At 32.9% G+C, this 69,956-nt stretch overlaps 1 protein-coding gene across 1 annotated transcript; it reads left to right on the forward strand.

Moving 5' to 3' along the window:
• Nucleotides 1–17,389: 17,389 nt before the first annotated feature.
• On the forward strand, nucleotides 17,390–26,291 carry LOC129232057 (uncharacterized; the record flags this gene model as incomplete). Its single annotated transcript, XM_054866293.1, has 3 exons — nucleotides 17,390–17,537; nucleotides 19,999–20,068; nucleotides 26,072–26,291. Coding segments are annotated over 3 exons (438 nt in total), but the record flags the coding sequence as incomplete, so codon positions are not given.
• Between the last annotated feature and the right edge of the window lie 43,665 nt (nucleotides 26,292–69,956).

Consider the following 69,956-nt stretch of genomic DNA (forward strand, 5'->3'; position numbering starts at 1 on the left):
GAACAATGCTTACTAATAAAAAGGTTGCAGGAAACTGTAATGCACAATGTTACTTAGTACAGAAAATATATACATTTAAAATATTAATTTCTATATTTAAGTTTTCAAAGCTAATCCATACTGTAAAAAGTAATCAAAAGTGTACAAACAAAGGCTCGCATAACTTCAGCTTGTTGCTTCATAAATTTCATTTTCAAAAATTTTAATTTCTCAAGATCAAAATAAATTTGCCTTCATTGTTTGAATTCGTGCTACTTTGCTATTCAGTGATCTATTGCTTGGTATCGATCAATGACCTTAAACATTAGTTGTGTTCTTTTAAAAATGTAAGTGCAGTGAAATTCCTTTAATGACTAATTATTTCCTTGAATATTAACTAAAACGATGAGTGCTGGATCTGGGGGCGAAGTGGGGAGTTGGGACCCTTGCCCCCGTGAGACAACTTTTGGGTGACGATAAATTTTGTTCTATTTCCGTGGGGGGGGGGGCTCGTTGAAACAATATAAAACTCGAAGGAAAATGAGTAGGAGCATCATTTTCAAGATTTGTCCTAGCTCGGAAAAATCGTATATCCGGCACTGACAATTATCAATTATTTATTTTTAGTTTTAGTTCCGTGAATAAGGAAGAAAAAGTGTTCGCGAAAAAACAAAATAAATAATAAAAAAAAAATACTTAGTCGTCAGTGGCTGGCATACACTTTCAGTTTAGTAGCCCTTTTTTACCATTAGTAGCGACTTTATTCAAAACATTTATTTATTTCTTGAATGAGGAAAAAAATGTGCTGCATTAAAACATGAAGCTGTGGAAAAGGTATTACCGTATGAGATCTAACTGCAATTCCTCTTCATTTGCCCTTTTCTATCACCCCCTCCTCCCGCCGAAGGTGAGTACAAACCCTTTTTTTTTAAGCTTCCTAATTTGTGCTTGCTAGGTTTTGAGGAGTACGGTTTGGGGTCGTGAAATTAATAATGGCTTTTTATTATTGATTGAAAGGCAACATGTAATACTAAGGTTGGTATTGTTCTTACATCGCAAACTAATTACTTCAAAATAGAAAGGATTTGTGTATGAAAAATCATTGGTGAAAACATTGTGTGGCCGGTTCGGTTTTTTAAGACGTGACTGGTTGAGTACGCTTTTTAGCTTCCAACGTATGGCATTTAGTCACCAGATGGCGGACTAAATGCCATACATTCAGGTCTAACTCAATCAGACAGTTAATATCAAGTTCATTAACTAATGCAGCTAAATTTAAAATACGCATGGGATTTATGTTTCAAACTTACGCACATAACACTGAACTGACTTTAACAAACTTAACAAGTCATTAAACACAATATGTTTAAAATAAATTTATTTAACTTTATGCATACACATTAAAAAAATTTACATAACAATGCTTAAAACTATCATTCTTCTACAACCGGGTAAACCATTACCTAAAAAAAAAAAGTGAAAGCCTTTTTTTTTTTTACAAATAATATACTTAGTTACGAGAACACAAGCAATACGTTATACATTTATTTGTAGGCTGTAGGGGAATGTGGGGGCAAAGTGAAATGGTGAAATAATTACTTTTACTGCCAACAATCTCGTAATATTTTAACTATATACTAGCACATGTACTCTATTCCAATCAGGAAAAAAATACATCTGAAGCTTAAAATTTAATAATAATAATAATGGCAGTTTTTCAAAATAAGGACATTCATATTGTAATATTTTTGATGTAAGTCAAAAATTATTTTTGCAAGAAATAAAATGATAAAATTATTGTTACTAACATTTTAAAAATTAATTGAGACCTTCTAATATTTAATGCGGTATTTTTTTACTTTTTTCAGTTAATTTTAAGCTTACTTGTATTTCTAATATTGGCAAGGTGAAAGGGACAAAGTGAAATAGTTTTATTTCGTTTTACTCACTCAATTACACTGTTCGGCAAAAAAGAAAAAAAAAAAACCTTCAAAATGTTTCTGACATTTCGTCGGCTGGATTCTTATGTAAAATGACCCCCTGAATCCAAATATGACCTCCGTTTTCCTCCCTATACGTACCAATTTTTTTTTAAGGCCCCCAAGTTTTTTTTCAATTTTCCTTAGAGTTTTTTTTTTTTTTTTTTAGGTGAAAGGAGCTTTATATTAACTGCCTAACATAGTTTTTGGTGGGCAAGAGAGGCTCAAAGTTCAAGATCATGAACACCCATGACAAAAAAAGGGGGGACTTTGGGGGCATACCCCCCCCCCCTCCAAATATTAGAAAAATCACGAAAAACGATCTTTTTATTCTATTTATTTTTAAAAAAAAAAGATGTTTGTAAAAAAACATTTCGGTGGTAGAATGAGATAATAAGACTCCTTTCTGTGACTCCTATGTCCAAAAAAATTTTCGCGATGTAAAAAAAAAACTGTCTTTTGAATGTCGCACGTTGCATACGAGTTGAATCGCAGGTCTTCATTCAAATAGATATTCTTCTGGCTGATTCTTATATAAAATAACTCCTTGTTTCCAAATACGACCACCTTTCCCCCCATCACGCCCCTTTTTAGAACCTTCCCCCTCCCCTGATTCAAAGCCATTTATTGTTTTAAATTTGGAGGGGAAAATGAGCATTACAATAACCGTAAACATAATTCTGAATGGCTAAGAGATGTGCAAAGTTCTAAATCTTGTGCATATATAGCAAAAAAAAAAAAAACTTGCCCCCCACCCCAAATAAAAAGGGGGGGGGGCTACAAAAATCAGTACATGTAGGAGGAAAACGGTGATCATATTTGGATTTAGGAGGTAAATTTGTAGAAGAATCAGGCGGAATAGCCTCAGAAGCATTTGAGAGTAATTTTTTGCTGCACAGTGTGCTTGGAGGGTTGGACCCCCCTGTTTTTCCTTTTTGCTACGTATGCATAAGATTTTGAGCTTTGCACATCTCTAATCATTCAGAATTATGTTAACGGTTATTGTAATGATCTTTTCCCCCTTCAAAAAAAAAAAAAAATGGCGGGGGAGAGAAGGGGGGGTAGGTTCTAAAAAGGGGGCGTGATCGGGGGAAAGATGGTCGTATTTGGAAACAAGGGGTCATAGGGGTCATTTTTTACATAGGAAATCAGCCAGAGGAATGCTTTTTTGAATGAAGACCTGCGATTCAACTCGTATGCAACATGGCGGACGTTCACATGATATATTTTTTTTTTTTTTTTACATCGCGAAAATTTTTTTACAAACATCTTTTTTTTAAAAATCAGAATAAAAAGATCGTTTTTCGTGATTTTTCTTTTATTTTGAGAGGTTATACTCATACCCCCCAAGTCCCCCTTTTTTGCGATCGGTGTCCCATGATCTTGAACTTTGAACCTCTCTTGCCCACCAAAACAATGTTAGCAGTTATATATAAAACTCCTGTCACCTCCAAAAAAAAAAATAAATAATAATAATTGCTCTAAAACTAAGAAAATTGAAAAAAACTTGGGGGTCCTTTAAAAAAAATTGGTACGTATATGGGGGGAAAACGGAGGTCATTTTCGGATTCAGGGAGTCATTCTATATAAGAATCAGCCGACGAAATGTCAGAAGCATTTTGAAGGTTTTTTTTTTTTTTTTTTTTTTTTTTGAGCAATCACGATTGCTTATTGTTCTCATTTGACTGTTTTGATGTCCCTTTGATTTTCATTTTCCCACCGCCACTCTCCGCAGCATCACCGGTCGACCGGGTCCTCACGATGTTGCTCCTATAGCGAAAGCCGTCCCTCCAGGTTGCATCCATGTCCTACACACACGTGCATACATACACAACTACACACACACGCACGCACACACACACAAAACACATACACACACATACACCTACACACATACACAAACACATACACACAACTTACCCACACCATTCATGCCTGCACACAGGGGGCGTAGCTAAGGGGGGGGTTTGGGGGACAAACCCCCCCCCTCCGAAACGTTAGTCTCAAAAAAAAAAAAAAGAGAGAAAAAAGAGGGAAGAAGAAAGAAAAAAAAAAGAAGAAAAAAGAAAAAAAAAATCAATACGACTTTTTCCTGAGTAAACAAAGGTCAAAAATTCATTTCGCCCCCCCCCCCCCCCCCCAATGCCATTGAAAATCTGCTCCATGTGTGATCCTCAAGCATAAAGACGCCTTCCTCTGCTGCGACAATTTTTTGATAATTGAGTGAAAGTTGACACTTCGCTTTAGAAATGAGATTGATTTATTAAATCCACGTATATGCAGTCTTTGTTTGTCATTGATTCTGCAAATTGTTAAAATATGTTTAATTTTATGAGCCGCGCAGTGGGAATATTGCATACAGTCGAATCTGTATATTTCGAATTTCACATTAAAGAAAAAAATCGAGATAAAGACGTTTTGAAATACGGGGGCTTTAAGAGACCTTTTTTATAGAAATTTGAAATATGATGGTGAAAAATTTGAAATCGATACTAAAGACAACGTGGGCTCTTGATTGAAATTCCTCTTTATTAGTTTTGTTAGGTATTTATTCTATTATTACATTATTTAGTGCTTTATTGAGAGTTTAAGGAATCATTTTGACAGTAAAAGAAACTTTAAGCATATCCTTTTCAAGAAGTCTTTTATTGCTTTTTGGTCCCTGATTTTTTTTTTTTTTTTTTGGATTCATTTCTTTATGCTCTTGAGGTTAGCAATTGCAGCAAATCTAACTTGGTCAGTATTCTACAATTTTCCTTTTTTCATCACTTGAAAACAACTTATACTTTCTTTTCACTCCTATCATTTCGGTTTTCTAAGGAATCACAATTTTAAGAAAGAGAGCTACCAAAGAACAGTACTAATCCGGATAACAGAGGCGAAATGGTTTTTTAACTTGAATGATCTTTAAACATGAAATTGTAATGTTCATCTTAACATTTCAAACCTGTGAATTTCACCCCTTTACTCTTCTTCCAAGAAAGTGCGCGAAACGACTGTCCTTTGGTTAATCTTCCTGGAAAGCCTATTCGTGGAACGCATTTTCTCCCTTTTTTCCACTGCCTCCTCAGCTCTTGAAGACAATTCCTCTGTTTCTGAGTTGAAGAAAATGTTTTTGTTTGCTGCTTTTAAGATCATTGGGCTTTGAATCTGAAAATGATAGCATAACCGGAATTCGAGACGATAGAGGTTTTTGTTGGTCTGATCTCGTGTGTGTCATAGGTCATAGTCAAAACGACCTTTGCTAACTAGAGTATCCATTGCAATCACATTGATTTTTCATCCAGTATTTACTGCATATTCTTTTGGAAACGTACAATCTGTTTAAAATAGTACATTCTAAGTGAAAGTTGTTGCATAATGAAGCGAGCAAGACCGATAACAAGCTTTTTTCAACCAAAAAAAAAATTAAAATGACGAAAAGGATTGCTATAAAAAGAGAAAGTTAACGTCGTCTGAAGAAAACGAAGTACAGTCTGCAAAGCAACATCAGTCCCATCGGACCCTTCTGACGGTAATTTTATTTTAATTCAAAAGAAAAAACTGCATAGCATTACATGAATAAAAATGTTTAAAAACGAGATGAATCTAGATTATTTCTATATTAAAGCAGTCACACTGAAATGAACGGAACACGCTCATCAGATATTTGATTTCCCCTTGATTTGGAAAGACTGGTTTTTGACAAGAGAATGCTAGAAAATTTCACTTTAAATTAAAGGAAAAGAGAAAAAAAAGTTGAATTTTCCACAACATTAAAAAAATAAAAAAAATTCCTTTGCTTTTGTTTTGTTTGACACAAGTATCGGAATAGGGTCCACCCCTTTCCAAAGTATGTAAGATACACCTCCCTCTCATTTCTTCAATACTAAAAAAATGTATATACTTATATATAATATATATGTAAAAGAAGAAACCCCCCCCCGAAAGTCGGGTCTAGCTACGCCCCTGCCTGCACACAGACACAAACACATATGCCTACACACACACATACACATACCCACCCCCCACACACACATTTCATATGCACAACTACCCATACACTTATGCCAGCACACAGACACAAAACACACATGCCCTACACACACAAACACTTACACCCCCCACACACAAACACACACGCCTACATACACACACTCGTGATTGCGAAAAACATAATTTGAATTCAAGATGTCAAAATTCAAATTATTATTATTTTTTTTTTTTGCCGCGCAGTGTTGATATTCACTATTTTTATACGGTCATTTATTTTTCTTCATGTATTAAGTATTTTATTTATTTAAGTATTCGTTCATTGTTTTCATTATCTTTTTTATTATTTATTCTACCCTTCTTTTACTAATTCATTTGAACAAATACATTTTTTGATGAGTGAATAGAACAGTTTTCATTCAGAAAAAATATTTTATTTTTCACTCTTTCTATAAAAAAATAAAGGGAAAAATTTCCACTTTTTTTTTACAATGTTCTTTCTTTGTAAAGTGTAATTTTCAAAAGAAATTTCCAATCTGTTCATTTAAAAAAAAACATTTAGCCAGCTTAGCAATTTCACTTTACCCCACATTCCCCTACTATTTTTTTCCGTAACAATAATTTTTTCCGAAAAAAGCCCCTATATACCTGTCTTCCTCCTTTTCTCTTTACATCATCAAAGATAGCTAAAATGTTTCAGACGCATCAGTTTTTTACAATTTTCCGGAGACCAACTCCTCCCAGCCCCTCCAACCAGAGTTTCCTTCCTCTAACATCACTAAAGATAGCTTTGAACTATACTTAAAAAAAAAAATCAAAATATTGTGGTTAATAATACCCTTCGCCCTCAAGTTACCTTACAAAAATGTTTTTTAACACTTTAGCTTTCAAAATATTTTCAGCTGAAATGAACTCCGGAACATAAAACCCAAAGTTCCTTAAAAATGCCCTAAATGTACAGTTTTATAACTGCCATTCTTACATTTTTTTCCTACAGGTATCCTTCCCCCCCTCTCCATACTTTTCCCCATCTTTACATAATCAAAGACAGCTTAAACATATTTTAGAGTAGATAAATCTCCGAGGGAGATCTCCCTACGCTCTTTCCAGAACTGTAAAAATGGCTTAAACTTGCGTTACTAATATTGAATTCGGCATTTTTCTCAGAAAAAGGTCCTGATATTTCCTGTTTCTTCAGTCTGTGGTCACCTTTAATCTATCTGTCAATGTGATTAGAACATATAAACAACTAAATTACAATTGAAATAGTTTTTACACTGCAAAAGACATCACGTTTAGTTATCCAACAATTTTTACTAAGTCTTTCATAAAAACTTTTCATGGTTCAAAAAAAAAAAAAAAAATGTTTTTATGTTTACGTTATCAGGTTGCACATGTTTTTACAAAGAACTAAAAGGTTTTTTTTTTTTTCAAAGAAATAAAGGGCGAAATTTTTTATTCACATGTTTTTTTTTATCACACTGCAAACTAAAAAGTGGGATTACATAAAAAAAAATTATTAAGCATTCTTTTTTCTGAACTAGCGGTTTTAACTATTTTTTGTGTCATGACCCCATTTTTAAGAACACGAGACCCGATACATGCATTGTACGTACTCAAAACATACATTTATGTAAGGCACCCTGTTTGCTCTAATTGCTTTAATGATTTCAAAAATTTGAGTAAGATACTTAATAAGATTTTTCGCTAATGTTCTGAACTCAGATTATTCATTCAAACAATACTTTGCTTGGTATTTCTGCAAAACATCGATCATGAAACTCAAATTTCATGATTTTTTTTATCTGCAACAAGATAATAAAAATTAATTTATACATAAATAAGATGCCTAAATGGTACGCAATATTTTATCCTCAAAATTCAAGATAAAATTGATTGATATGAAACATTAGACAATATATTTTGTCAATCATCATTTACTTAGAAGAATCTTGATCTCTGGACCTAGGTTCGAATCTCATTCATACTATTGTGGTAGATTTTGATTTGTATTCAAGTTTAACCTAATCTAAGCCGCAGAACCTCCAGCGGGTTCATTCTTTTTACTTCCTTTTACAAAAAAAGGAAGTATTGTATTCGCGAAAAAATTTTCACTCAAAAATCGCCCTTAATTTCCATTTTGCTCACCCCCAAATGAATGTTGAGTTTTTTTTTTTCGATTCGACCACATGCGGAAAAGTGCCTAAGAATGCATAGACACGCGAAATATCCATTTTTTGACCATCACTGAGGTAATTACAACGACTTTTCTCGTGACGTCTGTATGTATGTGCGTATGTGTGTATGTGCGTATGTGCGTATGTGCGTATGTATCTCGCATAACTCAAAAATGGTATGTCCTAGAAAGTTGAAATTTGGTACATAGACTCGTAGTGGGGTCTAGTTGTGCACCTCCCCTTTTGGTTGCTTTCGGATGTTCCTAAGGGGGTCTTTTGCACCTTTTTGGGGGGAAATCATTGTTAATATCAATGCAAACTTAAGTGGTGTTATAATTTGGTAAACACTTGGTGACGTATCGCCAAGCTTTTGGTCGCCAAGTTTTTTCGCCATCTTGGCGACGATTTTTTTTTTTTATTTTAATCTGGTTTCAATTTGGCCACTGTTGGTGATATTTAGAGAGTAAACTATTGAATCATATTAAAACTGCCAATAATGAGAAAATGACATTAAATTGGAGTAAAAGGAAGTCATGTGATGCACACATCAGCTCGTTTCGGTTTGTTAAACCAAAAAGTTGTGCACAAGATGATCGATCTTATGGGATGTTTACAAGCAAAAATACTAACGCATCAAAAATTGCTAACCAGAAAAATAAAATCACCTGAACTATTTGTAAAAAGGTAGATGACAGAACTTATAAAAACCATTTAGATAAAAGATACGCTTTTTTGTAAGATTGAAATTGAACAACGTAAGAAAGGCCCTTCAACTTTCATTAGAAATGTTTTTGGGTCATAACCTGTAGTTTAGGAGCCCTTGTTTAAACCTCTAATTCCGATGTTCTTAAAAAATTCTAAATCTAAAGATAAGGACAGGAGCCCTAAATCAATCGTCAAGTTTCAAAATTAGAATCGTAACACGTTAGTCTTAACGTAACCAAGCAGTTTTAAAACACAGGGTTTCATTTTATTTCAAAACTTAAGAGGTATGATAAATTATTAGTTTATTTAAAGCAAAAGTATGAAGCTCCGTAAATGTACAAATACAAAAATTATCCTTAAAGAACATAAAAAAGGAAAGTGGAGTACCATTTCTTTGTACATAACACATTCGAAACATTTCAGCACATATTCAGGCAACTGGAACACTTAAAGAGTTTCAATGTGTACCGATTATTTGCAGTGTAAAAAATAGAAAAGCCCGACTATTCACTATGCAGTACAAAGTTTTCGACTACTTTTTATGTACCGACTATTCATTACCTGGGGAAAGGGAAGGCATTCTCTGATCAGATTCATCCTTAATTGAAGGTTTTAGGATTAAAACTCCCCTTAAAACCAGCAATTTCGACACATATCGAGTCACACACTTGAGTTTATATACATATAAGAGCGGTTCTGATGAAAAACCCCACTCAGAAGGTAATTTCTGGCTGCGCTATGGCATTAACTGTATTTCTAATATTTATTTTTCAGCCACTTTTCTTTTTCTTTTGCAGTTGGATATCGTACGAAGCTGGAGCCTCATGTTTTAAGTAAAATACTTTCCATGACATATTTCTAATATAAATGCATCAAATCAAATTACTTTCTTTTCGCACTTTTTTGGAGAAAAATTAAAGACGATAAATGAAGATACATCGATAGCTTTATCGCACCAAATCATACATCAAGATAATGAAGTTTTTACCAATTTCAACGAAAACGGAGTTGTAATAAAACAAAAGTAGTTAATAAAAACTAAGAAATGTAGGTATTGATGAAAGTCTTATTTAGCAAAAGTAAATTTGTAGACTCCATCTTCAGATGAAAACGTTAACGAATTAGTTTGAGAAATTTAAATTTTTTTTTTCGGTTTTTATGGTTTTTTCGCAAGACATAAGACAATTATTGGATCGAATATTTGTTTCGAAATTTCGTTCCGAAAAGCAAAATTTGAAACAATCCTCCTCCTCTCACTGAATAAAAATACAAAAAGAACAATTTAGAACAATTTTAGTCTCAAATCTAGTGCGAAAAGTTTTGATGAGTCAGTTTTTTGTTTTCACTCGAGTTCTTCTTGGGCGGAGAATAGAGTTTATTCAAGACACATGTGAAATATGTATCCTGTTCAGTATATTTTACATAACTATTAGTTGTTTGTTTTTTTCAAATGCTAATAGAGATTTCAATTTTTATGTGTAGATGTACCTGTTGATCTAAAACAAGAAGTTCCAAAGTTACTGAAAAGTTGTGGAAAAATTAGTAAGATTTCATTCTTAAACAAAAATTTATGTAAATTAGTTTGTAGAAGAAAAAAGTATTTTCTCTGAGTAATTGAATGATATATTAAAATGTTTCCATTATTAGTGTCTTACTCATATTTTAGGGAAGGGTATGATCAATGCGGCAAACCCAACCATTAAATAGTAGTTCATTATTTGTGTATGATTTTGTGTTAACCTAGAAGTCGCAGTCGGTCTAATTACATATACAGTTGAACTCGGTTAATACGAAATGCCAAACATTTATGAATGGTTCGTATTAGACGTGATTCGTAACTAGCGTGAATGAGTAGAATTCTGGAGGGAAAGAAATGAGGAAATGCATATATCTGTACTTAAAAAATAATTCCTACTCTTATTCTTACAAATGATCACTTTGTAGTCTAATTATACTAAAAAGAGTTTGATAATCCCATGGGAAAATGAATTTCCAATTAGGAATTTCATTCATTTTCTAAAACTAACAGAGATGCTTAGTAAAACTACTCGGCTATTAATCAGAGAACGTGTTCAAAAACAAGTATCCAAGAATATGCATTGTTTATGTCTTCTATCTTTGGCAGTACGTACATATGTAAAAAGTTGCTAAGTCAAATAAGAATATGTTAGTAAAAAATAGAGGTAGGCAGGGCAATGTCGTTCTTTTTTTAATAATCCGTTCATCTCAGCGTCGTTCATTCTTTTGATCCGTTCATTTAACTCGTTAATTTCAAAAAGTTGCAGGTGATCTCTTTGCACGACATACTCATGTACATTCGAAATGCTTCATTAGATCAGTAATATTTCTTGAAGGAAGAATAACTAAAATCATCTAAAAGTAAGAAAATATGCTTATGAAAAATAAATTTAAAAAAAAAACGTTACTCAGGTTTACATGTAAGTATTAAGCAATTATAGTTCATTTTGTGAGATATTTCTCAGTTTCTGAATGGTAAGATCTGTTTTCCCTTCCGAAAATCGTAAGTTCCATTTCAAAATACCCCGCATCAAGTTATTAAATTTTGCTATACAAATAACAGAATTAAAAAAAAAATACTAAGCACTTTTCATAATGCACTCAAAAGACAAATTAACTTTTCTGGGTCCGAAAAGACGATCTTTAGGTATTGTGCGGCTCAAGTCGGGTAGAGAATTTCTTATCATTATCTAACTTCTGTCATAAATTTAGAAGCTAAAACATGCATATTTTTCTGAGAAAGTTTGTTTGAAATGACTTGAGCCACATTTTTCCTCGTTTGTAGAGTCATTTTCTAAGAATAATTAAAAACTACAGGAATACTTAAATATTGTCTTTTCTGACCCAGAAAATTTATTTTGTCCTTTTGAGTGTATTATGAAGAGTGCTTAGTATTAAAAAAAAATCTGTTATTTTATTCTTTTTAGTGCAAATGTATTTCAGAAATAGAATAGTGTTACCATCACGAAATTTCACCTCTTTTTCTCATATAAATGCTTTATACTAAAAGGGGAAAACGCTATATACGGGTCTAAAACTTAAAGCATTTGGCACTAAAAATTAATCCTTGTACCCCTCTAGGATTTGTTTGTGTGCCAATTTAATTAGAACCATTTAAATATTAAAGGTTTGCGAAACTAATTCATATTTCACAACATACAAATTACTCGTGATAAAGATCCTAATATGTGTCTTTACTTAGCCCCGTTTTCGGTTATTGGTATAAATGAAGATAAAAATCCTGAGAAAGCAATGATAGTGGATAAATTCCATAATATGTGTCTTTACTTAGCCCCGTTTTCGGTTATTGGCATAAATGAAGATAAAAATCCTGAGAAAGCAATGATAGTGGATAAATTCCATGCTTGCTTCTGAGAAGCCTTGATTCAATTTTTTTATTACGATTACTATTAATATTGCTGTTGTATGGCAACAAAATTTTTAACAATCGGTTTTATATTTAATCATTTAGTAGGGTTTTGCTGTTTTCTATCCTAACCGGAATAATAATTTTATTTTAGAATAGATTTTTTTTAAACGTTAAGTTGTGACTTAAGATTAAGCAAATCATTTAGTGAAATCTCGAAGTCTCTAATTGGTCTAGTTGCTGAGATATAAGCAAAAGCAGACCTCAGATTTTTCCGTGACAATCAGGCCAAGTAAAATAAAAGTTCTTAAAAAGTAAATAGTAAATAATCTGTTTGTGACGTCAGAAAATTTGCAAAATTGAATTTGCGTGAAATAGTGCACTAATTCTAAATAGAAATATCATATCTCCAAGTATAGTATAGTCACAGGTGAAACAAACACGAAAAATAATTTCAAAAGTGTACTTTAGGTTACATTTAAAAAAAATGTAAATCACGAAATAAATAAAAGAAAAAACAACAGCAACAAAAAAATATGAATCAGATTATAATGTAAAACACGAGAACAAAGAAATGTTTATTAAAATTATGTACGTTAAGTATATGTTAACAAAAAAATTATTATCATAAAACGTCTGCTTTTTAAATAAAAACTGGCGTAAGTTGTTGAAACTGACCTTTTTTGACCTCAAAACAAATATCAATCATGACATCTCCCCAAAAGTGCGTTCCTTCAAATATTTTTTTCCAGCTACAGCACTGTATACATACATAGTATTATCAATAGACCATGTATAACGAAAAAAGTACCAATTAATATATTGGTCACTCACTCAGAGTACCGGATAACTTAATTTAAAGAAAAAGACTCACCTAAATATTAGGCATCTTCGAAATTATTCCACAGTAACAATGAAAACAGAAAAAAAAAACCGCAACACTTTTCTTTAAATGGGGGAGAATATTAAACAGTAATAATCCTTATTAAAATTCTCTGTATACTGAATGTAAAATAAGCTACTTGTAAGTCGCAAATTAAAAATAAAACCAAATCACTATCAATGGCAGTTGATAGGAGGGATGTTATAGAAGAAAAAATGATAGCCAGAAAAGTGATAAAAGTTATTTTTAGAAATAATTTTGGTGACAGAAAGCGTGAGAAGGATTTTTGCAGGTGCGTGGGACTTTAAATGGAAGGTCCAAACAGTTTGTTGGTTGTCCAAACAAGTTACACAAAACATTACTAATGGATACATTGGAAAATTGCAAATGAACTGCAACAGTTAAAGAAAAATAATGAATAAAGTAGAAAATAAAAAGGTTCGAAATGAATATACGAATTGTACTGCACTGAAAAAAAATAAATTTAAGATTGATTAAATGTAAAAATTTGAAGATGAATGTAATTTTTTTAAAAGAAGTCATTTTATCACATGTGCTTCAATACAATGTTCCAAACTGCTCACTTTTCAATAGAACGGTCGTTCATTTTTTACGTTTTTACGAGAACGAACGGATCCGTTCATTTTAAGGATACGTTCTTTTTGACCCGTTCGTCCATAAACGATACATTCCTAGTAAAAAACAAGAACACGTCTGACAGGACGTGTTTTTGCCTTGATCTTGACTGGACGACTCCAACATTTGGAGGGTGCACTGAAAATCACAAAACAGATAATTCCGACTAGCGATACTTTCATAAAGCAAAAACTGCCAAATTTCTCATTGGGATTGAGGAAACATATTCTTCCAGTAATGTGTGCTAAACTTTAAAAAAAAAAAAAATGTTGAAGGGTTTTATATCATCGTTACGTACTATGCCCCAGTCAAAATGTACACAGTGTTATTTATTATGCTTCCGTTGAAATTTATTTATTTATTTATTTAGGTTTAGCATAAAACATTGGACAATTTAGAAATTACTAACCCTACCTCTCCCTTTAAAGCTATGCATCGTTGTAACCTTCCCCTTCACTTTTAAAGTTTCTGCCTACGCTACTTGATACTTATTCCTCATACATGTGGCCCGTCGATATTTATGAATTCATCAATATGACCCTCTCCTTATGACCGATCGAGAAAACTCTAACTGCGCTAGTACCAAACCAAACCCAGTAGCACGACAGCCCACGGGGACCAAGGCCTATTTTGCCTATCTCAATCTTCATGACCAAGGGTTCTGAGGTGCCAGGCAGATGTTCAGGTTAGGTGGTCAGCCGAACGCGGAACCCCCAGGGTTTAGTTCCCAAGCACGCTTGGTACTCATTTTATCGACCCACTGAAAAGATGAACGGCTGAGGACTACGCTGTTGGCCACACAATTATTTCACTGTAATTAGTAGCTATAACTATAATGATAATAGTAATAATGATAATAATGATGGTGATGATGTTAACAGCAACAACAATAACAACGATGATGATGATGATATATTATAGAATTAAATTACTTTTATTACTTCGCGTTGCTTGAATTTTTTAGTTCAGAAAAAAAAAACTGTGGACACAATGGGGAAATGTTGCAGTTACTTCAGTTTCACCGTACATATTGCTTTGAAATAATTTGCAATTTTTCGCAGGTTGTTTATCAAGTGATTCATAGAGCCACTGAAAAATGCACGAACTTCGAACAATAAAAGAATGCGCTACAAGCAGATATAACTAAAATGTTTCGAGCTAACTTCAGGACAGATTCATATACTCAATTCTGCATAACATGTTGTAGTTTATAACGAGGTTGCGTATTCGCTCTCACCAGCTGCATACCTAGTGCTGGCTTCCATTCTTTTATGCAGCCCCTCTATCAGCGGACAGCCATTTCCACGAGAATTTGGAAGCCAAGAATCCCCACCAGATGACGGCGCCTAGGCTCTTACGATGCGAAACTGCAGTAGGAATTTGATTTTGCCAAGGGTATTCAAATTCGAGGGAATACTCATTGAATCTTCTAAATGTTGTCACAGATGAGGCAGTGAGAATGTAAGTGGCAAAATTAAAAAGTTGGAGATAACTAGTACAAATGGTAGCTGAATCTCTCCTCCGTTTTGGCGCTAGAGATAGTACTAGTAGCCCTGGTAGGTGCTGCTGTAAAACATGATTTATGAAACAAAATCAATGAAAGCCTACGTAATAGGGGTGCGACATAGATGTCGATGTTTTGGAAACATCGACGTTTTTGTTAAAACATCGATGTTTTACTTTCGATGTTTTTGGAACATCGATGTTTTGGGTTCGATGTTTTTTCGATGTTGAAGTTTTTTTTATATTAACTAAAAATTTCCCACAGAGCAGCGACATCGATTGAAAAACATCAATGTTTCAAAACATCGATTTTCAAAATGGAAAAAAAAAAAAAATGGTGGTATCTATAAATTGACTCAAAAACATTAAACTGTCGGAAACATCGACATCTATGTCATACTCCTTATACTACATACAAAAGGAAGTAATGTCTGACAAAAGTACTGAAGCCCTATAGTTCTCAAACACAGATCTCATTTTCACACGTGTGTTGCGAAATTATTCCTATTAAATTGAATTCATGATTTGAGGTTCAGTAATTTCAATTTTTTCGTCAGGTACGTATTCTTAATTTATTATTGGGACTTTACTTAAAAATCCTCATATATATCCTATATGAGGATATAATAACCAATGATCGAGTAAAGCTCCTGACGTCATCAACAATGAAACTTACGCAACGGCATGATAATTGGATAATATTTTTTGGCAATGTTTGACATGCAGTGAAATGTTTTATTTCGACAAGGCTGAACTGGATCAGGTAACTTTACTGTTTTACTGGTAAAACTGTCATTTTAGGGGAATAAAGAGACGAAAAAGTGGTCAACAATGAACGGTATCCAATTTGAGTTAGGTTTAATCAAGTTAGGGAGTTAGGGTTAAAATTCCAACACCATCAAAATATCACCAAACGGGTAATTGCTTTGTTCAAATGAAGAAGCAATTTTCACCCGTCATATCTTGACGGGCGATTTTCTAGTTTCTGAAATAATAGCTATAATTCAACGAATTGACACAATGCCAAAAAAATTCACTGATCCACAAAGAAACATTTGTTAGAGATTATCATATGTAAGTCTGTAGTATAGTATATTTAAAAATATATGTTATATATTGATAAAAATATCGATGGTTCAAAACATCGATGTTTTTTGGTCGATATATCAATACCATCGATGTTTTAATTTCTTACACACACATCGATGTTTTGCATCGACGCCGCACCTCTACTACGTAGTAAGCTATTTTTAAATTCATTTTACTCAAAACTTGAAAATGTCTACTTTCATCTTTTTCCTTCTCACTGCCTCATATGCTCGTACGACATGGACGCTGACGATTTTTCTGCATCTTGAAAATCCAACGACTGAAGCCAGGTTTGAACCTGTGCTTCTGGATGTGAGAGGACAACACCTAATCACTACGCCACTCTGCCGACATTGCGTTTAAAGTTTCATTTGTGATTCTCTAATTATTTTTAATGTTAAACAGGTAAAATGTACTATCTGGTAATCGATTCTTTTGATTCTTTTAAAATTATTAATTGCATTCAGAGCTGTCTTTTCATCTCTTTTGAAATCCTTGTTTAGAGAGCGTGACTGTCCTATCTGAATATGAATGTTACTCGGAATGGGGCCCTTGGAGCAAATGCGATGCGTGTGGTAAAGTCGGAAAACGGAGAAGGGTTGGAGAATGCCGACTACAAAAACTCGCGAAGACTAAATTGGAAGTATGTTGAACCAGTGAAATTGATTTATTGATGCATATTCTGCGGGAAAATGAATTTGAACATAAAAAAGGCTGTTTGAAGCAAATTTCATCCCCCTCCCCCAATTTAATTTTTAATTGAATGTTTAATTTTTCATTTTATTAAATCTCTTCAATACAAACTATAATTTTTATTAAGAGAAATATTAAATCTGTAGTTCTCAGCTCTAACTAAAATATTGGCCAGTAAGGCAAAAAATAGCTTGAAAAAAAGTTTACTTAGAAATCAACAGTTTATTTCGTCTTAAAAAAGATATTAAAATAATAGTTATAATAATAATTTTTGGCTCCAAGTTTGGTAATAATAGCAAATAATAAATTTGTGCTACTATCTTCAGACTTGTAAGAAAAAAAAAAGGTTACTTATTTTATGGTGTTTAATAATGTAATTCCATTCCAGACCCCTGAAGGAAAAACTATTGAGGCAGATTTCCCCATCGTAGGTGTAGGCTGCCATTCTTTATTGCTAAATACCATACCGAAAGCTAAGAAGATATTGGACGACATTCCCAACATTGTCCTTGTAGAGAACTGCCAAGTGTCTTGTGGTAAGTTTTGATTAACAGTTGGCAGTTTCTGCACGAATTTGCTCAGATTCAACGACAGCTCATACTATTTCTTATTTTTGTTCAATTGCATTACTCAATTTTTTATTGCTTTGGTAGGGAAATTAAAATGGGTTACCGCAGTTACAAAGATTCATGTTAGTTTCATGCCTATTTTCGACTGCGAAAAAATAAATGTTGTAAACTTTATGAAGGTTCTACATATTTTAAATGCTGTGTGACTGATCTCATACCAATTAATTGTCTTCTATTTCTATGTAACTAAAAATTATTTCCTCTGAAAGAATCAGGTTTTGTTGATTACACTATGACTTAAAATTAGGGGGCTCTTTCTGTTGATGTTGAGCCATATCAAGAGGTTTTAACAAGTTGGGAGACAATGACGTAGTCTCGATTGAGGGAAGCAACTTTGGTTACTGAGCTCTATGACAAACTGGAGCACGATCTGAGTGGTCCGTTTTCGACAATCAAAATTGTCTAATATTTCGTGAAGAAACTCTACTCTCCGAAGAAAAATCTCAAGTTATAATTTTACCTAAATCAATCGGTAACAATACTTTATCGATTCGAAAGCATAAAATAAACGATTTCAACCCCCTCCTATCTCAAACACCTGAAGAAAATTGGGTTCACACTGATCTCGTCTTTTTGCGATATTTTTGATTGAGCCCCTGCACTTTGCACTTTTGCATTGCACTTTAATTGTAAAAATGATTTTGTTATTTTATTTAATCGGAAAAAATATTAGTATAGTACAACTCAGGATTGTCGGCTCTCGTCTTTGATCAAGTTCGAATCAAAACCGATTGAAAACAAGATAAGCTAGGATTATTGAAATTAAGCATTGGCGATACAAGTTTTTCCTTGAAGCGTCGTTGTTTGTTTACAATAAGAAATAAATTTCAGCTGAAAACTAGCGTCAAGGAAAACTTGATCTATTTATCGCTTTCACTTCCCTCCTCATTTCCCACGAATTCGATGCTTCTGGCTCATCCACGGAAAACCGACATGCCGAGGTGCACAAAATTAATCGATTTAGAACTGAGGAACGTTTAAATACTTTCCCTATAATAAAATTAATGAGGAACATTTTTCCTAACTTACTCCGTAATTATTTAGAAATTTAAGAGTTACGTTTCTGTTTATTCTTTTCACACAATAATGTTTCGTTGATATATAAATAATTTGCAATAAGTGAAATCGACGTGTGCGAATGTGTGCGCATTTTATATATGAGTTATTACAATTTTTGTCCGACTTCGTTTTCATTCTAATTTTTCACTTTTATGTAGAAAATATTTAACATTTTATCTTTGCTTCAGATGACCAATTACGATGCTACTGTTAAGGTAGTTTCCCTTTGATCTTTAATTTTTATCTATATTTTCCTCCAGGAAACATGCCTTTGGTTGGTTATATTGGGTTTAATGGCGCAACAGCGTAGATAGGCTGTACTGCGCCCAATCAATTCTTTGAATGTAGAATATGTAAATGAAAAACGAGTAAGAAAAATTCATTCTAAAATTTTTACAGAAAACTATGTTGCTCAGCCTACGGAAATGACTGTATTCAGGAAGAGTTCTTTTTTGAAGAAGATTAAAGTAAAACTGACTAAATTCAGTAAAGGAGGTAAATGTAAGAAATATTACTATTTTTCATTTGATTTCAAATTTATGGGCTAAAAGTAGCAATTCTGAACGCTATGATGTAATTATCATCAAAAGCATGTATCGGATCTGCAGAACGGTTTTTGGTATTAGTATGAATCCCTTGAAGTGTTTCAGAAAAATGGCAACAAATGGTTCCTCCTGAATAGATGAAAATTCTATGTACCATGAGAAGGTTTTCATTTTTCTCTTTCACGTAGCTCAAGCAACTACTTAAAAATTATATTTTAGTGACCTCATTACCTCTGCACTCATAGTTGAAAATCTTGAGAAGTGCCATGTGCCAAAGTTAAAGGACTACGTGCAAATTGCCCTTACAAGTCCAGTGCTTATGCGAATGTCTGATAGACATTTTTCTTTTTGTTTATTATTATAAAACGAAAATATATTTCAATGCAATGCAATCCGGTCTTGGATGTGTGGTTAAAATTGTGGTTAAATGTAGTAAAAAAATGTGTGGTAATAAATGAAAAGTATTTCTTTCTTAATCTATCCCACTGTTGAAGAACTAAGACAAAGATGAAAACTTTGAGCTGTAAGAAGTCAGTTAATTGACAAGGATAAAAAGTCTTTTCGACTAGAAACTATAGCAATTAAGTCAACTAATCTCGTATATTAATTTACAATATCTGTAGCACGTTTTCTGAATGATCGAAAAATCTAAAAGGTTATATTAATAGTCATCAATGCTATTTGACTCTCACTGTGTAATTTACCATTGTTTTGTACAAGTCCTATTCAAAACTTTAAAATATATATATATTTTTTTTTTGCAGTGGCTCCAGTAATTGTATCAGAAGTAAAGGAAGAGAATGAAGGAGCAACGTTGACACTTTTCTGTCCTGGGTACGTTCCTGGTGGTACTGCAGGTTACTGACTGATTCCATTTCTATTGCCGAAAACACGGCCCTCTCTTACAGCCTTACACTGTAAAAACGATTCAGAAAGGTTCCTGGAAAATATTGGGCAGCTGATGTACCTATTTTCTTTCAGTAACATATCTTATAAAAGCCAGGAACGTTCCGTCCTCTTTATAGCCAGCCGTGTCTCTGGAACTTTCGAGTAGACTTAGTTTGGTATAATGCAATAACTCCAAAAGCAGTATTGTAAACATGGCCAAAGCTAAGCCAGAATTGCAAACAGGTATCAAGAATTTTACTCGCCTGCAATTCTTGCAAAGTAACGTAGTCCATATCCTGATTTTCACCCTTTGGGTGCTATATCAGTCTGGACCGGCCGCAATCGAGCAGAAGCTGATACACTTTACAAACACGCTTAGTTAATCTTTAAACTGGGAGCTAAAAATATCTTTTATCGCAGTGAGAAGTCTGAGTTCGTGTGACTTGTAGCAATTTAGGAAACTTTTTGACGATGATACTTCATTTTTCCAGGAAGTGGATAAAAACTACTGAAATCCCGGAACGTTACACGGAAATACTCAGTAACGTTTCGGAATTTTTTCACAGTGTAGCAATAAACTTTAAAATCGTGTTTTAAGCGAACTCGTACGATTGAAAACTGCAAAGAAGTTGAGTGTAAACTATAAGGGAAGTCAGGACACTTTAGTCCGCTATTCTACTTTTCATTTTTTATCTCATCAACAAATTAAATTCGCAATACGATTTTCTACCATGAGGTTCATTAAATATTTCTCATCATCCCAGATTTTTTTTTTTTTGAAACTGTTCAATTTATTAACCCTTTTTTAGATTAGTTTGCAATAGAACTGAAGTGAACCAACGTGCTCCAGGCCTGGGATACCTATATGTCCGCATTACGAAACTTAATATTAAATTGGTCACTTCTACTTTTGAGCTATTTATGCCAGACCAATCAACATTTTCTTAAGAATCATCACAACTTGGGTCTTCAACAACTTCACTGTTGTTAATACTAGAGTATTGCTTTTATATTTCTTTTAAAAGCTTCGTTTTTTGTATGTTTTCCTTAAAGTAAACCAACGTGCCCCGGGTTCGTGGTCTGAAAAAAAGCTGTCATTTTTTACAAATATTTAAGATAAAAATATAGAAGCTACAAATAATTATAAACTAAAAAAACTTACTTTTTGATAGGAATTCAATTTGTCGCTTCAACTTTCATGAAAACCATTTAAAAAGCATTTGATACTTATGAATGTTACTGAACGCCAAATCTGCAATAAAATTTGTATCAGAAATAAAATTTGTTCAATATAACTGTTTCATATGATTTCATCATAGGATTTGTAGGACTAGGTGCTACTTGTTGATCATAAATTAAAATAAAAACTATTAATAGCATTAAAATTATTGAGATTGATCTAACGTGCCCCGTCGTGCTTATGGTCCAACCGAGATCCGACTGTCCCTAAAATTGTATGGACCATATTTGCAATGGAGTCGTTTCCAATATTTTAGAAGTATTTTTTTCTGAAAGATGCTTAAAAACATAGGATCTAACCATTTTTTAAATAATTTGTTTAAGTTTAATATTTTTTAAAAATTTACTTAAATCCGGTGATCTTTTATTGTTTATATTTTTGCCGATGACATCACAAATGATGAAATGCCATTCTGTGTTGCCATTCACAGAGCAAAATACTTAATTCTTTACTCACGTGCATTGGCAACGATATGGTTGAGAGCAAGCGTAGAGCGCATTTTTAATTCGCTTCTTGATTATCATAACGTGGAATCGCGGTAGAAAGATGCGGCAAAGTGCATCATTTGTGACGTCATCAAGACCACTCCTTCTTTCAAAAATCGGACAATTTAAAAAATTAATTAAAAAATAACTGTTTGTGAAAATGAAAGTATTTTCGTGGATCCATGTTATTATTATTATTTATTATTATTATTATTATTATATTTGGTTATTCTAGCAATTTCAGTGACTAAAAGTACTACTTTTGACTGAACCCCATTGAGACATTATTTTTCGTTTAAATGTATTTGCACATTTACTTAATTTATAAAGCGCTACTAACACGTACGTAAGTGGAGAAAAATCTAATCAAAAAATTTCCCAGTGGTGACTAAAATGAAAATTAAGTTGAAATATGAAGTAGTTTTTCATTAACATATCACATATTTAACTTCGTCGAAGTAGAAGGCAGTAATAATTAAATTCCGATGCAAAAAGAGGAGAATTATAAGTTTAACGTGTATATCTGTTTATCTCTCCATGGCATGGTAGTTTCTAAACGGAAAAACCGATTTTATAGTATTTTTTTTTTTTAATTTAAAGGTGACTTGAACAACTGAGTTCTTAGACAGTCCTTGCCCAACCTAAGGACTATGAACACACGGGGCCGACGGATTTAATCCTTAGCTCCAGTTGTTTCTCTTAAAATTTCCGAAAACATTGAAACGGTGGGGAAAACTATTTTTTTTTCTGGAAAAATTGATTTTTTTTTTTTTTTTTTGCAAATTAAAATCTTTTTAATAGCTGTATTTTCGTAGAAAACATAAATTTTTTAAATATTTAAAGATTTATGCAATCCATCTTTTTTTCCTGGAAATAAATAACTTCGGAAAAACGGACAAAAAGAAAATGAAAATTCCCCAAAATTTCCGCGTTTTTTTCAACCATTCTCTTCTTTAATCAAGAGTACCCTCATTCAGTTTTGACCAACCTACGCTCAGCGGGCCGTATGGGGCCCACGAAGATCTATATGGCCCACGATCCATACGGCCCGTTGTTATGTTCAATGTTACGAATCAACGCTACATTCTGCAGGGGTGTTCACCAGGAGGGGGAGCATTGCGAATTGCGCCATTAAAAATTTTAGGCATGGTATTTTCAGGAGATTTTCTTTTTCGTTTCGTTTTTTGCGTTGTTCTTGTTCTTGGAGACGGGGGAGGGGCTCTATAGTATTTAGATGGAGTGCACCATCATTCTTGGGGGGAATGGACACCCCTACATTCTGTAGCCTCCAAAACAACCGGTCTTCTTCATTCGATATTAAGATTGATAGCTGGGTCATTCCATGCGAAATGAGCAAAATTCGCAAAAAAGTGGTGGCCGCATGGTAACAGATTTTTATGAAATTTGGTATACAGGTTCCTTTTATGCCTATATAAAAATATCTAAAATATTTTTTGCTTAAAATTTTTTATTTAAATAGTTACATGCGATTGAAAATTGGTCAAATTGAACAGCATTCTCATCAATGCTAAATGTTGCACTTTTGAAGGCTTGTATCTTGTTAACTATTTTATGAAAACATAAAAGTTATATGTGTTTTGCAATCTATGGAGTAGGGTAATCAATCTGATATCAGTAAAATTTTCAAAGTTATTATAGTTAACTTTTAACCGAGTCTCAAAAGCTGAAAATATTTCAATTTTCTCATAATTAAGCATTTTATTTTTTAATCTCAATCTTTAAGGAATGCATTAGCTTTGATGAAATTAATACCCAATAATGTGCTAAGCATCATAAAAGAAATACCTTACTTTTGAAGTTGTATTTTAAACTCATTTGTCTTCAAAATCAGTTTTAAACTTAGTGACATTTTGTAAAATGATGATTTTCCCCTTCACGTACACACAAAAATTCAAATGAGGGAAAATTCAGACAACTTTAAAATTTTTCAAGAATATAGAGCTGTGTTTCTACTATTTGCTTGAAGGAACTCGAAATTGGTTTTGATTTCCAAACGTAAAATAAAATTCAGAAAAATAGCATTTTCTTTCTGTTTTATGGGTCAATCCATACAGGTTCGACGGATGGTTGCGCACGACCATTTTAATTTTTTTGAAATTCATATCCCTAAAAGCTGCATATGAAAGATGTTTAAAACCTCTTTTATTTTTTATCTCAACTTTGATTTTTTGGAGGTCATCAAAAGTGATTTTCGTATTCAAAAATGGGACTTTTAGACCTTTGCATTTTGGCCAAAATCTATTTGAATTACATTTATGACAGTTAATTTAACGCTTTGATGTTAAAGTGCATAAGTTGATAGTCTTACATGCTGAGTTACGTAGCTGTACGTTTATAATTAAAATAATGGCAACAGGTTAGTTCAAGACCAAATGTAAAAATTTTACTCATTTCAAAGGGGGATAACTCGCGTAGGGGACGGAAACACAAAATGAAATACGGCAAAAATTAATCACTGGAACCATGCTAAAAAGAATATGTAACTGTTGCTGTGTGTTTGTGCGCCCTTTATAGATTACAGCCCCTCAAAAATCGGAAAAATGACAAAAACGACATTTTTAGACCCCTGTAAACCAAAAGGAGATGGAATTAAAAATAAAATTTCTTGGCCAATTGAATATTCCATTCAAGTACTATACATGTTATACATATTGTTTTTTGTATTTGGTTTGTAAAAAAAGATACAGGTCTTTGAAATTGAGCAATTTTGAATATTCCATTCAAATACTATACATGTTATATATATTGTTTTTTGTATTTGATTTGTAGAAAAGATACAGGTCTTTGAAATTGAGCAATTTTGCTAGTCAATTCACACACTAAAACAGAAATTAAAAGTGTGAAAACTTCATTGCACCTTCTTAAATTACGTATATTGTGCCCTACATAATACATTATACTGAAAACACATATTGTAATTTTCAAAATAATTATTTTAATTTTATAACTTAGAAATATTTGAACATGAATGAGTAGTTTACACTGTATGAAACCTGTATGGATTGACTTTTATGTGAAATTACGAGAATTCAAAACATTAGATAAAAGACTCAATGATGCAAAAGCAAGTATATCTAACATTTATTTCGATTTTTAAAAAAATGTACATTTTAGCAAATACTTCATAAACATGCTTTTGAGAAAATGAAACACGAAAGAAATGGTTAGTTTTGCTAAACTTACAATAAAAAGAACTAACTAATGAAATTTTGCCTAAGTTCAAGTTACTCTAGTAACAAAAATACGCTGATACCAATGATTAAAATTTAATAGCATCTAAAAGACACTTCAATATATTACATAAAAAAACTTGAGTAAATTTAGAGCATTCCCTCATCTTCAAAAAAACATCTGAAATAAAGGAAAAACTGAAATTTTCCATTTTTTAAAGTACGATTTCGTCATCAAGAAATTCATAAACAATAACTAAATTAGAGCAGATAGTTAGTTACAGATAGTTTTTCAATCTGAATCATTTTTACTCTTATATTTTCATTAAAAGAGCTCGAAGAGTGATTTGAAATCTGAAGTAAATTGGCAAAATTTCAATATTTGTTAATATCTCAGATTCAAAAAAAGATCCGAATAAATTTTACTTTGCTTTTTCCCAATAGAGTGTTTTTTATAGAATGCGGAAATATTTATTTTTTAAGTGTACGTTTATAACTTATGGACTCTGAAAATTTAGGCTTAGCACAAGCATCAACTTCTAATGTCAATAACAAAGTAACAAACAGTTTTTAAACTTCCATACTTTGCATTCCCTCATAGATATGCATGGTTTACCTAAATAAAAATTTTCTTCGAAATCTGTGACATGTCAGCCACAGCTGATTTGCTCATTTCGCATGGAATGACCCAGCTGCAAAATTAAAGCCAAATAGTCGGAAATTGGTTTCTAAAAACAAATGGCATTTTCATACTTGTTTTGTGGTTTTTTCCTTGAAATTTTAAATGTAGTTAAATTTTATGCTTTTTCTGACCCTGCGAGGATCATCCTAATATGAGGTGACCCCCTTGGGTAAAAACAATTAGGCACCACTGTTCTTAATTATGACTCTATTGGCAAACTTTTAAATTTTTAATTTAATATTAGTTCTTGTAAAAATATTTTATTCAAAATGAGAAAGTTAAAAAAAAATGAAATTTTTAAAGAGAAATTTTATCTATTGGCTGTTCCACCTTTCTTTTCTCTTTGTTCAGGGCATCTCTGGATACCAAGGTAGAGTGGAAGTTTGCCAGTCGGACTCTCAAACCGGACAAGCTGAAAGAAAAGACCGCGGGACGGATGAGCATCGATGCCACGGATGCCCTGCACATCCGGGATCTGCGGCCGACCGATGCCGGCGAGTACGCGTGTACTCTGTACGAAGTCGAAATAGGACTCGTGAGACTCAAAGGTCGGTTCATTGTGGGCTACTGAATGCAATGGCTCATTTCAGTTAATTGAAACTTATATTCTCCTCCTGCAAGTGCATCACATCCTCGCCTCAAAGCAAGAGTAGTAGGGGAAGGTTGCCGTCAATGAACCACATAACACTTTAGACCTTTTTTAGGAAGTAGTTCAGACTCAAACTTTATATTGACGATAGGAATAATTACTCAATATGTTTCTCTTTTAATAAAAAATAGTCTCATTTATACATAAAATACAACGCCAGCTCAGTTATTCCATCCAAGAACTGCAGTTTCGTGCTTTTTTAGCACTCATCAGCCCGGAATAGGAAGTAATTCACTGGAGCCAAAAAACCTCTTAAGGGAGTCAAGAGAGCCAATGTAGAATGAGCACACCGGACTGACAAACCGCACACTGCAAAACAAAAAACTGTTGTTTTTACAGTATAATACTGGCAGCTCACATTCCAAAGAAAAACTGTAAAAATTACAATTCTAAACTGTAAAACTTGCAGTAATATACTGTTTTATAACAGACTTTTACTGTGAAATTTACAGCGATAAACTGTAAAATTAGCAGTAGTATACTGTCTTTTAACGGAATTGCCCTGTGAAATTAACAATGATTGACTGCAAAATTAGCAGTAATATACTGTTTTTTAATGAAACTGCCCTGTAAAACTTACAGTATTAAACTGTAAAATTAGTTGTAATATACTGTTATAGGAATGACTTGACCTGTAAATTTAACACAGATAATATGTAAAATTGACAGTAATATACTGTTTTTTAACGAAATTGCCCTACAAAATTAACAGCATCAAACTGTAAAGTTCGCAGTATTACGCTGCGAAATCAGCTGAATTATTGCGCCAAAAAACAGCAGTAGTAGACGGTTTTATAAATGATTTGTACAGTAAAATTAACAGCAGTAAACCATAAAATAAAGTTATCAATTTTAATTCGGCACAGTTTTTTCACCCCATCGTTGTCTCTTTTCATAGCCGAAATCACTGCTTTTACAGCTGAAGAACAATATAGAAAAGTAAAGCAATTGATTCTGTATGTACGTTGTAGAAATCAGCCAACATACGAAATCTGTTCCTTTTTTAAAGTTTTTCAACAACAAAAATGTTTTAGGCTATGAAAAGCGACAAGTAAAGAAAACAAGTATAAAAGCCTTTTACATAAAAATAATTAACTGATGATAAATATATGTTTTATGGATATTAATTTTCTTGTACACAGAATAAATCAATGTCATCTCTATATTTTATAAACACCTGTTAAAGGAGAAAAAGTGGCGTATTTTCATTTCTACAAAAAACTTATAGCTCTATTGCAAACTTAAAAATTTACAAATAGAAGGATATTGCAAAATATGATCTGAAGCTTTATTTTAAGAACAGTTATAGCCTTTTCATTAAAAACAAAACTTTTTTATCTATGAAGGTAGTAAAAATGAGAACGTTTTTTTATATATAACTGAAAATACTACATCGTATCTTCACTAAAAGTACTTTTTTCACTTCCAGCATTATTGAGTTGCTAAAATGTGCAGCATAACGTGGGAAATGTTTTGCGGTATGCAATCCATAAAACTTTTAAGTTTATTTTAACTTTGTACAAGCAATTCTGTGTATTTATTTTTTTTCTGGTAAAACAGAATATTTTCATGGTTTTCTTCTTTTTTTTAATGTTATAAGTTGCATTTGGACCTACTTTATTTCAGAAATACTAGTAACAAATTAACTTTATTTCACACCATATGTGCAGTATACAGCATTTAGACTGCACAGAATGGTTTTTATTGTGAACTGATTATTACAGATTAGATAATACTTTATCCTATTAACCTTTTAAAGATTACACAGATGAAAACAATAAATATGCACTGCAAAAAATAAACTGCTGTTTTTACATTATAATACTGGCAGCTCACATTCCAAAGAAAAACTAAAATTTACAGTTCTAAACTGTAAATTTTGCAGTAATATACTGTCTTATAACAGACTTTTACTGTGAAATTTACAGTGATAAACTGTAAAATTAGCAGTAATATACTGTCTTTTAATGGAAATAATGCCCTGTGAAATTAACAATGACTTACTGTAAAATTAGCAGTAATATATTGTTTTTTAATGAAACTGCCCTGTAAAATTTACAGTATCAAACTGTAAAATTAGCAGTAATATACTGTTTTAGGAATGAATTAGCCTGTAAATTGAACAGAGATAGTATGTAAAATTAGCAGTAATATACTGCTTTTTAATGAAATTGCCCTGCAAAATTAACAGTAACAAACTTTAAAGTTAGCAGTAATTTGCTGCGAAATCAACTGCACTGCTCCGTAAAAGCAGTAGTATACGGTTTCATAAATGATTTGTACAGTAAAATTAACAGCAGTAAACCGTAAATTTAATAGTTATAAATTTTCATGCAAAAGAGATTTCTCCCCTATTGTTGTCTCTCTTCATAGCCGAAATCACTGCTTTTACATCTGAAGAACAATATAGAAAAGTAAAGCAATTGATTCTGTATGTACGTTGTAGAAATCAGCCTACATACGAAATCTGTTCCTTTTCTAAAGTTTTTCAACAACAAAAATGTTTTAGGCTATGAAAAGCAACAAGTAGAGAAATATAAAAGCATTTTACATAAAAATAATTAACTGCTGCTAAATATATGTTTTATTGATATTAATTTCATTGTACACAAAATAAATCAATGCCCGTTATTATATTTTATAAACACCTGTTAAAGGAGGAAAAATGGTGCTTTTTCATTTCTATAAAAAACTTTTAGCTTTTATTCCAACTTAAAAATTTACAAATAGAAGGAAATTGCAAGATATGGTCTGAAGCTTTATTTTAAGAACAATTATAGCCTTTTCATAAAACAAAACTTTTTGATCCATGAAGGTAGTAAAAATGAGAAGTTTTTTTATATATATAACTGAAAACACTATATCGTATCTTCACTGAAAGTACTTTTTTCACTTTCAGCATTATTGTAATGCTAAAATGAGCCGCATAACATGGGAAATGTTTTACAGTATGCAATCCATTATACCTTTAAGTTTATTTTTAACTTCATACATACAATTCCTTGTATTTATTTTCCTTTTCTGGAAAAACAGATTATTTTCATGTTTTTCTTCTTTTTTTAATGTTATAAGTTGCACTTGTACCTACTTTATTTGAGAAATACTACTAACAAACGTTATTTCACACCATATGTGCAGTATTCAGCATTTAGACTGCAAGAATGGTTTTTATTGTAAACTGAATAGTATTATAGATTAGATAATACTTGATATTATTAACGTTTTAAAGTTTACATAGATGAAAACAATAAATATGTGACAGTTTAGAATTCCAGAGCTACTAAACAGAAACAATTTTTCACTCGGTATCGTAAAATCTGTCAGGTTTATATGAAGTTTAACTTTATATTCTGTTATACTGTTTTCATGAGAAAAAACGAAACATTCACACCATTAAAAATCACCAAATTATTTTATTTCGTATACATTACCTATAAATACAGATTATTACAGTGAAATTGCAGAAATTCATTTAAAATCGAATGCAAATGCTTTCAAGGTCAACATTTTTACATCATGAACTTGATTCTTCTTTGTGACATTTTTGCCGACTTTGGAGTCACTATTAGGCCTTATATTATGAAAGCATCTGTCAAAATAAAAATTGTTAGAATCTCATAAAACTTGTAGACACCAAAAAACATACATGGAAATATCAAATTACGTAGGTATAAAAATACGCCCTAAAATGATTAAAATTATGACTGTGAATGATCTGAAATGAAGGTTGCCTTGAGAGTTGTTTTTATTTTGAAACTGCTTAACATATACCTAAATTGTATTTGAACCGTTTATTTGAGGAACCAGTTAAGCGTAAGTATTGTAACGGATTCGGTGCGACTTCCACTTTCTTGAAATGAAGACACAGTTCTTGATAAAAACACAGGAAATTTATTTACACTATGTACAGGAAAGATCGTCAACAACTGCTAAATTATTCATCAGCAATTAAGCAATTATCACACAACACCGTAAACTCAACGTTTACACACGTATTTACTTCCAAATACGAAAACAACACAGCGAAATGCCTCGCAATAAACAGAGCAAATACGCTCTCAGTTCGAAATCTCAATCGAAACTCACTTTTTATCCATCGCTAACGGTTTACATACACACCGAAAAGAAATCTCTCAAATATTCCACACGCTTCTGGAACATAGTAGCCCGTTATCAAATTTTATCAATGAACGAAAAGGAAATAGGGGGGTCGTATACTTTAGCCATATGAAAAGGGGTTGTATATTCATTACGGGAAACTATTTACAGGTTACGTTACTACAATAATTACTATTTACAGGATTTGTAACAATATGTTGTTTTAAGGAGAAAAAAAAAAACACAGTTTGGCAGCAATCTGCAAATTACGCATTTGTAACGGTGGTTATTAATGTCTAGTTAAAGTAGACCTAATCTGGATACCTTTACATAAGTACTCGAAAAAGAAAAAAGTAAAGAAAATAATATCTTACATTTTATCTTCCATGTAAAGAAATGCACTTATACTGGTTTTTAAAGTACAATTTAAAAAAAAATCCTTGTAATTTTCGGTATTTTTGAAGGATTTCGTAATACATATGAGACTGTTGATTAAGAATAATGTTTATTTTTTTCGATCGGATAACTGCAGTGATCGAGAGAATAACTCCTTCTATAAGTGGAGAATTCCAAGTTGTCCAAAATGGGAAAGCTAACATCTTGGCCTATAGAAAAAAATAAAAATGTTTTAAAAATGATAAAACTTGTATCTAGTTTTTTCTTATAATAGGCTTCAGATTATCGGATTACAATATGTTTACTTCTAAACAATAATAAGGATGAGGTAGCGAAGTATTTTTTTAGGAAATGGAGCAAGGTCGATGTTTAGGACAACCAATTGAGAAATATTGGGGTATTCCATTTAAAACAATGAATACTCTATCTAGCCTCCCTTTTAGTACCCCCCCCCACTCCCCCGAGTTGCTGTAGTAGCATTGAAGGTCGTATATAGATGATTTTTCTTTCTTTTTTTTTTTTTTTTGGTAACCCATATTCCTTTCCAACACTTGTTAAACAGCTCAAACTATGTTCAACTGATACCAGCTTCATCTTTTTCTTTGACAGCTTCCCATCGTTAGAAATCTGAATATAAAACAAAGTGTGACGTAAAGTAATTTTACGTTTAATTGCTTAAAACTCTGTGTGTACTTAACATGAAAAATTTTACATACTTATAATTTTTCAAAATATTTTTTTTTCATATATTTTATTCCACAAATGTGTTATTATATTGTTAAAATTTAATTTTTTGGAGCTTTTTTTCTTAAGTACTAAGGAATCACATAAAAGAGTAATTTGAGTTGAAATAAAATAATACCGTAAGAACATTCTATCTTATGTCTTAATATTTAAGCAAATTTCAGATGTTTCATTTATATTCTGTGTCTTTCCAGATGGGGACCCCCCTCTCCCCCCCCCCCCCCCCTCCCCCAATTTGAACAGCTATAGATGTCCCCATTTAAACCATCAGCGACTTTTTTCTTTTTTAAGTGGCACTTCTTTTGAGAGGATTTACCCAATTTATCTTAAAAATTTTCAGAATTTTCCTGAAATCTGGAAGAAACAATTCTATATTCCCAAAACCAAGATGGCTTAGTTCAAGTCAATTCATTAAAAAATGAAAATCGGATAGAAAAGTTGAAAGTTTTTAACAAAAGAATAAATCGTCTAACATATCAAAAAATTGAGTAGATCTGGTAGTGCCAGTTCCAATCATTAAGAAATTTAAGTCCACATTTGGCCCGTCGTCCTTGTTGTAAACAATGCTACCCTTCTTGAAAATGCTTTGCCAGAAGGCCGCACCACTTTTTAACTGTAGATTTAAACATACTCACATTTGCAAAATAACTGATTTTTATTCACATTACAGTAAAAAATAATCAATAATTTTGTTTGATAAGTGCAACACAAGTCTGAATATGCGAAGAAATACGCTGTAATATATCGTACTTTAAACTTTAATCTTTATTGTTGCTCTCATTATGAAGTTGGCTTTTAATTTTGTTCCTGTAATTTTTACAAAAATACGTACAATAAATAATAAAGTACTTAACATTCTGTTTTAGTTCCTTCGATTTTAATAACATGCAAAAACAAAGAATCAGTGTTCCAAAATTTACTGAAAATATAAAAAAAAAAGAAAAGAAAGAAAGAAATGTACGTCTAATTTCGCTTTAGCAACAGAAATTTCTATATTCCGGTGATTCTTGAAGTGATAATATTCAACTACCCGTAAAAATTAATATTGAACTACAAATTTAAAAAACTCAGACTTAAATGAATAGTATGCCCGATCACATTTCAATCAAAACAAAATAAAATTCAGTTTATCTTGTTCCAATCCATAGTTCTTGATTGTAACATAGAACCTGACATAGGTTCACAAAAATCAGCTTCAAGGGACCCAATATGGCACGCAGACCGTAGGATAGGCTTCAGTGGCTAAGAACGCTCTAAAACTCAAAAGCATTTGTGATTACAAATTACATCCGAAAACACAAAAATATAAGTTAAAAAGGTACTTATAAACTTCCATTGCCGGCATTCATGTCACTAAGTGAATCATCGCAGCATCGTTCAGTCTTCCTTGAAATTCCAAGCGGAACACAACCGCGAACTGTCATCTTGATAAAATGACACAAACCATTATTCCATTCAGTTCTGGTCACAAGTTAAGGAAGTTCTTTATATTTGCATACCACTAAACTCAAAAAAAAATAATATTGCATTAGTGAATAAATTGAAATGAAAAATTCAGGCGGCTAGAATGGAATTTTTAGTTTAATTTTTTTTTTTTTTTTTGAAATACCAAACCGCAACCATATCACCGGGCATACATTCAAAATGAAATCAACTACAATTTTATTTTCTCCGTGCGCTGGAGGGAAAGGAACAAAATATTCGCTAGCAAATTCCCCCCTTCTTGGCACGGCAGCACACGGAAAAAAAAAAAGAAATACTTTAATACATGAATAAAAAATGTATTATAGGCCATCCGTTTGTGTGCGCAAATTATAACTTAGACATAATAGAATAATTGAAACATTAAAAAAAATCTAAAAATTATGTCATTGCAATTCAAGCTTTAGGTAAATTTTCCCTAAAAAAAGGTTTTGTGAAACAATCAGCTAAATTATTTTTAGTTTCAACAGATTTTATTCCAAATTCATTTTCATCAATCGAATTCCTTAGGAAATGGTACCCCACATCATTCTGTTTAGTTCTGCAATTTTCTATTGCAAATCTAGAAAAATCGATCGCAACTAGAATGTCGCAGTATAGAGTACTATTAATCAATCTAAAATTCTGAACTCTTTTCATGGCCAATTCATTTAAAATTCTTTTGATCCATATAACTTCCTTAGATTGTTCACTAATTTAAATATACTCCGCTTCCATCGTTGACAGTGCTACGCATTTTTGTTTGAATGTACACCATATTATTTGAATCTATACAAAAACACTAGACCCCCTCTCCCTCCCTCCGCCATTGAAATCCGGTCGTCGTGATTCGAGGCGTAATCTGTATCAGAATGACAATAATTTATTCAATTTACAGACAAAATTTAGATTTCAAGGATCGACAAACCCTTCAGCTTGTCTCACAAATCTCCTTTTTTATATCCGCATATAGATACGCATTGCAAACATTAGTTTGGAAATGGACCCAATGTAGCTTATACACAAAAATTGAAAAGAAAGCATCAATAAAAAAAAAGGAAATTCCTGGAGAGAACACTTGCGAAAAGTATCCCCCCCCATGCCTGATGGTTACCTAAAATAACCAGTCTGCCCTTGAAGCGCATTATTTCGTTCTGCTTATCTGTTCTGCTGTGTTTTGCCAATCTTCACTTTCTGGCGTTCTCAAACTTTGTTTCAAATTCGAAGGAATTACATCTTCGGAAATACTAGCATCTAGCTTACTTGAACTATCCCCCCCCCCCCTATCCTCATCCAGAATCTGATACTTTTCGTAAATTATCATCACAAGTGAAATCGAACTATTTTGGGTCACATTCAATGTTATTTTCAGAACAATAAACCTCGGCTTCGCGATTCGGAATTTGGAACCGTCGTGTCAATAGAATAATACATATCCCTGCATTCTCTACTTTGCCTTTGTATTTCTTTAACCAATTTAATTCTCAACATGCTATTTTATGATTTTCAGAATATTCTTCTTCTACTTCAGATTTACTCAGTAGTGAAATAAAACTGTATTCCTTTGTTTCCCGTTCCTGTCCCCCCCCCCCCACACCTAGAATTTATTTTCATCGAATTTAACATTCAGCGTTTCTGTCACTTCACGATTTTCGGAATCCCGAATTCTATAACCTTTCGTATGAAACGCATATCCTACATGACTCCCTGTTTGGCTCTCATATCCAATTCGTTTATTTTCTGTTTTGGAAGTCCAATATAAGAAATACAGCCAAAAAAAAAAAAAACAAGTGAGTTTTTAATAGATGGCTTTCTTCCCGGGAATAGCTCAAAAAAGGTTTTGATTTTTCCTTTTAAAACCGCTCGAGTCCGTAAGTAGTGGAAGCACATAGCTGCTTTTCGGCTCAAAACTGCTGAGGCAAACCCGTTTCATTTAAAAGTGTCCTAATTCCATTCATTAATGTTTAGTTATGGTGTTCTATGACGCTACTTTGTCAACTAAAGGATTTGTTAGTTTTTTCGATTCTTATGCTTTGGTCGCTAAGGTAAATTTCAAACCCTGGGGTTCTGAAATTCCTTTCCGTTATCGGATCTTTTCTGCAAATATCTCTGTTCTCTTAAAACCTGACAAATTATTCGAAAACCTCACTTTTCTTCTTTAAGAAATAAACCGAAGACTTTCTTGAAAAATCGTCTATTATTGTGAAAATACTCCCCCCCCCCCCCCTAAAGAACTCAACTGCTAAGGAACCCATCGCATTTAAATGCAAAAGATTTTACCCGGCTTTGGCTTGAATCTTCGTTACAGGTTTGAACAAAATTCTCCGATTTTTTTCAATTTACACGAATAACAATCTGACATATTTTTACTTTTTATATGCAGTGAAGTACAGAATCACACTTTTCAGTATTTATGATATAGTTTTTGCCTTCACCATAAACACGTTGATGCCAAACTTTAAGACTCAAAGGGTTCTGAAAGTTAAAATGTAAGGAAACTGATGAGTTCAAGGTTACAAGAGTCTCAAATTCTTTTGTAGTTCTCGATTCATCTACTTTTCTAAATGAGCATGTCCTTCAAGGCGAATAAAATATGACAAACAATGCACAATAATGTAAATATTCTACTTTAAATTAAAAAACAGTAATTTAGACGAGAACGCAACACTGCCAGATCAGAAATGAAAAGCTGAAAATTTTAAGAATATAGCCAGGCACTTCCTGAACTTAATTAAATATGTTGGGAAGGCGTATAATTTGGACATTCGAGAATTCAAAAATTGCAACATTACAATTTTATCCGCAAATTTGCCGAATCGTGAGATAAAATTTTTCCAATATGGCAATTTTGGGGAGATCATAGAGACTTCCCGTGATCTCCCATCGAGTGTTTTTGGATATAGTTTCTAAAATTATTTTTATGTTCACAACTTTCAATGGTACTAGTGCATTTTTCCTGAAGTAAAATTTTAATTTCCTGCCGACGCAAATGTAAAACTTTTAAAACACAAGGGTTTCGTGTTTGTATCTAAAGATGCTTAATTTTATTAGTTTTTTTTTTCTTTTTGGAGTGCTTCATTGATGATTTTTTTTAATTATTATTATTTTAGTTTTGATCGATAAGTATGAAAGCTGGCTCCAGATTTCAGAGAATTTTGAGTCGTTCAGACATCAGAGTATTCTATTTCCAGAGTGGCAAATTCTTCAAAAAAGAAAAAAAAATCAGTAAACTTGATACTGTTTGCATGTCTCTCGGTCACGTTGTTATTTTATTTATTTACATTTTATTCATCGAATTATGTACAAGTTATAAAAGTTACTGACGCTACAACGTAAAGTTTATCAATAAAATGGTTAAATGCAAACTGTTAAAGAATTTAAAACTGAACATAAGAAAGAAAAAAAAAACAGAAGAAAGAAGTCAATCGCGATATGCTAAAAATTCACTAGAGAATATAAAAATTTAAATTTTAAGTACTGACATAGTATATAACACAAAATGTAATCATACACAAAGTTCAATGTTCTAATAACTTTAAATACGAACAAGAAAGGAATTGATTTATTTTTAAATAAAATTTGAGTTTCAGAAAATGTTTAAAAACTGTCATACGTGCAGTAAAATATTCAGAATCACAACAACTACTCAGATTTTTGCTATAAAGCAATCGCTACAACTTAACAACTAAAAGAAATTGCAAAGTCAACATTAACGAATATTGGGATACGAATTACGATTTCTAAATAAACACTATTATTTTACATACATTCTCAATGATAAAGAAAACTACATTTTGAGGAAAAGGGAATGAATAATATAACTAGCACTTACCTTTAACTTGGATTACAAATGAGCAGTCCTGCCTCAGCACAGCCGAAATATCAACAAAAATGGCTGTCGATACCTTGAATTCATTAGTTTATCTTCCCGTATGAAAGGACACACCTTTTGCGCATCGTTTTGCGCAATCTAAAACATTTTTACAGTTTTTCTCTGTTATTTAGCAGAGCAGTATTAAACTGTAAGAAAAAACAGTATATTACTATGAAAACAACAATTATTTTTTGCAGTGTGTGACGGTTCAAAATTCCAGAGCAGAACAAAACAGAAACAATTTTTCACTCGGTATAATAAAATCTGTCAGGTTTATGACTACTAGTATTAAAGTTAAAAATTGGTTTTACTACTCCAAAAATTATATAACTTTATATTCTGTTACAATGTTTTCATGCGAAAAAAAGAAACATTCACACCATTAAAAATTGCCAAATTAATTTATTTCGTATATATGACCTATAAATATCGATTAGTAGTTTTTACAGTGAAATTGCAGAATTTCATTTAAAATCGAATGCTAATTTTTTCAACGTCAACATTTTTACATCACAAACTTGATTCTTCTATATGTGACATCTTTTCCGACTTAGGTGCCATCATTAGGCCTTATATCATGAAAGCATCTGTCAAAATAAAAATTGTCAGAATGTTATAAAACTTGTGGACACCAAAAAACATTCATGGAAAAATCAAATTACGTAGGTATAAAAATACGCCCTAAAATGATTAAAATTATGACTCTGAATGATCTGAAATTGAGGTTGCCTTGGGAGTTGCTTTTATTTAAACACCGCTTAACATATACCTAAATTGTAATTGAACCGTTTATTTCAGGAACTAGTTAAGCGCTAAATATGTTGTTTTAAAGAGAAAAAAACTGTTTGGCAGCGATTTGCGAACTACGCTATTGTAAAGGTAGTTATTAATGTCTAATTAAAGTAGGTCTAATCTGGATACTTTACATAAGAACTCAAAAAGGAAAAAAGAAAGAAAATAATATCTTACATTTCATCTTCCATGTCAAGAAATATACTTATACTGGTTTCTGAAATACAATTAAAAATAATCCTTGTAACTTTCTGTATTTTTGAAGGATTTTGTAATACATATGAGACTGTTGATTAAGAATAATATTCATTTTTTCGATCGGATAACTGAAGTGATCGAGAGAATAACTCCTTCTATAAGATAATTTAAAAAAAAAAAAGAAGAAGAAGAAGAAGCGGAAAGATGTCCAAAATGGGAAAGATAACATCTTGGCCTAAAGAAAAAAAATAAAAATGTTTTAAAGATAATAAAACTATTGAAACTAGTTTCTTCTTAGAATAGGATACAGATTATCGGAATACAATATGTTTACTTCAAAACAATAATTAGGATGAGGCAGAGAAATATTTTTTTAGAAAATGGAGCAAGGTCGACGTTTAGGACAACCAATCGGAAAATATTGGGGTACTCATTTAAAACAATAAATACTGAATATAGCCTCTTTTAGTCCCCCCCCCAGCCCCCGAGTTGCTATAGTAGCACTGAAAACCGCAAATGGTTTTTTTTTTTTTTTGTAACCCATATTCCTTTCCAACACTTGTTAAACAGCTCGAGTTATGTTCAACTGATACCAGCTTCATCTTCTTTGACAGCTCCCCATTATTAGAAATCTGATTATGAAACAAAATGTAACGTAAAATAATTATTTAGAACTCTATCTGTACTTAATATGAAATATTTTATTTATAATTTTTTAAAATATTTTTTTTCCATATATTTTTTTCCACAATTGTGTTATTATATTATTAAAATTTAATTTTTCGGAACTTTTTTTCTTAAACACTAAGGAATCACATAAAATAGTCATTTGAGTTAAAATAAAATAATACCATAACAGCATTCTATCTTATACTTGTCTTAATATTTAAGCATAATTTAAGATGTTTAATTTATATTCTATGTCTTTCAAAATGGGGACGACCCCCCCCCCCCCCCCCTCGTTTTGAACAGCTATCGATGTCCCCATTTAATCCACCAGCGACTTTTTTTTTTGTGTTTTTTTTTTAAGTACCACTTCTTTTGAGAGTGCTTAGACAATTTATCTTTAAGTTTTTCACAATTTACCTAAAACCTGGAAGAAACAATTCTATATTCCCAAAATCAAGATTGCTTAGTTAAAATCAATTCAGTAAAAAGAGAAAATAGGTCAGAAAAGTTAAAAGTTTTTAAAAAATGAATAAATCCTCAAACATGTCAAGAAATAGATTAAATCTGGTAGTGCCAGTTCTAATCATTAAGAAATTGTAAGTTCACATTACGCCCGCCGTCCTTGCAGTAAACAATGCTACCCTTCTTGAAAATGCTTGCCAGAAGACCGCACCTCTTTTAACTGTAAATTTAAACATGTTCACATTTGCAAAATAACTGCTTTTTACTTTACATTACAATAAAAATAATCTATAATTTTGTTTGATAAGTGTCACACAAGTCTGAATATGCGAAGAAAGTTTCATACGCTGTAGTACATCGTACTTTAAACTCTAATCTTTATTGTTGCTCTCATTATGAAGTTGGCTTTAAATTTTGTTCCTTTAATTTTTACAAAAATACGTACAATAAATAATAAAGTACTTAGTATTCTGTTTTGGTTTCTTCGATTTTAATAACGTGTAAAACAAAAAGAATCAGTGCTCCAAAATTTACTGGAAAATAAATAAATAAATAAATAAATAATGGAAGAAATGTACGTTTAATTTAGCTCTAGCAACAGAAATTTCTATATTCCGGTGATTTTTGAAGTGATAATATTCAACTACCCGTAAAAACCAATATTGAATTACAAGTTTAAAAAACCCAGCAAAACAAAATTTAGTTTATCTTGTTCCAATACATAGTTGATTGTAACATAGAACCTGACAACGGGCACACAAAAATCAGCTTCAGTGGCCCAATATGGGACAAAAACCGTAGGATAGGGTTTAGTGGATAAGAACGCTATAAAACTCAAAAGCATTTGTGATTATAAATTACATCCGAAAACACAAAAATATAAATGAAAAAGGTACTTTTAAACTTCCATTGCCGGCATTCATGTCACTAAGTGAATCATTGCAACATCGTTCAGACTAGAGGCTTCTTTGAAATTCCAAGCGGAACACAACCACGAACTGCCATCTTGATAAAATTAAACCACCCATTCAATTCTGGTTACAAGTTAAGTAGTTCTTTACATTTGTATACCACTAAACTCATAGAAATAATATTGCATTAGTGAATCAATTAAAATGAAGGAAATTCAGGTAGCTAGAATGAAATACTTTTAGACATGAATGAAAAAAAAAGAAATATATTACAGACCATCCGTTTGTAAGCGCAAATTATAACTTAAACATAATGGAATAATTGAAACATTTCAAAAAAAAATCTAGAAAATATGTCATTGCAATTCAAGCTTTATGTAAATTTTCCCTAAGGGAAGGTTTTGTAAAACAATCAGCTAAATTATTTTTAGTTTCAACAAATTGTATTCCGAATTCATTTTTATCAATCGAATTCCTTAGGAAATGATACCCCACATCAATCTGCTTAGTTACAAAAAAAAAAAAAAAATCGATCGCAAATAGATTGCCACAGTACAGAGTACTATTAATCAATCTAAAATTCTGAACTCTTTTCGTGGCAAATTCATTTAAAATTCCTTTGACCCACATCTTTAGATTATTCAGTAATTGAAATATACTCCGCTTCCATCGTTGACAGTTCTACGCATTTTTGTTTGAACTGAACGTACCACCATATTATTCGTACCCTATCCAAAAACACTACAAGTCCCCCCACCCCCCGCCATTGAAATCCGGTCGTCGTGATTCGAGGCGTAATTTGTATCAGAATGACAATGATTTATTCAATTTACAGACAAAATTTAGATTTCAGGGATGGACAATCCTTTCAGGTTGTCTCACAAATCTCCACTTTTATATCCGCATATCGATACGCATTGCAAACATCTACATGGAAATGTACTCAATGTAGCTTATACACAAAAATTGAAAAGAAAGCCACAATCAAAGAAAAGGAAATTACTGGAGAGAACACTTGCGAAAAGTAAGAATTTAAATTTTAAGTACTGACATCCTACGTAACACAAAATATTAATCATAAACAAAGTCTAAATAATCTAATAACTTTTAATACCGATCAAGAAAGGAATTGATTTCTTTTAAAATCAAATTTGAGTTTCAGAAAATGTTTAAAAACTATCATACGTGCAGTAAAATATACAGAATCACAACAACTACTCGGAGTTTTGCTATAAAGCAATCGCTACAACTTAGCCAACTAAAAAAAAAAAAAAATCAAAGTCAACATCAACGAATATTGGGATACGAATTACGATTTAAAAATAAACACTGTTATTTTACATACATTCTCGATGATAAAGAAAACTGCATTTTGAGGAAAAGGGAATGAATAATATAATCAGCACTTACCTTTAACTTGGATTACAGCTGAGCAGTCCTGCCTCAGCACCATCCGAAACATCAACAAACATGGCTGTCGCGATACTTGAATTCATTAGTTTCTCTTCCCTCCCGTATGAAAAGAAAAACCTTTTGCGCATTGTTTTGCGCAATCTAAAACATTTTTACAGTTTTTCTCTGTTATTTAGCAGAGCAGTATTAAACTGTAAGAAAAAACAGTATATTACTATAAAAACAACAATTATTTTTTGCAGTGCAACAATGGTGCGGTTCAACTCAAAGATTGATGGCAAAGCATGGTATTTTGCAGTAAGTTGCTGCTCTAAAGTCAGGGCTAAGGCAGAAATACATAAAATACACCGCCAGCTCAGTTATTCCATCCGAGGACTGCAGTTGAAAGATGAGTGCTAAAAAGCACTAAACTGCAGTATATATTACATACTACACTGCACTATCTATACTAATATTATAAAGAGAGAGGGCGAATTTTTATGTGTTTATATGTTCGAGGTAATCTCCGGAACCACTGCACCTATTTGAAAAATTCCTTCACTATATGAAAGGTGCTTTCTTACTGAGAGACATAGGCTATAATTCGAAAAATTCCGATAAATAGTTCTTTTTTTATTCCAACTTAGGCCCAAATTTCACATAAATTCCCGAATATGGGAGTGAAACATTACTTGCACATATTAATATTATATATCGTTGAAAAGGGTAGAATTTTCCGCGTTCTAAACAATTTGTTTCAAACCTCTAACTTAATTTCGGCGGGAGTAATTTGCGTTTTTAGTTCGTTCGAACTTTTTTTGGCTTAGCTAAAATTTAGTCATTACTTTCTTCAATAAATCTATCAATAAAAAGTAAACGAATTGTCCCACAGTTTTCTTTTTGACACCATTGGAAGAAGCGACATTTCTTACTCCAGAAGATCTCTCTCGACCTATTGTCTAAAAACTTAGCTTCTATCTTCAAAGGAAAAAACGTTACAAGCGATTTTAAATCAAATTCGAAAACTGTCATTTTGATTCAGGTTGTCAACCATTTTATTTTCGCGTTTCCACGGTTACGATTTTTGAATCGATTGTTTCTTTTCTTATTTTGCATTTAATTTCTTAAAGTTATTTTATTTCGTGTTTCCATGGTTACGCTTTTAAAATCCATCTTTCACATTTTAATTTCTTAAAAGTATTTTAATATCTGTCGCCATTGTTTGGAAGGGTAATTTTGCATGGTGTTTTTTTTTTCTTTAATTTAAGCCTGATTGTTGAATATATGTCACTTGACACAATTTTTATTCTCAAGGTAGACCGGGCAAAGCCGGACAACGCAGCTATATATAAAGATTTGAAAGCTACTGTTAATGTGATTTTATACTTTTTTGTTTGTTTGGCGAAAAATTTATTATTGCCAAAGAAAAAACATCCGCTTCACTCGCAAAAGGGCTGGGTTCCGGTAGTGTGGTCGCTTGGCGCAAAAGGCGCTGAGCAGTTCAGTCTAGCATTATTGTTTTAAAGCAACCGTAAATGTAATTCATTGTTTTGGCGATTTGTTTTGAAAAAAAAAAAAGAAACTTTTGATTTGTTTTTATTCGAGTGAAATGTTGTTGTTTTTCTGACGATGATTTTTGAATGTTTCACTGGATTTTATTATTATTATTATTATTATTATTATTATTATTATTATTATTATTATTATTATTATTATTATTATTATTATTATTATTATTATTATTCGTTAGACGGATGGATTATGATAGCGTGGTTGCTGGGCGAGTTTGGCGATAAACAATAAAGTTGCGGAATTATTTTTACATTTGAAAGATATTATTTGATGTCTTTTTTTTTTTTGTTTATTTGGGGAAATATTTTAAACTGCAGTAAAAACCGATTAACTCGCTAAATAGAGTTTTAAAGCAGCTGTAAATCTAATTTAATGATTTGACGAAAAGTTTTAAACTCCAGAGAAACTTTAATAGTTTTTTTTTTAAGGTGTGTACGCATTTTATAAAAATAAAAATGATCATTTCACGTCAGATTTTTTTTATTTAACGGACTTCCACTAAATTTCCAGCACGGGCATCGCTGTGCGGGTACTGCTAATATATTATAAAAGCGCGATAGTCCGAAAACGCAGCATATAATCGAGATCATAAAAATTAAGTTTCATCTAAAATTCAAGAAACTGGTATATGCATCTAAAATAAGTTTTGTTTCTTTTAAATTACGATGAATTTTTAAATAAAAAAAGAAAGGAAATTATCTTACCATTTAAAATAAATAAATAAATAAAAAAAAAATTTTTCCTCTAATAATATAAGAACACAGCCAAATATAAATTAAATACAGCGAATTAGAAGTATGCCAGTTTTATTTATTGTGTAAATAATTTTCCTGGGGGTGCTAAATTTAAATCCAAGTTTTATTTAGTTACCTTAGTTTTTTTACAAGTTACCTTTAATGGACAGAGGAGAAGCGCGACAAAGTTAAATGTATGGTACAATTAGGAGTTATGGTATATTCAAGCGTTCAAAATAAAAAACTAGGAACTGCTGACGTTACGTCTGACTTCAAAAAGAGAGCAGTGTAGAGAAAGCAAGATGCTTTCTCTACATTGACACCTTGCTGGCTGAGAAACAACATGTACAGAATTCATTTAGTCACACTCAAGGCGTAGGCGCTTGCAAACTCTTAATTTCGCCAGAAGGTACGGAAATGTTCTACAACAGTGTATCTCTAGATCAAGATGGAGAAGTTTTTTGAGCCTCCAGTATTTTAATAGTTGCTATTCCTTTTTTCTAGTCGCCTTTGTTTTGTAAATCAAAAAAGTAAATTAGCTTTACAGCTGCTAATCTTTAGTGATACATCAATTTTTTCGCTCTCGGGCATCATGCATGTGACAACTATATTTCACAATCACATGGGCCATAACTTTGAAGTTTATGGCGATTAATGTGGGTGATTCCCCACAAAAAAGTCATTTTCATACAGAGTATAAGTAAAAAAACTAATGAAGTAAGATTTAAAAAAAAAAAAAAATTAATTTTGACATCTTGAATTCAAATTATGTTTTTCGCAATCACGAGTGTGTGTATGTAGGCGTGTGTGTTTGTGTGTGGGGGGGGGTGTGTTTGTGTGTACGGGTTATATGTATGTGTGTGTATGAATGTGTGTGTGGGGGTATGTGTATGTGTGTGTGGGTGTATGTGTGTGTAGGTGTATGTGTGTGTATGTGTTTGTGTGCGCGTAGGTGTAGTTGTGTATGTATGCGCGTGTGTGTAAGACATGGATGCAACCTGGAGACGGCATTCGCTAGAGGTGCAGCATCGTGAGGAGCCCGTCGACGGTGATGGTGCGGAAGGTGGCGGTGGGAAAAATCAAAGGAACGCCAAAAACAGTCAAGTGAGAACAATAAGCAATAGTGATTGCTCAATAAAATAAAATAAATTAAGTTAGAAATTTATACTTCTTTGCCGCAAGGTACTGCTCCACGGGAGAGATAGACTAGATGTAAACAAAGAAATGCGCTATTTAGCAACCTCAATCACGTGTTTGGCTTGGACAAGAACAAATTAGTGCCAAACAGACGACTCTTGATTATTATTATTTTTTAATATTCCAAAAGATAAATAAATAAATAAAAAAATAATTGTAAAATAATCTCCAAATGTGGCAAAGTTCAATCTGTTTGTGTACTTTTAGTCTATCTTTTCCATGTAAAAGGCTATTCCACGGAGAATGGTAATTTTGTCCCGTACGTGACGGCGTGACGCTTCATACATTTCATCAAAAGTAATGCCACGTAAATATAAGTTCGTTGCTTGAGGCACCTGGGGCCCTGCCCCTTATCCTCTGGTGTGGTATGTTGAAAGTTCCCCGGTTAGGGACATGGCTTTATTTTGGCGCAGAAGATGGTTGAGTATATGTACGAGAGATGTGGCTTCCTCTAAGCAAAAGTAATGATTTGAAAGGGTAATGTACAAAATTTTGTTGCTCAAGAAATCACAATTGTATGTGTGACTTATTGAGCAAAAAATTTCGTCATTACCTTTTAAAAGTATTTCTTTTTTATGAAATATAGGAACCGTCACGTGCGGGGCAATATGACCCTTTTCAGTGGAATGACCGTATTCATAATTATTTTTTAACGGTTTAAATTACTTTTTCAACAACTGAGATATGTATAATTTACGCTGAAACCTTAGCTTTCAAAACCTACAATTTGTGTTTTCGTTGCTGTGTTAATAGAGCAAAAATATTAAGTGATGCATACAGCAAACAACAAAAAGTTGACTTTGGGTGTCCCACACGTGACGCATGCAGATAAATTAAATTTGAAGAAAAAAAGTTATTTAATAAAAATAATACTTTGTCCGGAGTATCTTTGGATCAAATGTAAAAATGTGCTTATTCTTGTTTAAGTAAAATATTAAGATTTACAGCAAAATGTTGGTAACTTTTCGAGTCGAATTGTCCCGCCCAAAATAAGGCCCCTATATATACGAGCCGACGCATCAGCTTAAGATATGCCATTTTGCATCAGAGCGCATGTTTGAGTGGATGTCTTTTATGGCAAGTTATCGCGTTTGGTGATTGTTCACGGTGAGAAATTATTAGCGGCACGTGAATTGTTTATCAAATAAAATATTATTTTCTGCAAATTTGGCGAAATCTGAAACTTTACTTTGGAAACCCTAGCAGCGCAACAATTAAGAATCCGATCCAAAATGGCTAAACTTAATGCGTCAGCCTATCTCTATAGCGGCTCTAGCCCAAAAGAGTATTGAGGAAGTACGTAATTGGAGGGGGATTTCAATCTCGTACTTCTTCTTACGTACCTCCCCCTCCCCCAAATGTATATTATGTATATTAGGTGTGAAGACCCCCCCCCCATAGGCAGATTTATGGGGGTGCGCCGCACCACAAAAAATTTTGGTTGAGTTTTGAAAAAAATTCATTTAGTATATTTTACCCAGAAACGTAGTTGGGGAAAAAAAATTTTCATAGCTGCTATACTAGTATATTTACTTGAAACAAATGCAGTGTATCACCACACGTCGCTAGTGCGAGAAAAATATAACTGTGCTCTTATTAAGCATTAAAATAATTTTATCGATTTGAAAAAAAAAAAAACGCAATAAATAATTTCATGCAAATAAAGATGTTTCTCAAACAATTTATTGTTATGTGCTGTGTTATTATATAGAATAATTGTATGTTCTGTAATTCGGTATTTATTCATATATATCAATACAATTTCTTCTGCTTTAAAACAACTAAGGCTAATCAAGTCCAAAAAAAAAAAAAAAAAAAAAAACATGTGACTATTGCAACAAACTTTATCAATGAAATCTACTCCAAAACAGTTAAAAACCAACACTTTTAAAGTAAATTTTCAAAAAATTTTGAAGGAGGACTCCCGGACTTCTTGCTGCATTAGTGCATTCAGGGGGAGGGGCATTATACTGGTAACCCTCCCCACAAAAAAAAAAAAAATCATGTGCTTACGACTCTAATTTTGGAAAATATTCGAACAAGGCCTCCGACTCCCTTTCTCTAATATCATCAAAGAGTTGATGTTTTTTAAAAAAATATTCTTTATTATTGAAGAGAAGAAAAGATTTCATTTTGGGAAAACGCAGTTATTTTAAGAAGAATAAAAAAAATGTTGGGAAAATACCTTAATTTCTTTCAAAAAGAGAGAAATATTGACATTTAAATTTTTCAACAGCTCCAGATTATTGGCGGCGAATTGAGTGCTCCCCCCATCCTCGCACAATCCTCTTTCTTTCATATCCCTCCCCTTGTTTTTTCTATTTCGTTTTCCTTTTTTCTATTAGTCCTCAAAATCTCTCTTCTCCGAAGCTCTCTCTTCAGCCAAAGTTATTACAGATTATCTCAAATATATTTATTGGACTTCACTTTCGCAAAATTTCCTAGGAAGATCCTCTAATCACCTAAAAACATCGAAAATCGTTTAAAATTGCGTTTTTGGAGCTTCAGTTTTGAAAAACTGCAGTGTCCCTAGCGTTACCAAATATGGTCTTACACTCATGTGCTTACGACTTTAATTTTGGAAAATATTCGAACAAGGCCTCCGACTCCCTTTCTCTAATATCATCAAATATTTTGGTTTTGAAAACTACTATTTCGTGATATTTAAGTGGGAGAATCTTTTGGGACTGCTGCATTTGAATCCTTTTTTTAATACCATGGAGTAATGCATAAGAACTTCATTTTTAGGACTTCAATTTCGAAAATTTTCCAGGTTAGAGCTCAAGACACTCTATCCGGTAACAGCATCTTAAAGTGTCCACCATAGCGTTTTTGGAACTTCAATTATGAAAAATTAAAGAGGTAGTGGGAGGGGGGAGTACATGTTTCTATCTGTTTTTCTTCAAAATATCGATTGGGGACAGTCCATGAGTCTCATTCCTAACCCAAACTATAAATATGGACTATAATCACATTTGTAAGACTTAAATTTCTAAAAATAGCCTAGCAGCCCCACGTACCTTTCATGCCCCTAAAATATCAACAAAAACTGTAAAACTGCGTTTCAAAACTACTATTGCAAATTTTTTCTGGGGCGTGCGAGTTCCCTTCCAAACCAGAAGCTGGATTCCCCCTTTGCTTCTAACAACGTCGACTTTCGTTTAAGACTTTTTCTGCAGTTTGAAATGAAGCTGAAGAGCTTTTTCTATAAACATATTGGTTAATAGTAATTCTAACATGAATATTTTGTTTAGAAAAATCAAATATGCTTTTATGCAGTAGCAAAGTTCATTTTTGTTTTACAATGTAGTTTATTCCTCTTTTCTCTACGATGTTGTCGGTTTGTTTTCTCATTTCATCCTGAGATCATGTGTGTATCATCTACTTTTAATTGGCCACAGAACAGTGGCGCCGACTCCATGGGGCTTGAGGGGGCCCGAGCCCCCTCAATAGTTTGTTTCGGGGGGCAGAGCCCCCTCAATAATTTAAGAACATTATTTGTCATATTATGGTTTCTAAAATAACAAAATTATGTTGGTATTTTTTACTTTCCTTGTTTGAAGATAGTTACATTGTAAAATACATTCAGTAATGAATTAAAACAAATAACTATTGCTGTAGTAAGCAGGTTAATTGAAAACGAGTGGTGTGAATAAGGATAGTGTTACGGTGCTGAGAGCACTCATAGAATTTGTCCCAGTGCGCAAACCTTCGGGTGAAGTCTCGCTGGCGGCGCTCTCATCTAAGTGTTGCTGATCTGGAAAAAATATATCAGGGTTTGATTTGTATATTTAATGGAAGGCGTGATAGTTTTCTTTAATTATTAGAGTTAATGAAGTAATCTGTGTATTAACTTTTTTAACTGTATTAAAGCATTAATTTTGAGACATTATTTTTATTTAATGAACTCTGGGCCTTATTCAAAGCAAGCTTAAACTAGTTATTTCACTTTTAGTAATCAAAGTGCGACATCAATCTTTTATGCTTAATTCTTTTAATGATAGTTTAGATTTATTTAAATATCATTTCAATATTTTCAAAGCTATATATTCACTGCTAATAGACTAAAAGTATAATTATTACTGTAAATTAAATTAGCTTTTCACGAAAATACCATTTTTTCTTTTTTTTTTTTCAAAGCCAAAAAATATGTCGTCTTGTTGATTTTCTCCGTGTTGATTACCGAGAGTCGAGTTTTTGGGGTTCTAATGTTGATCATATGACTCTAAAATGCTTAAAAAACTTTAAAACTCACTATTTTTTTTTATCTCAAATTTAGAAAATTTTCCCTGGCAAGGCCCCCGTTATGGCACCCTCCCCCTAATAGTTGTTATAAATCGGTGCCACTGGTAGTGCCTTTCCATGCAAGTCAAGTGCACTACCTTGTATAATGCCGTAGCCTAGCTATGGCACTGCCCGGTTCTCCACAAAATGGAACTGTAAAAGTGTCCCTCACTTAAGGCAAGTGACATGATCTAATTGAAGCAGAAAATTTGTGTACCAATTTTTAGATTGTTTTACTTTGAAAACGCCCTGTCACATATGTTTGTTTGTATAAATTATACACACCAGAAAATATGTAAGTTGTCATTTTCAAGGCACAAAAATCTGAATTTTTTTCGGGGGGGGGGGGGGGCTCCGTGCTTTAACATACTTCCTAGACCCCGGTGACATCCGGCACCCCCAATAATTTTTCCAAGTCGGCGCCCCTGCCACAGAATGACAATTATATCATTATGTTCCAAATCTAAAAGTATGCAATTTACTTATATATTTATTTTTTGCTTAAAAATTGCTTTTTTAATGTGTTTTTTTCATATTTGAATGATTAATAATGAGATGAAAAGAGAGAGATGAATGGTCCGATGAACCATAATCTCTTGAATTTTTAACCAACTTCAAAAAAAAAAAAAAAAAGAGGCGGTTATCAGTTCATACCGTATGTATGCTTTTTTTTTTAATAAATATATTACTTTGTCTGAAATTTAACATCGTCATACATATATATAATAGCCGATAATCGAGTAACACTCCTGACCTCATTAACCAAAATGAACTCGAGCCATGGCATATAATTTGATGATATGTTTTGGTAATTTTCAAAATACAGGGATCGACTTTATTTTGACAACTCTGAACTGGATCCGGTAACATAACTACTTTACTGGTAAGATTTTCCATTTAGGAGGATGAAGAAATGAAAAGTGGTCAGCAATCAATGCTATCTACTGGAGTTTAGGGTTAATCCACTGGAATTCTGGTTAAAATTTCAATTATTAAAATATCCTCAAACAGGCAATTGCTTTGTTCATATGTAGAAACAATTTTCACCCGTCATAGCTTGATTTTCTAGTTAACAATATTTTTCTTCGACACTTCCATACGTAACTGTTATCTTGTTATCCATGGAATTGCTCATGCACAATATAAACTTTTCTTTTCTAAAATTTGATGTAAATTTTTGTAAAATTGCAACATTTTTTCTTCTTTTGCAGTGATATCAAAATATAAGGCATTCGGTAAGTACACTTTTTCTATAAACTAACCGATTAACAAAAAAAAAAGAAAAAGAAAATGTTATTTCATTTAAAACTTTTTCAACGTCGTTGCAAAACTGTTGGTAAACATAATTTAACGAAAGATTTACTGTTGCGAGTTGTGGTTCTTCACACGGATAAAGATTCACCACTGTAGGTTTGAAATAGCTATAACTTGATATGTGCTTTAATTATACAGTATCTGACCCCAAATTCGGAATATCAAAATCCGGAAGAAAAGAAAACCGAAATTTAATAAATATTTAAAAAAAGTTTTTTTTCCTTTTTTCGTTTTAAAAGTTCAAAACTGTTAACGTTCGGCAATTGCTTGTTAAAAACACGGTACTTTGAGTTAGCCTTTTTATTTAACGTTGTTTTGCTGCACAGTCTGCCGACGGATGATATGGAATGGACAAATGTCCAGTTAAGGAGAGTCGATGTGAATGACGGGGAAAAGTAAAAAATTGATGCGCTCAACTTCAATGCGACTCTGTTTAACTTTGAGGCTAGCATACATCTGCAAAAGCTGGCATCCCTAACAACATATTGATGCGTCCACTATCACCTGTAAACCGGATGTTTGCCTTTCCATCTCATCGGTGGTCGAACTGTAACTGTGCAGCAATATTATAACATCCACCTTCGGTTAACGGTATTTCTTTTTTTCTTCTTATAAGTATGCAATACGAAACCTGTTGAACAAAAGTATAAATTATTTCATGTAAAAATATGATTTATTTATTGCATCGATCGGCACACATTGCATAACAATAAAAAACAGCATTCGTGGACTATATACCGCCGCAAATTTTCTCCGATTTTTGTTTTCGCATACCTTCATTCACATTGATCAAAAAATTAAAGAAATTTAGCACGAACATTCGTAAAACCAGGAAAAATGTTACAAATACTGCACGACAGGAGAGTTTTCACTATTTTTTGTCAGAGTCCAAAGTTCGGAGAATTCCGAAATCCGGAAAGGTCGTGGTCCCAAGCGGATTTGGGTTCCATACTGTATGTGCATTTATTATTATTTTGGTTTAAAATCTGAATTTGTTTTTCCAAAAAAGAAATTTCTGCAAAATTTAGCCAGCCAAAGAGCTGAAATTGGTTTTCAAGTGTCAGAAATAATAATAATAATAATAACAAGAAGTTCTGTCTAGAACTAGACGAGCCTACTTTCCCGTATACCCATACTACTTTCTAGTACCTGATCAATATTCTCAAAAATAGCTAAAATTTTTTCAATTTTTTCAAACATATTTTTAAAATACTTTAAGCTGATTTCTAGGAATAAAATATATAATATATCCCTAATAATAGGAAGTCACTCATCTAAAAAAAATTAGATGCGTAAAAAAAAATAGCAGCAACTTTTAAACAAAGCAGCTAATACACTTTTTTCCATTAAAAAAAACTTTAACAGCTTTCAAAACGAAAAAAATAATAATTAAAATTAATAAGCTCATTAAAATAAATACATCATATCAGAAAAAAAATCGTTTCTTTTTCCCCTGTCGCCAAAAACAATTTTTTAAATGAATTAATGCACTTACCAAAATAAATAAAAACAATCAAATGTCAACTTAAAAAAATAACTTTCATTGTCAAAAAAAAAAAAAAAAAATGTCTGCGCATATCTTTATGTAGAAACATAAATGACTTCGAGTTTATTCGCCGAAAACTGAATACCTAAATTAAAACTTTAGCGTAAAAATAAAAACAAGCCATATCAACAATAATTATTTCACAGTCAAAACCTTAGCTGCGGAGTCTGAGTCAATTTCATTTTGGGGTAAAGGAGTCGGAGTCGAATATCTAAGAATCGGAGTCAGTCATTTGTCCTCCGTGTATAAATTTTTGCCAAAGCTACGAAGTCAGAGTCGAAGTCGGGAAGTTGGAGTCCCATTAATTGTCGGGCGCAGGAGTTGGAGTCAAGTGCCCCTAAATTCTCGGAATCGAAGTCTGGAGTCAAGAGCTATTTCCAACAAAATTTGTTTGAAGTAAATCCGCCTTCAAGTACGGAATCTACATTGACTTTCAGTTTCCCCGTAGGCGCTAATGTTAAGGGAATTGAACTGTTCAAAATTGAACAAAAAATTGTTCAAATCAAAAAGATATTTTATATACAAGTTTTTCATCAAAAGCTTTTTCCTAGAAAATTTGTTTGAAGCAAATTCGCCTCACAGTTCGGAATTGCCTTGAATTTCCCCGTAGGCGCTAATGTTAAGTTTTTTTGAACTGTTCAAAATTGAACAAAAAATAGTTCAAATCAAAAAGTGAAATATGGGAATGAGGTGTCCTCGCGGTGAGGTTCCAACTGGCCCAAACTATCTAACGCATCAAGATAAGCTTGTCACGTGGCGAACACCTCCCTCCTAATAAAGAGATCTGAAAGTCTGAGCCACTCCATCGCCATCTATGCCCACTGTCTAAAATAAACTGTTTTGGCGATCCCTAAATATCAATAAATGCCAATACATGGTGGAAGAATTGCTTGCCATGGAGGTAGGAATACAGGAGGGAACATGCTGTGTTATCTACTCCTATTGTCGAGGGGTGGTGAGAGAGGGGGAAAGGACTCTTAGTACTATGGCGAAAATTTCGCGTGTTTTACTTTTCTCGCTCAAATTGATAATGAAAGTATTTACTGTCTACATAGGAAACAAAAAAAAAAAAAAAATGGACAACACAATTATATCTGAAGCTTAAAATTTCCAAACTATAAACTAATTACATAATTAATGTCTTAGGTGAATTAAAATATATTTTAGTGACAAATGAATGATCAACTGATTATAAATGCTATTTTTTTTTTCAATAAAACACAACGATTTTCCCATAGAGAAGTTTACAAAATTATCGAAATTATCAAAACTTTGCAGTCTATGTCCAGATTATAAAATTAGATTACAGCACAATGAAAAAAAGCAGCTAGAAATCAACAAGGATAAATAAAGGAAAAACATAAATGAAAAACTTATTTTGATAAAGTTACTAGAATGAGGATAAAACTGAAATAAAACTAACAAACTTTAGATTAGTTTTTAAAAAAGCAATCCCGTGTAAATAAATATTAAATAGCATAACATTCTAAACAACTTCTTGAAAACCTATCCATCCAGTTCTTTGAATTTTGATGATTCATTCTTTCTGTCAAAACCTATCCATCCAGTTCTTTGAATTTTGATGATTCATTCTTTCTGTCAAAACCTATCCATCCAGTTCTTTGAATTTTGATGATTCATTCTTTCTGTCTTTATTATTATTATTATTATTATTATTATTTTAGAGATGCACGGAATACTTGGTATTCGGTATACTGTATATCGGCTATCGGCAGAGTAGGGGAATGTGGGGCAAAGTGAAATGGCTAAGCTGACTGAGCTTTTTCAAAATGAACATTGGAAATTTGTTTTGAAAATTACAGTACATGAAAGAACATTGTATTTTATAATAAAACGTGCATTGAAATAGTATTTTTCATTTTCGGCGGTGAATTTTCGCTTTCAAAAAAAAAAAAAAAAAGTGGAAAAATTTCGCTTTATTTTTGCATGGGGCAAAGTGAAAAATGAAATAAGTTTGAAATAAAATAGTTTCTATTCGATTATAAAAAATATTTTTGATCAAAGGAATCAGTTAATAAAAGGTTGAATGAATAAATGAAAAGATGCTGAAAGAAATAAACGAATAATTAATTAAATTAATTAATGTATGGGGACAAATAAACGAGTGAGTAAAACAGTGAATGAATAAGAAAATAAGTGTATGAATGAATAAATAATTGAATTACTAAATTAAGGTATGTTAATAAAATAATTAATAAAATGCGTAAAAGATTTAATAAATGATTGAATAATTAAACGAAATTAATTTTTCACTTTTCCCACATGTACTGTCTGACTGTGCAAAATAATTAAAATATTTATAGGCTTAATATGAACTAAATAAATGTTGCATCGAATATTAGGTCTCAATTAATATTTCAAATGTTAATTACAAGAAATTTATCATTTAATAATACCTAGAATAATTTTCGACTTACAATAAAATATCACAATATGAGAATCATTTTTCGAAAATTGCTTGTGTTATCACATTCTATGATTGTCAGAGTTATTTTCTTCTTAGCTAGAATAGGCTACATTTTTTACTACATAGTTAAAATATTACTAGATAGGTAGCGCTAACAGCAAAGTAAATATTTCACCATTTCACTTTGCCCCGCTTATTCACTTTGTCGCATATTCCCCTACTTCAACATTCAGCAACCGCATAGTGAACAAACTGAAATCTTCGAAAATTCCCAAAGAAACATTTTTTATGCAATGAATGAAAGTATCAGTATAATACCATGTCACAATATTAATTAAAATTTTTACTTATTACTTTTTTCTCATTTAAATTAATTTAAATGTTTAAAAAAAACTTAGACCTTAAATTTAAATCTTGTTGCTTTTCAATGTTTATTAAATCTTCTGACACATTACATTAGTTTTACTATTCTAAACAAATATGACACTATAAATAGAAAAAAAAATCCATAATGATAATTAGTAATAAATGTAAAAAAAATATTAATTTATTGCTAGTTTACATTAAATGCTACTTTTTTTACTTAAAATCATGGATGTAATGTAAAATGTCCAGCTAATTTTCTTTTCTTTTTTTTTAAGAACTTGCATTTTAAATTTTGTGGCATTTTAATTTCTAATTTTTACACCTTATGAAATGTTAAATATTGATTGAAAACGCAACCTATTAAGAATTAGTCTTTGTAATCAAAGTTTATTTTAACTTAATAACAAACTAGTATGTTGTGGCCATCACGAAACTTTCTTCTATATCTTTCTTATAATTCTGATCCCTCCCCATGCTTAACGAGGAAGCAATATTCCCAACAAAAACAAAATTCGGAACTCCAGCGCTCGAATACGCTACCTTGCGGTGATTTATAAAACTGCGAATGCACCTTAAACTTTGCCACGTTGCGTTCCATGTGTGTCTGTTGACGTAAACACAGGCAGTTTGTTCTGAGTATTTATTAACGCAATCGATGTGTCTTAGTTTGCTTTCAGCTACAGAAATTAATTCGTCCCTTAGTAGTATTCTCGAGATCCTCAAAATAATGTTAGTTTTCATTATTTCCTTAATAATAGGTGAAAGCGAAAATTCTGGATTAACAAACTTGGATAACGTTATACAAGGTAAAAATTTTTATTGTTTTGTATGAATTTGTAAGAATATGGGAGTTTTTTTAATCTTGAATTAATTAAACTTACCATATTTTACAGCAGCATTTAGTTGGAATGGACAGTATGCAAAATATTTTCTTGAATATATTATCGTAGAAAAAAAAATGAATAACCGAGAAAGAATTTACTTTATTCCTTTTATTCTCAGCTGAAAGGTATCGCCAAATTTGTTTAGGGTTATAATTTTGGCATTGTGCGAGCAAAGTAGTCTTGGCGAGATTTCGCGTTTTTAGTTAAACCATTTTCAAATTTTATCATGAGTGGAATAAAATGGTAGTAAGATTACAGAATTCGATAAGTAAAAAGAAATAATTGTCAATCAACTGAAAAGAAAACTGCCACCATATATCCGTGAGAATTTTGTTGATGATTTTCATAACATGACACAATTAAATCGTAACTCAGAAATTAGAAAAATCGAAACAGAAAATTTTTAAATTAACCGATTCGGGAATTCAAGAGAAATAACTCAGCTACAAATGGAAAACAAGCGCTAGCCAAAGCAAAGCAAAGAAGTATCATCTTCTTTTGGTAATAATTTGTAATGTCATATTAAATTTTCTAGCATTAATTGTTATTCTTGTCAGGCCACAATTATTATTTAGTTTTATCAAGAATTGATAAATATCGAATTCAACATCGTGAAAATGGCTGCTTAGAACTACGAACTACGTACTTTGCATTAATGTTTGACGTTTAGTAATGCTTCTTGAATTCTCATTTCTTTCTACGTGGGTCAGAATATCAACAAGACTTTGAAAATTAATTTAAAAAGAATAAAGCGAAACAATCATACGTACGAACAAAAATCACAACACTTTTAGCATTTTCTTCGTTACCATGTGCGTTTGTTTTAGTTTTCAATTCCGCCATTAGACAGTGACTTCAGTGCCCCCTATAGTTCGTTGGAGTTGCGAATTACGCATGCAAAAACTTGGCGACCATCCCAATGTCTGAATTATTACAAAAGCAAAGCAAAGAGCGAAAATTGAAAGTTATTTTAAAAGCCTTGCTTGAATTAATTACAAATATTTTATTTGTTAACAAACATGAGATGGCAACAGTTAAAAATTTTAAATCATTGAGATAATATTTCCGATCATTTCCATACAATTAAAATCACGAGAAATACGCAGACGACAATCTATTTCGATTTATCTTTCTTATTGTTGCATTAATAAAGCTATTTTTATTCGCAAAAAAAAAAAAAAAATCAACACCTCTTGGAGCGATCGGCGTAAAAATTGAACCAAAGCCTGTTTACATATGGATTCACATATATTCCAAATTTCAACCAGAACGTAGCATTACTTCTTGAGATAGGGCACTCACAATGGAAAAAAAGAACGGGCGATTGCGCTACCCCCTTTTTAGCTGTTGACACCAAAATAAAATCAGCTCTTATACCCACTAAGGGCTACTTGCCGATAAATTTTTCTTTCATTCCGTTCATTATTTCTTGAGATACAGCAGTCACAATTGACGACAAAAAACGTTCTATAGCTCAACCCCCGTTTGAGTTATTGACACCAAAATTGAATCAGCACCTGTTCCTGTTAATACCAACATATGGACCAAATTTTGTTTGATTCCGCCAGTTACTTCCTGAGGAATAGCAAGCACGCGTAACTCAAAAAACGTCTCATTGCTCCAACCCCCTTGGAGGAATTCGCGCCAAAAACCAATGGGCACAAGTTCACATAGGAGCACATATGTGTACCAAATTTCGTTCGATTTCATGCGGTAGTTTTTGCTGTAGAGCGGCCACAAAAAACTGGTCACACACAGACGTGACACACACACATACACACACACACATACACACACACATACACACACACAGACAGACAGACATTTTCCAAAAATAGTCGAAATGGATTCAGCACACCTCAAAACGTCCGAATCCGTCAAAATTCGAAATTCGAAAATTTGCACGAATCCAATACTTTCTTCTATATATTAGATATAGAAGAAAGTAAAAATGAAAGCATGTGACAATGTTTCAAACTTTATTTCACAATTTTATCGATGGAATTGTTTATAAGTTATCGATGAGTAGCAGCAAATCACCTCCATAAATTCTAATTTGTAATGATATTTTAAGCAACTGGGGTTTGTATTTGTGAGTAAGATAAATGCAGAATTATTTATGACACAATACGTTTCCTTCACATTTTGTGTACGACTTTCTCCAGACGTACATGTTCCCTGCCTCTCCCCACAATATAGTGGCCTATTTTCGTTGAAATTTTATAAATGAAGTATAATTTAAGATTTATGGGGGACACTTTCCAGGAAAAAAGTATTTATTGTTTTTATAAACTCTGAAATTAACTTAGGAAGTCACCCACCATATGAATATCACCCGGGGCTGACCACCCCTTCTCAAGAAATATTTTTTGACTTAGAAAAAAGGTTTTTTTTTTTTCCTCTCAAGTACAGTTTCAACTAGTATGTTGTGGCCATCACGAAACTTTCTTCTATATTTTTCTTTTTTTTTTTTTTTCTGATCCCTCCCCATGCTTGACGAGGAAGCAATATTCCCAACAAAAACAAAATTACACATGCAAAAACTTGACGACTATCCCAATGTCTGAATTATTGCAAAAGCAAAGCAAAGAGCGAAAATTGAAAGTTATTTTAAAAGCCTTGCTTGAATTAATTACAAATATTTTATTTGTTAACAAACATAAGATGGCAACAGTTAAAAATTTTAAATCATTGAGATAATATTTCCTATCATTTCCATACAATTAAAATCACGAGAAATACGCAGACGACAATCTATTACGATTTATCTTTCTTATTGTTGCATTAATAAAAATATTTTTATTCGCAAAAAAAAAAAAAAATCAACACCTCTTGGAGCGATCGGCGTCAAAATTGAACCAAAGCCTGTTTACACATGGATTCACATATATTCCAAATTTCAACCAGAACGTAGCATTAGTTCTTGAGATAGGACTCTCAAAATGGAAAAAAAGAACGGGTGATTGCGCTACCCCCCCTTTTTAGCTGTTGACACAAAAATAAAATCAGTTCTTATACCCACTAAGGGCTACTTGCCGATAAATTTTTCTTTCATTCCGTTCATTATTTCTTGAGATACAGCAGTCACAATTGACGACAAAAAACGTTCTATAGCTCAACCCCCGTTTGAGTATTGACACCAAAATTGAATCAGCACCTGTTCCTGTTAATACCAACATATGGACCAAATTTTGTTTGATTCCGCCAGTTACTTCCTGAGTAATAGCAAGCACGCGTAACTCGAAAAACGTCCCATTGCTCCACCCCCCTTGGAGGAATTCGCGCCAAAAACTAATGGGCACAAGTTCACATAGGGGCACATATGTGTACCAAATTTCGTTCGATTTCATGCGGTAGTTTTTGTTGTAGAGCGGCCACAAAAAACTGGTCACACACAGACGTGACACACATACACACACACATACACACACACATACAGACAGACAGACATTTTCCAAAAATGGTCGAAATGGACTCAGCACACCTCAAAACGTTCGAATCCGTCAAAATTCGAAATTCGAAAATTTGCACGAATCCAATACTTTCTTCTATATATTAGATATAGAAGAAAGTAAAAATTGAAAGCAAACGATTTGATCAACATCTATATGTTATACATTAAAGGAGAGCAAATTTATTCTTTTCAATTATTTTAAAGCATGGGATTTTAAAGTATTCTTACTTATAAAATCCAAACTATTGGAAAACTTGATATTCAAGTTTAGTTTCTAACTTTGTATGCATCTTAGGTTAGCAATGAAATACAACGCAAAATTTTCATAAAAAGGAATTAGTATTTCAATCAATGTTTTGAGATTTTCCTACTTCCCATTAGTTGGAGTGGATTGAAAAAAATAAATAAATAAATAAATAGATAAATAAAAAAACCTAGGAGTCGGAGTCGGCCATTTTCCCTCCGACTCCGCAGCCCTGGTTCAAATGAACCTTTTGAAAGCGATTTGTCAAAAATCGCTTTTGAAAAATGCGATTAATAACAGATTTTTTTTTTAAATACTAAGAACTTTTCATAATGCACTCAAAAGGACAAAATAACTTTTCCGGGTCAGAAAAGACAATTTAAGTATCCGTGTAGTTTTCAATTATTCCAAGAAAAAGGCTTCACAAACGAAGAAAAGTACGGCTCAAGTCATGTAGAGTGTTTTATCATTTTCTAGCTTTCAATCATAAATTTGAGGGTTGAAACATGCATATTTTTCTTAATGGAAAAGTTTGATTTGAAATGACTTGAGCCCACTTTTCTTCGTTAGTGAAGTCTTTTTCTTGAAATGATTGAAAACTACAGGAATACTTTGTCCTTTCTTATATAATTGCCTTTCTGAACCAGTTTTTTTGTCCTTTTGAGTGCATCATGTGTGAAGAACTTAGTATTTTTCAAAAAAAAAAAAAAATCCGTTATTTTGAAGATTTTCGTTTATAAACAAAATTTTTATTAAGCGTTAAGTTGTACCTTAAGATTAAACGAATCATTTAGTGAAATTCCGAAGCCTCGAAGTTAGCTGAGATTGCAAAAGAGGCAAAAAGACTTTGCAGAAGAAATTCCGAAGCTTCGAAGTTAGCTGAGATGCAAAAAAATGGTTCACAACATAAGTTTTGTGATAAAAAATCTAATATGTCTCTTTACTTAGCCCTGTTATCGATTATTGGCATGGATGAGGATAAAAACCCTAAAAAAGCAACGACAGTGAATAAATTTCATTCTTGCTCCATTGAAGCCCTGATTCATTAACAATACTGTTGCAAGGCAACAAAATTTGTAAGAATGGGTTTTATATTCAAACATTCAATGGGGAAATAGCATGAAGTTTGCTGTTTTCCATCCTAACCGAAAAAAAATTTTATTTTAGAATTTTAATTTTTCAGCGTTTAGCTGTACCATTAAATTAAGCAAATCATTAAAAGAAATCCCGAAATTAGTAAGTGGTTTAATTGCTGATATATAAGCGAAAGCAGGCCTCAGATTTTTCCGTGACAGCCAGGTCAAGTAATAAAAGTGCTTAATGAAAATGGGGGTTATTTATCCAATTTTCAATTTAAATACTCTGGAATTGGTTACTTGAAATTTGATGATGTTGCTAAAAAAATAAGTTTTAACATACTTTTTTGTGTATTTCCTGAAAATGATTGAACTCTGCGAGCATGACCAGTTTTAGTTTTTAGTATGGCCCTCGCCAATAACTCAGAGGCGTGCGCAGGGCGGGGGGGGGGGGACTCGAGATTTTTAAAAGGGGGGTTGAAATATATTTAGCACCGTAGGAGTTAACAATATGGAAGGGCGACCGTAAAAGTCATGTGCAACGGACCCAAAAATTTCTGTGTATGCCTCAACCATTACTAAGCTAGAGTGACCATAACTGGTCAAACCAGTGCATTTATTTCAATTTATGTCAGAAAAATGTATGAATCGTGGTTGAAAATTAATGAAAATTTCACAGCTATAAGAGTGCAAAGTTCTAACACCTTGAGAATTAGTTTTTACCAAGAACCAGAACTGTAACATCACAGTTCAAAAACAATCTAAGTTAAAAAAAAAACCCTAAACCATGCCCATTAGTTAGTCATTTAATAAAACGCAAATCTCCTGATTTTTTCATTTTTATTTTGTCTAATATATGCTAGTAATGACCTCTCCGGAAGTGGAAGCTGCTTTGATGTGTGGGAGAGAGAGAGTGTTTTGTTTGAAAAAAGTTACTATATGTTTGAAAAAAATGGCATTTGAACCCATGCACTCCACCAATTTTTACTTTCTTCTATATCTAATATATAGAAGAAAGTATTGGATTCGTGCAAATTTTCGAATTTCGAATTTTGACGGATTCGAACGTTTTGAGGTGTGCTGAGTCCATTTCGACCATTTTTGGAAAATGTCTGTCTGTCTGTGTGTGTGTGTGTATGTGTGTGTGTATGTATGTATGTGTGTGTGTATGTATGTGTGTCACGTCTGTGTGTGACCAGTTTTTTGTGGCCGCTCTACAACAAAAACTACCGCATGAAATCGAACGAAATTTAGTACACATATGTGCCCCTATGTCAACTTGTGCCCATTAGTTTTTGGCGCGAATTCCTCCAAGGGGGGTGGAGCAATGGGACGTTTTTCGAGTTACGCGTGCTTGCTATTCCTCAGGAAGTTACTGGCGGAATCAAACAAAATTTGGTCCATATGTTGGTATTAACAGGAACAGGTGCTGATTCAGTTTTGGTGTCAATAACTCAAACGGGGGTTGAGCTGTAGAACGTTTTTTGTCGTCAATTGTGACTGCTGTATCTCAAGAAATAATGAACGGAATGAAAGAAAAATTTATCGGCAAGTAGCCCTTAGTGGGTATAAGAACTGATTTTATTTTTGTGTCGACAGCTAAAAGGGGGGTAGCGCAATCACCCGTTCTTTTTTTCCATTTTGAGTGCCCTATCTCAAGAAGTAATGCTACGTTCTGGTTGAAATTTGGAATATATGTGAATCCATATGTAAACAGGCTTTGGTTCTATTTTGACGCCGATCGCTCCAAGAGGTGTTGATTTTTTTTTTTTTTTTTTTTTTTTTTTTGCGAATAAAAATATTTTTATTAATGCAACAATAAGAAAGATAAATCGTAATAGATTGTCGTCTGCGTATTTCTCGTGATTTTAATTGTATGGAAATGATAGGAAATATTATCTCAATGTTTTAAAATTTTGAACTGTTGCCATCTTATGTTTGTTAACAAATAAAATATTTGTAATTCATTCAAGCAAGGCTTTTAAAATAACTTTCAATTTTCGCTCTTTGCTTTGCTTTTGCAATAATTCAGACATTGGGATAGTCGTCAAGTTTTTGCATGTATCATTTTGTTTTTGTTGGGAATATTGCTTCCTCGTCAAGCATGGGGAGGGATCAGAAAAAAAAAAAGAAAAATATAGAAGAAAGTTTCGTGATGGCCACAACATACTAGTTGTTCTTGTGCTAAAATATCAATAAAATTATTGAGGTTCATACAATGTAAGTGCGGCTTACTAAACGCTTGTGTTTATAAATTAATACGAGTTGTAAACTTCTGTCTGCACATTCCACAAAAAGTACAATACAATTTTTTTTAAGATCATTTTTTTCTTTTTACTGAATTAAAAAAAAAAGTCAAACGCAAAATAAAAGACTTTTGCAGGGGTGTCCATCTCTAAACGCACAAGTATTCCTTACTACATTCAAAAGTGAATATTTTGATCCGATCGGCTAATAATACTGAACTTTATTTGGAACTTGGAAGCATATGAGATAAGAAACGCGGTTTTCGAGATGAAAATATATTGTTGGTTATTTATTGTAAGTTAGTTGGCAAAGTCGTCAAATACGACTCCCCCTCCTCCCCCGCTGAATTTTGCTTAAATGCACAACTGATTATGTGCAAAATACTAATTATCAATTGTTACAAACTAATTATCAGTTATTACAACTGTTATTCAGAAAAATTTAAAGGAAATAGCTTCCAAGTTCCGGATTAATCATTCAATGAACGCTAAAATTAGCTATTTTAAAAAAGCGATTATTTGCTCTTTTTAATTAAAATATTATTAATCGGTTTTAATAAAGTAGATTATTATTTAAATTAGCATTTGATTTTTTAGTTTGAACAAATAATTAATAAAATCATTGTACTTAATTTTTGAGTTGAAAATAATCTATAAATGTTTATTATTTTCCTTAGAATTAATTAATATTTTACTACTAGGGTGTTTTTTAAATTAATTGGAGACACCGGTTTTCCCTGGAAGTGGATGCCTGAGCCGAATGTTATTTCTAGTCTGCTACCCTGACGGTTGCTCTCAATGAACTTGCATAGGCACGTGCAACCAGTTTCAACACGTGGAACTTTTCAAAAGGACCCCCCCCCTCCCGAATCCCGAATGGTGATATCCCAGCTGCTCTCTTCTATACCACGTTGAACTTTTCAATGGCAACCCACGCCCTGAACCCCGAATGGTGCTAAAAATTGCGCCAAGCTAAGGCGCCAGACTGTTAAGCTTAGAAATTTACTCTTGAAAACAGCCTTGAATAACCGAGCACCTAAGCCCCTCCCTTCAAACCCAACGGAGGGTTGGAAGACACCCGATTGGTCAATCGTGTTTCCGGTTAGTTGGGCGGAAGCCCCCCATGGAGATATTTTTGAACCAAATGGGAAAACACCAAATAAAAGTTGTGTCAAGTGCCGCATTTTCAACAACCAGGCTTAGATAAAAGAAAAAAAGTGCGTAAAATTTACCGTCAATGTATAGAAAAGAGCAATTATATGCCTCAAAATTCAGACGTCTTAGGCTTTTTTTTAATTTAAAAAATGTTATCATTGTTAATAATAGGCGTAACTATCCCGTTTCACAGATTTTTTTTGGCAAAACAACCCTATGGGGGGGGGGTCAAACCTCCATAAGGGGGCAAAAATACCCCTATGTGAATTCTTGAACATCTCTCGTCTGTGCCAAATTTGGCAAAGATCCGATGTAAACTAAATTAAAAAAACTAAAATAAGGAAACCCCTCGGGGGGGGGGGGAGAGTTGAATCAAAAGGGGACAACAATCTCCATTCGTGTTCCTGAGCACCAAAGAACCTCTGTGCGTAATTTGGCAAAGATCCCGAATCCCGAATGGTGATATCCCAGCTGCTCTCTTCTATACCACGTTGAACTTTTCAATGGCAACCCACGCTCTGAACCCCGAATGCTACTAAAAATTGCGCCAAGCTAAGGCGCCAGATTTTTAAGCTTAGAAATTTACTCTATATAAAACAGCCTTGAATGTCCGAACACCTAAGCCCCTCCCTTCAAACCCTACGTAGAATTGGAAGACACCCGATTGGTCAATCGTGTTTCCGGTCAGTTGGACGGACTACCCCCGTGGAGAAATTTTTGAACCAAATGGGAAAACACCGTCCTCGCCAAGATCTTTCGAACAAAAAAATGTTTGTTCGAATCAGGCGCGGATTCAAAGGGGGGGGGGGCAATAGGGGCAATTGCCCCTCCCTGGGAAAATCAAGGGCGCCAGTAGGAAGGGGGCGCCGAAGGCGTCCCCGGACGAATATTTAAATACCAAAAAGAAAGAACGAAAGATAGTTGGAAATTTTTATTTGTCTCATTCACCAGTTCTCAACCTGCGTGAAGTGGGGCGCTTCCGTGCCTCTCGGGGGGGGGGGCAATATCCGCCAGTTATGAGCTTTCTTTCTGAATTTGGTAGGAAAATTTTGAAATTGGGTACAAAAGAAAACATTTGGAAAATTTATTTGGTTCATTCACCAGTTCTCAATGTGTGGGGAATAGGGCATGTCCCCTGGGGCGCAATATTCGCAACTAATGAGTTTTCCTTTGAGATTTAGGGAGGAAGTTTTGGAATTAAGTACAAAAGAAAGAAAGATACTTGGAAAATTAACGTGTCTCATTCATCGGTTCTCAACCTGCGGGAAGCGGGCCGCTTCCGCGCCCCTCGAGGAGGCGCACTATTCGCAACTTATAAATGTGACTCTACATTTAAGGGGAAAGTTTTGGAATTTGGTACAGAAGAAAGAAAGACATTTGTAAAATTTATTTGGTTCTTTCACTGGTTCTCAGCGCCCCCTGGGTGGCGCAATATCTGCAACTTATGAGTTTCCCTCTACTGAGAAAGTTTCGGAATTGGGTACGAAAGAGACACATTTGGAAAATTTACTTGGTTCATTTACCGATTCTCTATCTGTGGGGCACCCGCTCCCTTCTAGGGGCGCAATATCTGCATTTTATGAGTGTCCCTCCAAATTTAGAGAAGTTTTGGAACTGGGTGCAAAAGAAAGACATTTGAATTTTTTTTTACTTCATTAACCGTTCTCAACCAGTGCGGAGAGGGGCGCGTCTGCTTAGGGGCGCAATATCATGAGAATTACCCGTTCTCATCAGCGGATACAGAAATTTTTCAGGTGAGGAACGATTGATTTTTAAACATTCAACCTTTACTACGTATCCTGGTTACACATGTTAATAACACCAGGTTTAGGTCTTCAATTCTGAAACATTTCCGTTTGAGAACTCTGACCCCGAACCCCCTTTCCCGATTATTATCGAAGATTATCTAAAATTGAGTTTTTTAACATTCAGTAAATAAAAAAAAAACTGCGCGGGTGGTCCTCCTAGCGGGGGAGCCTTTATCCTCCCAACATCATCCAAGAGCGTCAAAAATTCCATTATTGACTTCAATTTCTAAAAATTTTCGGGAGAGAGTTCAGAATTTCATTTCTTCGTTTATCGTTAAAGCTGGCTTGCGATTGTGTTTTTCATTTATGATTTTATTTTTCAAAAATTCCGAGGGAAGGGGCGAACCTCTCCCCTCTCTGCCATCACCGAAGATCGTCAAAAATTGCGTTTTTGAAACTTCAATTTCGAAAAATGTTCGGGAGTAAGTTCCAAATCCAAACTTTTCCACTAACGCCTAACGTCATCAAAGAGATACTACAATTACGTCTTTAAAATTTTATTTTCGACAAAATTTCCAACAGAGAGCCTCCTAACCTCTCTTTGCGAAGCATCATCTAAGATCGTCTGAAATTGCGTTCATAAAACTTTTTCAAAAAAATACATATAAACCTCATTCTTTCTTTCAACATTACAAAAGAAAGTTTACAATTGCGTTTTTATGACTTAAGTTTGGAAAAATATCTAGAAGTAGGGGGTTTGGAGGTGAAAACACCACTCAGAGCCATTGGTTTTAACATAAATGCCAATTCTAGTACAGTAGTTTATGCACATGAAAGGGCTGTTTTGAGCAAAAAACCACCTTTAAAAGGTATTTTTGATCGAAAAATCCACCTCATCAAAAAACCTCCTCCCGAGGGTATTTTTGATTAAAAAACAGTCCCTCCAGAAAATATTTTTCCATAATATGTGGTGCAACCAGAGGAGGGGTCCACAGGACCCGTACCTACCCCAGAATGCCGAGTTGATTTTTTTTTCTTAAGAAGTATTCTTTCTTACTGAAAGGAAGAAAGGAACATGTCTTAGGGAAAGAAAAGTTATTTTATCAAGGAAAAGAAATGTTAGGAAAAAACCTTAATTATTTTAAAAAGAAATCTTTAAATTAAAAACTTTTAACCGTTGCAGATTCTTGGTCAGCTAATTTGTTCTATCTCCCTTTTGAAAATAAGAATGCTGTGCCTGAAGCTTCCCCCCCCCCGCCATCGAAAAATATTACAGATAGTCTCAAATTTTGTTTCCTGGTCTTTAATTTTATAGAGATTATTCAGGAAGAAGAGCCCCCGAACACCCTGCCATTTAACAACACCGAAGATCGTCCAAGTAGCGATTTTGAATCTTCAATTTCGAAAAATTACCAGGCCCTTAACCTTATCAAATATAGCCTACAACCGCATTTTTAAGAGTTCAAATTTGAAAAATTCCTGGGGAGTGACCCTTGAAATCCGTCCCTCTAATATCAATAAATAGTAACAAAAATTGTGTTTTAAAAGCTACAATTTTGGTAGTTTTAAGGGGATGATCCTCTGAATTTTTCTCTCGAACATCATTGAAGAAAGTCTAAAAACCTTTGTTTTAAGGACATCAATTTCGAAAAACATCTAGATAAGAGTCCCCCCTGGAACTCCCTTCTTCTTAATATCTTCAGATTGTCAAAAATTTCGTTTTTGGAGCTTCAATTTTGAAACATTGGCTGGGGGTGATAAATCGACTCAAAAAATCGGTATTCTAGTAGTTCAATAATTTTTGGCATTCTAGGACATTTTTACCGTTTGATAATAGCCTATTTGCATCGGTGACATTTCTTAAACCACAGTTCTTTCTTTAACATTCACAAGCGCAGTCTATAATCACGTTTTTAAGCCATAAATTTCAAAAAAATTCTGGGGAGGGCCCCGAACATTTGCTTCCTTTAACATTACCAAAGATCATCTCCTAGTTTTGACTTCCCAACGGTCCTGTTAGTTTTTGTATGTGTGTTATATATTACAAATATACTATCTGTCTGGGGGAATTTTTTAAGTGCTCCCCCCCCCTCCGTTTTGAACGAAAAAGGAAAAAACTATTTTCAATTTGTGCACCTACTCTTCTTGGAACTTCAGATGGAATGCAATCGCGTTTTTAAGACTACAATTTTGAATTATTTTTGAAGAATCCCCATCCTTCTTCCTCTAACTTCATCGAAGATCGACTGAAATTGCGTTTATGGCAGGTGCACAGTCCATCACCCCCATCGCCTCTCCCTTGCATCCGTGCTTGCATTTATGCATTTTGTTATTTAAGGCTATACTAAAACAATTGTTAACCACTGAAAACGTTATGCGTATCAATTACTTTTATTGCAATAACAAATCACAATACCTTGTTCTAAGTTTTTTTTTTTTTTTGCTGGGGCGAGTGAGGAGGGCACACAAATTATCGTCCTAGGTGTCACCCGTTCTGAGAACTCCACTATAAAATCCCACTATGTCCTACATTAGTTTATTTAAATTATTTTTCGCTTTCAGTTGCAATACATTTTTACGTAATATTTTTTTTCCTAGCGGGAGAATAGTTGAATGTTCCAAAGTAAAGGCGATGTGGGTAACAAACAAAAATGTGATTTTTCCTCTTTATGAATTCATTTGGTGAGGGGGGGACGCCAGGTGTGTGGGGGCGTCGAAACTGGAAAAAAAAGTGCCCCCTCCTGAGCCAAATCCTGGATCCGCGCCTGGTTCGAATCGGACTATTCATTCAAAAGTTATTAGGGTGGGACAGACAGACAGACATTTTCCCCCATCTCAATACCCTACTTTCCAATTTTTAATTTTTCAATATTTATTCACTTATTTTATTTATTTTTGACTTTTTTTGTTTTTTTGCGATATTTTTAAGATGCATTAAGCCTTCTTTCATGCTTTTTTCTTCTTTTTCTGACTTTTACTGGGAAAGTAGGCTAAAAAAAGGGACTTTTTAAGATTGTGATACGATAAGGTAATCCTGTTAGGCATTCAGTAGAAGAGAAAAGTATAGTCTGGCTCTGATGAGTTGACTTCCGATTCATTGAGGCTCAAAAGATTCCATTTGTTAATTAGGGTGAGGAAAGCCGACTTGCATACAAATATTACTGGCACTGTGACAGCCTAAGAATCTGTCCTATTTGAATTCAAACATGAATGAGCTCGTCCAATGTCAAACATCTAGCAGCGACGCTATACAATATTTTCATTGATGAAAATTCTAAAGTACTGTATTTATTTCTGTTTTCATGCACAGATCCAACAAGTAATTTCGGTGTCCTGACCATCAGCATGCTCATCAGTTTCTTAATCTGGCTCTTGCTGCTTGCGGTAAAGTGGAAGGCTTTTGCAATGCAGAGGAAGGTACAGCAAATGAGGCGGTTGCGTGAGGAATCTGAAACAGAGGATGCATCGAGGGATAAAACAGAATCCAGCTCACTTCTGCAATCTCCAGGAAGACCTGAGGAACACGTCTGACATATCAAGAAAATATTGACATTTTCATGGCTCTTATGTAACGTAAATGCATCGGGCCATACAAAACTTGCACCAGTTTGCTGTTGCAGAGATTTTGAGTATTGATTTATGCTTGCACTAGTACGTATTTGACATTTGAAGTAGACACAAATTGAGAGTGTCTTAGAGATTGACAGTTCACTAGGAAAACATCTGGCATCTTATAATTAGCATAATATAACTAAACTAAGTCATAAATTTTACAAAATATTTCATGCAAAATTTTTCAGATGTGATTTACTATACTAAACTCATACCAAACCATTGCATTAAAAAAAAAAGCACACTTTTACCATATTTTGAATGCGTTTTTTCCAGGTCACTTTATAGCATACCTGCTAACATCTACTGGAAAAAAATCCAGTAGATGTTTACGACAGATTTTTCGTTGTTAGTTAGGAAAGAAAGCAATTTTTTATTATCCTTCTTAATATAACCAAATGTTCCTTACATCTTATACACAATCAAGAGAAATTATCAACATTCAAGAATCCCCGGGATAAAAAGAGTAGAGTTGGCAGGTATGTAATAGGTCTGTTATTAGATTTAACTCACATTGCTTTTCAATACATCAGTGTATCCCAGCATCACTCCTAAAGAATTTGAGTCAGCATGTGTCTGTCCCATAAACTACTGTTAACTATAAATAACATGCTAGGAACCAATGTGAACAAATTTGGTAGATTCTTCATGGATTGTGATATTTGAAATACTGGAGATACTAATTAAAATACTCAAAGATTAGTTCTTTCATGCAATTTTGGTAGTGCAA

Source organism: Uloborus diversus, unplaced genomic scaffold (genome assembly GCF_026930045.1).
Source record: "Uloborus diversus isolate 005 unplaced genomic scaffold, Udiv.v.3.1 scaffold_1019, whole genome shotgun sequence".
In the NCBI taxonomy this organism is placed as follows: Eukaryota; Metazoa; Arthropoda; class Arachnida; order Araneae; family Uloboridae; genus Uloborus; species Uloborus diversus.